This window comes from Pistacia vera, unplaced genomic scaffold, assembly GCF_008641045.1.
Source record: "Pistacia vera cultivar Batoury unplaced genomic scaffold, PisVer_v2 Contig11, whole genome shotgun sequence".
NCBI classification, from domain to species: domain Eukaryota; kingdom Viridiplantae; phylum Streptophyta; class Magnoliopsida; order Sapindales; family Anacardiaceae; genus Pistacia; species Pistacia vera.
This window is the reverse complement of record NW_022195137.1, coordinates 950,620-1,022,708: the sequence shown is the minus strand read 5'-3', so window position 1 is coordinate 1,022,708 and position 72,089 is coordinate 950,620. Positions and strand designations below refer to the sequence as shown.

General features: G+C 36.3%; 1 pseudogene; it reads right to left on the bottom strand.

The window, feature by feature from the left end:
* Positions 1-15,951: 15,951 nt before the first annotated feature.
* Positions 15,952-66,565, bottom strand: LOC116138428 (annotated as a pseudogene).
* Positions 66,566-72,089: the final 5,524 nt, after the last annotated feature.

Below are 72,089 nucleotides of genomic sequence, written 5' to 3'. Positions count from 1 at the left end.
GTGATAAAGTAAAAATACCCTCCTCTTGTTTGAATTGCCATAGGACCACATACATAACTATGGACAATCCTTAACAGTTCTGTAGATCTTTCACTGTTTCCAGTGAAAGGCAACTTGATGATCTTACCTAAAAAGTATGACTCGCATACCTCATATGATTGAAAATCAAATGGGTCTAAGACTCCGTCCTTGTGGAGTTTTGCTATGCGTGTTTGATTGACATGACCCTGCCTACAGTGCCAGAGGAATGTTTGGTTAAGATCGCCATTCCTGGCTTTCTTAGTTTCAAGATTGAATATCCCTTTATCCATATCTAGAACATATAAACCATTATGTAACCTAGCATTTCCATAATGAATATCATTCAAACTAAAAGACATCAATCCATTAGATATATCAAAATGATATCCAAAACTGTCCAAAGCGGACATCGAAATAATATTCTTAAAAATGGAAGGTACATAATAACAATCCATAAGTTCTAAGATAAGGCGCGAAGGCAAAGATATCTGATAAACACCTACTACTAAAGCATCAACTCTGATCCCGTTCCCAACGTGTAGGTCTACTTCCCTCGATTGAGCGATCTACTCTGGCACAATCTCTACACATTAGTACAAATGTGAGATACATATCTTATATCAATGACCCAAGATGTGCTAGGAGATAAGTTTATCTCAATCATGAACATACCTTCAGAAGATGATACAGCAACATTCTTTTTCTCTTTTGCTAGGAAGATCTTGTAGTGTCTCTTCCAATGGCCAAGCCAGCCACTATACACTACAAGAAATTCTTAATATAGGGAAGAATTTAGTTTTTTTACTAAAATGGTCATTTTAGGGGATGAAATTGTAATTTCATCACAAAATGCTTAGCACTTAATTTCCACCCTGCGCCAACAATGCCATTTGGAGGAAATGATGAAATAATATGGAGGGAAATCATTTTGGAACAAAATTTATTATTTTTGAACAAAAAAATTTTGTAGCTAAAAACCTGTTTTTTTTTTGACGAATTTTTTTGTCTCTAATTGTAAAAAATTTGGAAAACTTATTAGGGACGAAATATGATTTTGTCCTTGATTGTAAAAATACATTTTTATGGATGAAACTTATTATTTTTGGACGAAAAATTTTGTAGCTAAAAACCTTTTTTTTTTTTTGGACGAAATTTTTTTATCTCTAATTGTACAAAATTAGGAAAACTTATTAGGGACGAAATATGATTTTGTCCTAGATTGTGAAAAATACATTTTTAGGGACGAAATTTGGAACTACAACAAATGTTTAATTTAGAGACGAATTCAATTTCGTCCTAGAATTGTCATTTTAGGGGATGAAATTGTAATTTCGTCAAAAAATGATTAGCACTCAATTTGCACCCCCACACCAACAATGCCATTTGGAGGGAAGGATGAAATAATATGGAGGGAAATCATTATGGGACGAAATTTATTTTTGGACGAAATTTATTATTTTTGGATGAAAATCTTTGTAGCTGAAAACCTGTTTTTTCTAGGACGAAATTTTTTGTCTCATTGTACAAAATTTGGAAACTTATTAGGGACGAAATATGATTTGTCTCGATTGTGAAAAATGCATTTTTGGAGATGAAAATTGGAAAACTAATTAGGGAGGAAATATATTAGTTCAAGTAAATGTAAAAACATTCAATTCCTTTCTATTTCATTTGAAACAAAACCCAGACTTGCTTGTTGGTGAATCTCGACCTCTACTCTGAAATTGTTTGAAACCCAATATAAAAAATTGGAAATTAAGTGCAGGTGACGAATGAAGATCGACTGAAAATGGCAAGAAGGCGTGGTGGGTACTTTTGAGGATCCCGACATGCTTTAACGGGCCGTCGTTTTCCTCTTTCTCTTTATTTCGCTCTTTGCTTCAAATACTACAAAAGAAAAAAAAAAAAAAAAAAAAAAAGACCTACAGTAACACTTTTTAGAAATATGTTACTAAGACGTATCTATGGTAGCATTTCTTGTGAAAATGTAATGAATATAATTTTGATAAGTAACACTTCATATTTTTATAACTCATTATCTATCAATTGTTGGATATGACTCATACCTTGCACGAGCTTGAACTCCTTACGCAAACGCATTTGGGGGTCCCGCTCACTGATGAATGTGCGGGGGTGAGGAGCGGCACCCCCTTCACGGTAGGTCCAATTAGTAATTTGACTTGTTATTAGTTTACTAATATTTAGGTCTGGGTCGGATTAGATTCGGGTAACCAGGAAAAAGACACCCATTAAACCCTAAACCCAAAATTTCCCAAACCCATTTGCCACCGACCCAAAATTTCCCCAAATTTTATTTACTAACACCTAATACCCGCTAACCCAAAATTTCCCAAATTGTCAGTCTTCTTCAAACCTTCTTCACTCATTTAAGATTTTTGCAATCTTCACTCAAATTCCCCTCTGTTCGCACAAAAATCCTCCCTCCTCTTCTTTTCCTTTTCCCAATTTCACCCCATCTCCATCGCCCAGGTAACTTATGTTTCTTCTTCTTCTTCTTGTTCGTTTCTCTCTCTATTTTCAAAACTGATTTTGAAAATACAGAGAGAAACGAAGATTTGGGTTCAACAAATTAGCGGTGCAAAACTGTAATCTGGATTTTATTGATATTCTACAAAAAGAAGCTACTGAAAGAGAATGGGAGTTCACGGTCTTTAGGACCCACTGGCTCCCGTTGGCCGTCGCGTTTCCGTAGAAACCCTTGCCGGAAAAAGACTCGCCATTGGTAACCTCAAACCCTAACATTCTTGACTTGTAAATTATTATTGTTTTTGTACTCTTTATATTTTCTTTATTTTTTTCTACAGACGCGACCATATGGATGGTCCAGTTCATGAAGGCTATGAGAGACGAGAAGGGGGAGATGGTGCGGAACGCACATTTGATAGGCTTTTTTCGCCAAATTTGGAAATTATTGTCTCTGAAGACAAAACCAGTTTTTGTCTTCGATGGAGGAACACCGGTGCTCAAGCGCGCACAGTCATTGCTCGCTGGAGGCAACGTGAGAACGCCCGGGCTAAAATCCTTAAAACTGTTGAGAAATTGCTGATTAATCATGTAACTGTTACTTATTCAATAATCTTTTACGTTCTAATAAGACAGTAGTTCAGGTTTTGTGTTTATGTTATGGTTAGCTGTCTTTCTCTGTCTGTATTACTACTACAATTATTATTATAGTTTGATTTACTTAGTGTAGTGATAAAATTTCTGTATATACTCTGTTTTTGGAGAATGAGATTGAACTGAATTTAATGTAATTTTGGATTCAGAAAATGAAAAGAACAGAGTTACTAGAGATAGACAAACGCATTTGTTGCATTCAAGTGCTAGATTTTTGTCCTTTGTGTTTGTGGTTCGGGAATTTAAGCATAATTCAGTTTTGGTTTGAGTTGAGTTTGTGTTTGATATTTACTAATAGCTCAAGACAGCGAGGTTGAAAGAATTGGCAAAAGATCTTGAGGATCAAAGAAAGAAGCAGAATAATGCTTCTAAGGGTGAGAAGATTTTGTCAGACCAAATAGCTGTCACACGAAGAAGCCTGGGAAAAAATGATGCCGCTTTGGCATCTAGCAACAAGGGAAATCAAGATGCAATGTAAGCTGCTTGCTCTATTGTAGTTCTGATGATTGTTTTTGTGTTTATTCACTGTATGGCATTTTTTTTATTTTTTTATTTGTGATGTCTTAATTTAGGCTGGCAGCGCCAGCTGTTGCAAATCTCTTTCAGGAGGATGGTGATGAAGATGAAGAGATAATGATGGTAAGTCTGTACAATTTCAAATTACAGTTGTTATTTTGGTGTAATTTGTGGTGCTGATTTTTGTAATTCTTTGACAATGAGCATGGTATTTAGAGATGTAAATTCTTGGAAGTTTAGGAACAAATTAAAGTTTAAGCATACTATGGGATTTTTCCTCACCCCAGTTAAACCTGAAAGAATAATATGATTTTACTTTAGACTAAACTAACATTCCTCTCTCGCCTTAACTCTCCTTTTGTGAAATGAATTTTCTCTCGCTTTGTGTTATATTGGGTCTTATATGATCAGTGTTTTTATGAGACTTCTTGACTTGCGTATCCAAACGTAATGATTATTTTCGCATGTTTTGTAGCCAAGACTTAGTGACTTTCAAATCATGATGTAATGATCACTTCATCTTGTTTTGCAGCCAATAATGGATGGGAATGTTGATCCAGCAATTATTGCAGCTTTGCTGCCATCAATGCAATGTCGTCTACTTGTTCAGGTGGGTATCCATGTGTATTTAATTTTGGCTCTCTAGAGTACTGGTTTTTAAGCAATCTGGTTCTTGGCATTATTATTGTTACTTTTTTCCTAATGGCATGGTATTGATGCAACTCAAATGTTTCCGATTTAGAAGCAGAAGCATGATGTTAAGGGCAAGAAGATTTTATATGATGACGACCTAGATCAAACAGATTTGGTGGGGAGTAATGAGGAAAGAAATCAGGTTGCATCGAAGAGTTATGATCGTGAAAAGCTTGATGAGATGCAAACTGCATAGGCAGTTGAGTTATAAGGATAATTTGATTTATCTGCTTTCAGTGCTCTGTTTTATTATTTTGACAAGTTAATTTAGATTGGCAGCATCTATTGCGGTAGAGGAACATGAAAGTTTAACGGACAATGAATCGATACCTGCTGGTTCAATTCCTTTTAAGGAAGAGGATGGTGATGAAGATGAAGAGATGATATTGGTCAGTTTGGTTTGTTTGCTTAGGATTATTATGTTCTTCATAAGATTTGATGGTATATTCTGGAACTTTTAGGACAATTTTATAAGCTGTCCTTCAAACCAGAGGTCACTGGAAAGCTATTTAAATTTTGGATGCATGTTTTATTTGTTTCCTTTTCTAAGTTCATTCTTCAAAGATGTGTGGGAAGTTAGTTACGCTGTACTTATTTGCTAGCTTACTTGACTCTCTTATTGAAGAAATAAAGCAAATCTGTGGTAGTCCATTGCAGTTTTGCAAAACTGCAATATGCAGATGCATGTATTGTTTATTTCCTGACTTTGGAAATGTATGCATTCGAAATCAAAAGCATCTTATAAAGAACAATTTCTGATAATTATGTCACATTTTTTGTGCAGATGAGTGTGGCAAAAGCCAGAAAAGCTTGTCAAAGTCAGTATGAGTGGATAAAGGAAGCATTAGATAGATTAGTAGAGCAACTAACGTCGCAACGACAGCAACAACCTGATGATCAGGAATAACTGTTAAATCATTCTTTGAAGCTAATCAAGAAAATCTGAATTGTAAATAGAATGTTGTTGAAGACAAAGAGATTACGTTTAGGGTGGATAAACTTTAGCTCGAAGTTGTAGGGATGGAAGCAAACAAGAAACTGTGACAACATTGAAGATTCCAGATTATAGAAAAGAACGAACATGTTTGCTATTTTGTTTATTGTTTCACTCTTTTGGAATTGGAATCCTGAAACTTAGAAGATTTTGTGTTAGTGGGTAAGTAGGAATTGTAATGTCGACAGTCTTTGTTAATAAAGAAGTGCAGTTTGATTTGGGAAACTCAGCTTTTGTTGTTTTGTTTGTTTATATAGTGAAGTGAAAATAAATCTGGGTATTATCATGAAGGAAAATTAGCAAAGTTGATTAATAAATTGGGGTAACGGTTAACATCATATTATCAACCCAATCAAGGACGAAAGTCCCCAATTCACTACACCATCAAGGACGAAAATTTGTCCCCAATTCACCACTCCATTAGGGGCGAAATTTTTTGCCCCGATTCACCACACAGATAAAGACGAAAATATTTATCCACAATTATCGACCCAATCAGGGATGAAATTTTTCGTTCCTAATTGTGTTTTTTTGGGGGACGAAATAGTGTTATCTGCGACGAATAGTTATTCTTTTGTGGACAAAAAATTTCATCACAAAGTTAATAATCTTTATTGACGAACCCGTATTTTGTCCCCAATGGCATGGCTTTGGGGACGATTCGTTTTTTTATGGGTATTATCTTTTGGTAATGCGGCTTTGGGAATGATTTGGTCTGTCGTCCCGCATTACTTTTTAGGACGAATTTTTCACTTTTTGTGACAAAAATTTTTGTCCCTAAATTTTAAATTTCTTATAGTGATAGAAGAAAACCACTTTCCTTTCCTTCTTGATACCTCCCATTAGGGATTCGGGTTTGGGCTTGGATTTAGCTTCAACCTTATCCTTGCCTTTTCCCTTACTTTCGCTAGTGCTAGCATCGACTAGAAACACCAGTCTGGACCTTTTAATGTCTGCTCCAAAGTCTTGGATAGAAGTTCAGGGAGAGTCCTCTCATTCATGTTCATGTTATATATGAATTGAGAATAAGAATCAGGTAAGGGCTTCAAGACTAAGTCACTATCCAAACCATAACCCAAAGTCTCAACCCTCCCACTATGAGGGCCAACTTCGGCATTCCAATCCATCTTGCTGTCCCCGGGTGATGTCAACACTAGGCTCCTTGGAAAGAGCCTACTGATGGTATATAATTTCCTTTCAGACTTTAGTACAATTCTGTATCAATCTGAAAAATTACTACCATCCAACCTGTTATTGGTTACTAGATGGGGTTTATCCAGCGGAAATTAAAAATTAATCCCCAATAACAGTCATGAGCCCTAGATCCTTATACTCAATTTATGTTATTTGCATATAAAATAATATTGAACATAAATGTTCCAGATTTCATACCAGCGTTTGGAGGCTCTTTCTTTTGATATAAATCGCTCCCACTCTAAGACAAGAGTGAACTCTCGGTATCCAAATGAAGACAAGATGATGATCACCACACGGTTCGAAGTGCTTTCCATATGAAATTAACTATAGGCAACAACCTCAACAAATTTAATCACACTGTGAAATTACTAAAATTCTATTTCATCTTAAAAGATGAAAATACCCCTCACTTATTTATCCTTAATCTGTCTTCTCTATGTATAACCCAAAGGCTCTTCATTATATCGGCATTGAGTAGTATCGCAATTGACACCCAATTAATCGTCTCACTAAACACAAACCAAGATTGACCTTTAGCAAGGCATCATGACCACCCGATAGATTCGACTTCAATGAAACATCTTACCTATCAACGATATGGTTATCATGCAATCCAATCATTTCATCATCTATTATCTTATCAAGCTCGAGGTACATAAGTAATGTCAACCTCAAATATCCTTGATATCTCGGTATTCAGTTATTAGACCAACAATCAGAAATAGATTGGATTGAGCTACAATTCAATCCCACTGTGGCCACAGATTTAGTGTCGTTGCCATTTACCGAATTGCTTAGTGAGATAATTTCTCCCGTACCCAAGAGTGATGAATCTTTTGTCAATTCACCATAGTCTTGATACACTTCTCGATGTAGACAATCACTACCATTCTGATAGCTCTGAATAAAACTATGTTGGGCTAGTATCAAACTACATCAATTGGTGCACAAGACTCTCTGGTGATCTCAAGTCTAAGGATCACACGCACCATCATCCATTAGAGGATTTATTTCACAGACATTGGGGTTACAAACTATGTGAAATCCTTTAGTGGGACTGTTTAGTGAACTCGCCAACCACAAGCACCCATGTGTTGCACTAAGTTGACAACAAACAACCTTGACAAGTGAGATCAGTCACTATCTTTCGATTAGGTCGTTCAATACTATGATAGTCTTATGATATTATTTGTGTCCTTATTCAAAATAATACTGGGGTTACAAACATTTCTAGAATAGCCACCATATGTGATCATAGGGTCTTCACCATCGAGATTTGAAACACTCGATATCCTCATCACGGTTTTACCATTCTAAGGACATACATTATAACATGCATTAAATACAAATTATATAATGTACAAAATGTCTTTTATTAATTATAAACATTATTTACAAAGTTAACATTTACAAAATGTATTGACCCTAGGGCACCTACTCTAACACCTGTTTAATTTTTCGATGATCAATTGCAACATTAAAGCGGATCTGTCAACATGTGCAAAATTAAGCGAGTTAACATCATGATATAAATTTAATTAATCAAGGTCTTTTAATTAATTAAATGCTCCCACAATTTTACTAAGTCCTAATAGCCCCCACTATTAGACTCAAGAAAGCTAGTGGACCAAGATCCCATCAATTCCATTTTTAACCTTCGTTGATCGAAAAGCCAAAAATGGGTTGATATAGGTAGGCCACAAACTCAATTTATACTAGCTAATGGCGCTGACCACTAATCCTCAAATATAAATTGTGCAAACAATCCAATTACACAATCCAATGGCGCCGACCATTGACCTCAAGTGCAACTCTTGGATCTGTAGAGTAGATACTACATATCTCCCGTGAATTTAAAATTGCACTTTCTCTACGTGTGCTTCTAGTACGTCTTTGACCTTCATTGATCGAAAAGCCAAAACTACTAAATGAGTCTAACCCAACATCAATAAGGAAAAACTCCAATGCGACTTAACTTCTCATGGATAAAAGCATACCCTTTGTTGATCGAAAAGGCAACAACGATCTATTGCTTGACTAAGTCCATGATGTTGGAAGACTTTAATAGACTTAATATCATTTATGAGGGATTTTTGCTCTTTTGCTCTCATCAGTTTTATTATTTTTATTAACCATGTTATATCCATAACATTCAACTGTAGCATGCCAACTAAAGCAATAAAGATAAACATGTTGGTGCATTGCCTTAACTAAACCAAATTTATTGAGCCTTCAGAAATTTGTACGTCAACCTAGGTAATTAAATTACAAGAGGACTTTCAATGTAATGCTCCTTCTTCTCCATCAGTAATCTAACTAAAAATTAATTTAACTTTACATCAATAAAGAGAAACCTCGATTTACATTCGAGGGGAGTAAGATGAGAAAAAGAACTATAAGAGATTAAAAGAAAGGCATGGCATGCAAGCCTTATTTAAATTGAAATTACAATCCTCAAATTTAACTAGGTCTAAAGGCAAATGTAACCAACACCATGCAATTTCATCTCAAGAATATGCATATAACAATCAATCAAAAACAGCAATTTTATCATTTGGCAAATTACCAATTACCCTTTTACGTTTTACATTGTTTTTTGTACCCAACAAGTTGTAAACTTTTCAGTTTAGTCCCTTGTTGTTGGCCCTCTCCAAATTGGGTGTCCAGAATGACTATAAAATGAATCAACAATATATATAAACTATGGACCAATTATATGCGCAACGACTCCTAAAACAGCCCAAAATGAAGCCCTTCTACACCAACGCATAAGTTGACCAAAACAACAGTTTTTACGTGCATCGACACATGGGTAGCAGCGTTAAAGACTTGATAAATGTGAATCAACATGTTAAAATTCTACTGGTGCAAACCGTGAGTCAATTGACTCACTATTGAATATGTTATGGCCTATTTACAAACATGATGCGAGTTAATGCGCACTAGCGTCGATTGACTATAAATAGACTGAAACCCACTACTACAGTAGTCCAAAGACTAATGTAAGTCCATTGTAATGATCCTCACACATGTAGAAACATGTGATTCTTGGAATCGCTAAAAAATGAGTATCGTAGTGTAAATGGGAGCTATTTCCATAAAGAAAAATCTTAGGCTACCAAAACAAGACAGTTAAGCGTAAAAACGCTCAACGTGTCAAACGCTTGAGTGAAAACTCAAAGTGAAGAACAAGGCTACATGGGTAAACATATAACCATCAAGTCTAGGTCGTTTGGGGTAGTGAACAACCCAGGGCAACCACTGTACACAGCGGCGTTATGATGAACTTGACGACAATGCCATGTTTCGCAACTAAGGCTGTTGGGGACAAGGGTTTTGTGCCTTGGAACTCAAACCCTAAACACCCTAAAGGGTATTGACTAGGGCTGTGTAAGGGAACACGATCATCCCCACCACCACACACGACAATAGGTAGTTGCCATGTGCAAGGCACACGACAACCGCACACTGGCCCGCACGTGGTTATTGCAGCAGCTGCGTGCTACTGCTACCCTTTTTCATGGCCTTACCATGAGCCACCAGCCACGACAACAAGCACCACCACACACGATGGTGTTGAGGGTTTCAACATTTTTCTCTGATTTCACCAAAAATCAAATACAACACAACATATTTCAATAGTCTTCCAAACACAACAATCCAAGTTTCATTTCAATTAATCCAAATCCAATTCAATCAAAACAAAACCCTAAACATGCAATCTTCAACTCACATACTTTTAGCATAAAATCAAACATCGAAAACTCATATAAGAGGCTTTGCTACCACTTTTAGTGTTTTAATCAAAGATCAACGCATCGGAAAACAAAAATTTACCGATTAAACACTATAAGCCCCGAAATCCATATATGAGTATAACGATGTTCATATGCTACAAGTCAATCAAGACCTATATATGATTTAGAATCTTCCCCACATTTGGAGGCTCCACCTCTTTTTCAAGACTCGGATGAAAAATGCTCACGATCCAAGTGTAGGATTGAACCAACAATATCTACACAAATGCCAGATTCAACACAAAAGATTTACTAGATAATTTGTGTAGTCTAAAGAAGATGAGTGAGATTAGGGTTGTGAGAAAAAATTCTCTCAATGAAACTATACTCTCCATGGCCAAGAGAAGAAGAATGAGAGATTATTTGATTTTTAAGGAAAAGTGCCCTTTTATAGGGTTGCCCTAAAAATCCCTTGAATGGTTATTTACCATATTACCCTTCCACTAATTAAATCATAAGTGTCCATGATTCTGGAACAAAATCATATACAGGGTATTGAGTCATTATTTTTATCCTTTAATAACGTTCATTCAATATTTAAAACATATATACACCGATATATACATTTAAATATTGATGGTTTATTTATTTACAATATATATATATGACATTATACATATTTAAATAAATAACTAATCTTACATATTAAATCCAATGCGGGATTGGATGCAGACTACGACATTTCCAGCAAATTTAAAGCTCCAAATAATTTACCAATCGTCTTATTACACACATAACAAGATTGACCCCTAGTAAGGCATCATGGCCACCCGACATATTCGGATTCAACGTATTCACTACCTATCAATAGTATGGTCATTGTGCAATCAAATCATTTCATCATCTATTATCTCATCAAGGTTTGAAGCATAGAAAATGTTGGCTTCAAATATAAACCACCTTGACATGTTCAGATTCGATTATCGGACCAATCGACTAATCGACCTTCAACTAGATTCCACTATGGCCACAGATTCCAAGGTCATTGTCCTTCATCAGAATCTCACTAAGATAGCATCACCTGTACATAGGAGTGATTAATCTTTTGTCGATCCACTATAGTCGTGATGTACTTCTTGATGTAGCCAATCACTCCCGTACTAATAACCATTTCAGGATTACTTTTAGTCAATGTCAAATTATATCAATAAGTGCACACGGCGCTATGGTGATCTCAAGTCTAAGGACCACATGCACCACCATCTGTTAGGGGATATATTCAATGGACATTGGTGTTACCATCTATATGGAATCCTCTGATGGGTCAGTCTAGTGAACTCGTGAATAACAAGCACCCATGCACCGCACCAAGTTGTCACTATACAACATTGACATATGAGATCAGTCACTACCTTCCCGTAGGGTTGTTCAATGCTATGATAGGCTTACCATATTATACGTGCCTTAGGTCAAGATAATACTCTGGCTATGAACATTTCTAGAATGGCCACTATAAGTGATCATAGGGATCTTACAATCAAGACTTATTACTACTTGATTCCCTCATCATAGTTCAACCACTCTAAGGGCATATATTAATACATACATGTGAAATATGCTTAACATAATATAATCAATGTTTTTCATATATTGAAAATTCATGAATATATTGAATATTCATGATCAACATACAACAATATGATTGGCTCAGGGGCACTAACACTAAAAAGGTCGTGGTATAATATCCCATATATGGTTAAGAGTTAGAGCATTAAGTTCTTCATCCATCTCTTGTTGCCATTGGGAATGTTGTACTGCCTTTGAATAAGATGTCGACTTTTGTGCTTCAGAGATTTGATTGATGCATATTTTGTGTGAAGGGCAAAGACGATCATACCCTACATAATTAGAAACATAATAGATGGTAGAGTTAGAAATTTTAAGACAAATGTAACTTGTACTCTAGATAGGTGGTCTGATTGTGCGAGACGAACAACGCACAGGTTCTTGTTCTGGTTTTGAAGATAAAGATATTGGTGAAAGACCTTTAATTGGCTAATTCATGTCTGGCACTGCTAGCTAGTACTGTCATTTTCCTCTGAAGCAGTTTTTTATTTTTTTTATTTTTTTTTTTGGCAAATGGTATTTCTTAGGCTTTATATGTAATCGGAATCACTATTAGATCAGGATACATGACATCTTCAAGTGCTTCAAAAATCTACTAAGAAGTCGTGCTTTTAGATTCTTTTTCTATGAATGGAAAGGCTTTGTTATAAAATACCACGTCTTGATTGGTGAAAAAAATATCTTGATCTGCATCGTACAACCAATATCCCTTTTGTTGCATTATATACTCCATAAAGATACAATAGCTCGAGCATCAAGCTTGTCTTTTGATGGTACAACAATAGCATAGCATAAACATCCAAATACTCTAAAATGGATGATATCAAGTTTCTTGCCCAATAAAAGTTCATACGGTGTTTTTCCTTGTAGAACTGTAGTTGGCATTCGGTTGATCAGATAGGCTGTCATGACCATACATTCACCTAAAAAAAAAATTGGAATGTTGGCTTGGTTTTTTAGGGCCCTAGCTAGCTCTAGTAAGTGTCAGTGTTTTCTCTCAACTACCCCGTTTTGCTGAGGTGTGCATGTGCAGGAACTTTCATGAAGAATTCCATGGGAAAGGAATAATATTGTGTTTTGGTTATTAAAGAATTAAAGGGCATTATCAGTACGGATTAGTTGCATTTTTGTCTAAAACTGGGTTTGAACCATGGTTAGGAATTGTCCAATATGGGTATGAGTTTGAGCTTTGGTGTTTATTATAAGAAAACTCATGTTCCTCTAGAGTAGTCATCGATAATAGTCAGAAAGTAACGTGACCTGTCATGATTATGGGGTATGATAAGGACCCCAAATGTCCATGTGAACTAAGGCAAATGGTTTTGTGGTTGTAGACGCACTAATAAGAAAACTTGGATGTGTTTGTCAGGCAAGTGGACAAATTGGACAATTGTTGTAAGGAATAGTGCTACTATGGCCCAATTACTGATGAGAACTAAAAGAGTTTTTATTGTTATCATTTGTATTACATAGAGAAATATTTTTATTGGTAATACAATTATTTAACTCTTTTATTATGGTTAACTCCTTAGAGATGGATGACCAATAGTACAACCCTTAATGAATCCTACCCAAGCCCTTATGTTTGCTAGTCAAACGGTCCTAAAAGGTACACATAGTAGGTAAGAATTGGACGAAACAATGGTTGTCAGTACAAATCTTGGATATAGAGATAAGGTTAAAAGTAAAAGTCATGACACATAGGATGTTTTTCAAGACTAACTGTTTTGTGAGTGTAACATTCCCCATATGTGTTGCTAAAGCAAAATTCTCGTTTGGCATTTAGACTGATGTGGGTGGTAAAATGGGTTCAATTTTGTCAAATAATTTATAGGTGCAAATAATATAGTCAATAGCTCTTGAATCAATAATCCATGTATCAACAGAAAAAAAAGTATTCAGATAGAAAAACATACCTGCATAGGTTCTTGAGGCATTATCAGTTTTAGGGATTTGATTCAGGATTTGAAAGAGTTGACTGTATTGATCCTAACTGAGTGTAGGCATCAAAAGTTGATTTCCTAAAGTCGTCATGACTTAGTTGGCCATCGATGTTTCAGTCTTTTTTTGGTGAAACCTAGTCGTCGATGTAATTTCCAACATGTGTCTCGGGTGTATTTTTTCGTTTACAATAATCACAATACATCTTACCCTTTTTTCTTTATTTTCTCCCTTAGGGTTGAAATTGTGATTTTTTTGAACTTTGAGAAATATTCTGTGAAAACAACACATCTACGAACTATTCTATCAACATGATATACTTTGAGGGCCATTTGGATATTTTATCGAAGCAACTAGATTATAATCGTTGGATAGCAATGATGGATATGGACCGTTCATGTGGTCATTTATAAAATGACCCTTTTGTTGCAACCCTAATGTTATCTCTCCTCCTTTTTTTTAAAAAAAAAAAATTTATGTGTCGTGAAACTTATCACCCCTTTAGATCCATCATGTGCACCGCCAACTGATGATTCTCATCCTGCATTGCCAACTGATACGACAAAGATTAGGAGTTGTTGAAGCGACAAGCACTTGGGTTTGGAAAGGAAGAAAGCCCTCATTCAACCCCATTAAGAACTTTGTGACTCGCCCTTGATCTTTAATTTCTTGGTATTGTTTTAGTGTTTCAGGTGGTCCTTGTAGAGGTGTTTCGACGGCATCCAGCTCGGTCCATAATGCTAAAAGTTTGCTAAAATAGGAAGCAACAGTTGAGTTGCTTTGTCGGAGTTCGATAAGGCTTTAGTGTAACGAAAAAAATTTCGCTAGATCTAACGTCCCGTGCATCTCCTTTATAAATTCTCATAGTTCTCTAGCATCTTCGGTTGTTGGTAAACCAAAGACCACCTTGTGAGTCATACAATTTGTGATCCACGATTGAACAAAAGTGTTCAAACATTCCCATAATTTTTGAAGATTTGTTTCGGATGGCATGGGAACAATGCCATCAATGAAACCAAGTTTATCCTTGGTGATGAGAGCTCACCGAAAATTGCGGGCCTAAGAGGCATACTCCTTCAGTCCGACAAGAGGTTGTTTTACAAGGACCCAATCTGGTCCGTCTGATGGTGAGGCATAAAGCGGATCAACGGTTTCAAGATGGTTCGGATTGTGAAATGGAATAGCCTAAATGGGAAATGAGTACGGGTTTTGACACAACTGATTTTGGGTTGGGCTCATAAAGAAGATCGGTGGTGTTTGAGGGTTTTGGTTTTGGTTTTGGTTAGGGTTTGAGTCAGAACCCTGGCTTGTTTCAGAAGTCTAAGATGAATGGGTTTGAGACTTTGGGCTAGTTGGATCCATTTGTGTTTGAATCTTGGTCATTTTGGCTGAGAGAGTTTTGGTTTTCATCTTCGGTATCCTAAGCAGTCTTTTGTTATTTTGCAAGAAATTGATACAATGACCAGAGAGAATAAACCAAATAATTTCAAAAAAACAAGCGGAAGATCAGAGGGGGCTCTGATACCATGTTAGAAAGAAGAGACTGAGCTAGAGATGGCAAGAATACCAGAGAAAGCTCAAAGATAAGGATAAAGAAATCATTTTTATATTTCTTTTCTGTCTCCCACTCTTGTACAATTGTTGCATTCTTATACAAGAAGAAAATGTAACAAAAAGGAAAGAAATGATTTTCAATAATACAATCTGCATAATATTACAAATAATTAAGGTACAGAAATGGAAGTCAATCCTTGATTTGCACCATCCTTCCAATAATGTTAAGATAATAGATTAATTTGTATTTGGAAGGGATCAACTAAAAAACTACTATTAATTCCCAATATTTCCAATTTCAAAACAAAATTTCATACACGACTAATGCTTCAATTATTACACCTCAAAAGCAATAAGAATGGCCTAAAAATTGAAGCAAGTTCATTATCTATGTAAAGCTTTGATACTATGTTAATTTATCACAAAATTGAAAGCGTAAATCGACTTTTACAATTATACAATACGATGATGAACCCTATCAAATTTATAATGTTCAAGGGTTTGGCTTGAGCAGTTGAATCAATACATCTATCTTTACTCAAGGCATTGGGTTAGAAAAGGTTTGCAGGTGGATATTACTCCAATTGCCTCAACCACATTCAGGATAAAGAAAACCATTTGGTCATCTGCATATGAGTTTTTAGTTTAAGAATTAAAGTAACTCTACATTTCTATATTTGCTTTTTACAATTTGGAAACAGAATGTATGAAAACTACTTAAATCAAAGAGCCAATGTTATAAAACAAGCTACTAGGGGTGGTGTATACATCAATGGTACTACACTACCATCTATCATATTAATTAGTTGTATAAATGACATAAATACATTAGTTTGTGATATAACTAATTTGACGTGTCTGTTGGATTATGAGAATTTTTACTAGATGTTATACCTTCATGATATTCTATTTTTTTCTAAAACAAACATAACGTTGAGCGAACAAGCATTCGTTGTGAGAAATTTTATATATTCATACCTAGGAGAAAGACAACATCTTGACGCTTTTGTGCCTAAGAATATTTACAAATTAAGACCGAAATTAGCGAATTACAAATAAAAAATGCTAAGAGATTTAAAGATTTAATTTACTGTATTATTTTGTAAGAAAGTATTACATTTTTCAATATGATTTAATGAATTCATTCCTATTTGTTAAAAAAATTATTCATGACACTTCCACTGCAACTCCTCCAGTAGGACCAATAGGTTTGAAAAGTGACATTGCAATTGTAGCAATTCCATTAGCAGCTCCTCTTTGATCCTGGTCCTTTTTTTTTTTTTTTTTTTTAAACCATATTTGATCAAATCAATTTGAGATATAGATATACACGAAAATTGTCTACGAATCGTGAACTTTTTTCATTAATGGTGGTAATAAACACTAAACGATAATTTTACAGTTCTCAATGTAAAAAATAAGTCTGTATTTTAGAAAGTAGGACTATATATCCACGCTTGAAACTGATTATATATATAATTTGGAAATGTACCACTGCTCCATTTTGTAGAAGAAACAATCCTGTTGTAATGGACACCTTGTTATCAGGAAAAAAACATATTAATATAAAGTATTAATTTTGAAAATATGTTACCTGAAGGAAAATTATTAATTAAATTAATGTTAGCTTAGAGTTTCTTTTCATCCTTACAGATAAAATATTCTTCGTCACAAAAGCGCAGTTCAGAGAGAAGGCAAGTGTGAATCCTGATAACATTGCGGTAAGGGCAGCTTGTCAAAAGAGGTATGGATAAAACCTATGGATAATAAATCAAGTCAACTTAAACATGCATGCAAATATTTTCAGATTTTTTTTTTCATAAATAAACATTTTAAATTAATGAAGAAACTAAAAGAAATGCTAAATGGTGTTTAAGATTTGAATAGTATTATATATATAAATTAAAGTCTTTTCATAAAGAAATTTATACAAAGTGACGCGACATAAAATGAATGAAAAAGTAAATATAAATATTTAAAACTTATTAATTGAGGATGGATGATTTTTCACCCTTGCAATGCGTGCAAACCGTTATTAGTCCAAAAATCCTCACCACAAATGGATGCAAACAAAGTTGATAGATTATAAGGCTGAACCAATAATTAGGAAAAAGAATTCATATTGTTAAAGATGATTAAAAATAAAAGAGGAATATCATTGCATGCAAGAAATTTGTTATTCTCTGACGATATTTGTTCCAACACAGACAACTTTCATCGAAAAAACCACTTGCTCCGACACCGACATGCATCACTGAAATATTGTTATCTTTCTACGATTATATATTAATATGAGTATACATTTTAGACCTGTGATTGCAAGAACTTAACCAACATCTTCAGTTGAATAATTCAAACCTCTATACTTCCTAGGGCTAACACCCTACAGTGAAAAAATCTATAGAAGTAAGAACAGTTTCATCTAATCAATTAATTTGATTATTAGCAGAAGTAAAAATATTATTCACCATCTAAAATCAGATAGATAGGTACCTCAATGTAAGCCATATCACGAAGTGAAAAGAGACAGTAAACGAAAATGGAAGACATCAACGGCCAATTCTTCATTAGGCTTTTCTTAGAACTAGATGCCTTTATTCTCTCACCTTGTTTCTCAAATTTTGAATTAGACTCATAGGATGCAGATTCCAAAGCATCATATAAGACATTACAAGATATATTACTCTCTTCATTGTACATATGCAATGTCTCCTATAATAACCAAATATATTTAAGGACAATACTTCAAAAAAATCATCTGCAAAACGAATATTGATACAACCATCCAATCATGGAGTAACATGTCAATGCGAGTGAGATAGACTTCCTCTATGATTGGATGATTATACCAACATCCATTATAGGGTATAATCATCCAATCATAAGGAGATAGATCAGGATTCTCTCTTGATTTGAACTTTTACTTGAGTTTTTAAAAGCTTGTGACCGATAGTTACAAAATAGAAATATATTAAACAATAAATAAACCAAAAATGCACAAGTATTATGAGATCCGTAAAACTCAAGAAAGCTCAGATAAGGAGAATACCTTAATCAGGAAGATCGATTTGGTTAATAACGGCATCAAGGATTCACTATAATAAGTCATAAAAATTAACAATAATAGAATTACGTACTGGAAGCTAGCAAGCAAAAATGGTTACCCCCAAAACAAAGAGTGATATACAAAGGTAGGGCAAGAAGTATGGAAATCTGCATTAATTTTATATTCAGAATCAAAATATTTTAAACATCTTAACAGAAAAGATTTGAATTAAAAAAACAAAGTAACATTCACTTTCCGAACAAGGACTCTTTGGAAAATATATTTGGATTATTTCTCTGCTGGTTGAATTGCAAAATTATCCAGAAAAATTAGAAAGAAAGAAAAAAAAAAAAACACTTCACAAAAGAAAAACAAAATGGAGATACATGATCAAAAGAAAAAAAAAATGCTTAGAGTAATCTTGGCTCTATTTTCATTAGATACATATAAATTTAAAATTGGATCCACGTTACAGGGTAAGAAAAATTGTTAGACTTAAATAATCAAATTAGATACTGATACAATCACCTGTAGTCAAACTCAATCCACAACCAACCAGCAATAATTCTCACACAAGAAACTAACACACAGTCAATCCACAACCAATATAACGCAATAAACAGAATATGCAATCTCAGCACTATTTGTATTAATCAAATAATAGAAAGATAAATGGGAAACAGATGAAAATGGAATGAATTGGAACTGTAACCATAAATCCTGGCGTTTCGAGGAGCCAGGAACCTCCACTATTTTATCAACCAAATAAGCTGAATACTGCTGCTAGACTCTACCTGTTTATATACTATCCCCTTTCCACAATTGCCCTAACTCACACAAATCATATTCTCCTAACAGACTCCTACCTATGACACCTGTGAATTGTGGACCCTTTCCCTTAACAACCTTCTTAATGTCTATTACGCCCCTTAAGGGTGTACACTTTATGCACTATCGGCTTATCAATACCCCCCCTTCCCCTCTTTGAAGAGTCATCTTGTCCTCAAGGTGAAACTGAGGAAACTGCATTTTAATCACGTCAAATGGTTCCCAGGTGGCTTCAAACTCAGGTAAATTTTGCCATTTGATGAGAACCTCCTTAGACCCATCTAATAGAGTACGCACAGAGAGAACAACCTCTGGTTGGACCAATAATTCCAAGTCTTCAAAGAGTGATTCCGGAAGGGGCTGGATGGGCACCGATTGATGTAAGCTCTTCTTGAGCTGAGAAATATGGAAGACAGAATGAATATGGGCTGTGGGGGGCAGATCCAATTTATAAGCCACTGGTCCAATTCGTGGCAAAACAGTGTAGGGACCATAGAAACGCGAACTGAGTTTTTCATTCAATTTCCGGGCAAGGGACTTAAACCTGTAGGGTTGTAGCTTCAGAAAAACTGAATCACCAAGCTAGAAGCACTCGTCTCGCCGATGCAAGTCAGCATTGTGCTTCATGTGAGCTTGAGCCACAGCTAAATTATCCTTAAGCTCCTTTAACATGGCATTTCTCTCAGTCATTTGGACATTGATATCTTCCATGGCTGAAGGGCAGTCTGTGAACTTTAAAAGTGTGGGGGGGGGTCTCGTCCATAGAGGGCCTTAAATGGAGTCATTCGAATGGAGTCGTGATAGGTTGTGTTATACCAATATTCTGCCCAAGTAAGCCACATAGGCCACTACCGTGGCTGAGAACTGCAGAAACAGCGGAGATATGCCTTGAGGCACCTATTGACCACCTCCGTTTGCCCATCTGTCTGTGAATGGTAAGCCGAACTAAATCTCAGAACAGTGCCGGTAGCTTTGAACAACTCCTGCCAAAATTGGCTCATAAAAAGTTTGTCTCTGTAAAAAACAATGGAATTAGGGAAACCGTGGAGCCTGACTACTTCTTTAACAAATATGGCAGCCACATCCTTTGCATGGTAGGGGTGACCGAGACTAAAAAAATGGATGTACTTGGTAAGGCGGTCAACGACTACAAAAATGGTATCCACTCCTTTTGAACGTGGTAGTCCCCCTATAAAGTCCATAGAGAGATCCTCAAAAACCTGATTTGGAATGGGCAGGGGCTGGAGGAGTCCGGCTGGTTTTAATGACAACTGTTTATTTAGTTGACAGGTAGTGCAGGCCTTAATATAGCGTTGTACATCTCCCCGAATGCCCTCCCAATAAACTACCGAATAGACTCTCTTGTATGTTTTGAAGAACCCCGAGTGGCCTCCACTAGGACTCTGATGAAACTCAGCCAGTAATATGGAGACAAATCTGGACCCTTTTGGAATAACCAACCTGTCCTTATAGAATAGGCAACCCCTACAGAGATGGTAGTTAGGTCGACTAGAAGAATTAAGGAGAAGGTCCTGTATGATTTCCTTGAGTTTCGGATCTGTTTGGGCCTCCGATGCCATGTCCTCATACTCCGAAAACTGTACCACCGATAGGGGTGTAAGGTTGGCCAATTCAGTCCCATCTTCCCGTCTTGAAAGAGCGTCTGCTACTCGGTTGGAAACCCCTGGATAGTACTGAATTTCAAAGGTAAAACCCATCAGCTTGGAAATCCATTTGTGTTGCTCCGTGGTTTTCGATCTTTGGTCCGTTAAAAATTGGAGGCTACGTTAATCAATCTTAATTATGAATTTTCTGCCAAGCAAATAGTGACCCCACTTCTTGACCGCAAAGACAATGGCCATCAATTCTCTTTCGTAAACTAATTTCAACTTGGTTGTAGGGGAGAATGCCTTACTGAGGAAGGCTATAGGTCGAGACTGCTGTACTAACACAGCCCCAAGACCTCTTTCGGATGCGTCTGTCTGAATTTCAAACGGAAGTGTGAAATCTGGAACAGCTAAAACTGGAACAGTAGTCATGGCTTCTTTGAGCCGATCAAAAGCCATTTGCGCCAGATCATTCCAAATAAAGGAGTCTTTTTTCAGTAGCTGAGTGAACCGTACCCTTTTACGAATCTCCGATAATAACCTGTCAGCCCAAGAAATCCTCTCAATCCTTTCACATTCACAGGTCGCGGCCATGACACCATGGCCTCAATCTTTTTCGGATCTGCCTCTACTCCTTTTTCTGAAACCATGTGACCCAAATACTCTAGCTTAGATTGGCCAAACGAGCATTTTTTCTTGTTAACAACTAGCTTGTGTTCCTGCAAAATCTGAAAGGTTAGTTGTAAATGCTGGATGTGTGTGGAGATGCAAGGGCTGTACACAAGGATGTCATCAAAGAAGACCAAGATGAATTTACGGAGGACAGGCCTAAAGACTGAGTTCATTAAAGCTTGAAATGTTGAGAGCGCATTAGTGAGTCCGAAAGGCATCACAAGGAACTCGTAATGCCCCTCATGAGTGCGAAAGGCTGTCTTGGGAACATCAACCTCTTGCACCCTAATTTGATGGTATCCTAACCTTAAATCCAGTTTTGTGAAAATCGTTGTCCCGGCCAATTCATCAAGTAACTCTTCAATAGTTGGTATTGGGAATTTATCGGGTATTGTAATATCGTTTAATGCCCAGTAATCCACACAAAATCGCTAACTCCCATCCTTCTTTTTGACTAATAGGACAGGGCTGGCGTACGGGCTAAACACTAGGCTGTATAATCCCGGCAGTCAACATTTCCCCAACCAGCTTCTCGATTTCATTCTTCTGAAAATACGGGTATTTGTAGGGTCAGATATTGGGTGGTTTGGAACCTGGTTGAAGTTTTATGGCATGGTCATGGGCCCTATGGGGTGGTAATTGAGGATTCTGGTCAAACAGATGGGGGTAACTATCTATCACCTCTAATATTCCAAGGTCAGTTTCCTCCTGCATTGGCTCTTCCTTTAGCCCTATAGCTCCAAACTCCACTACGTAGCCAGTTCCCGTAGCATGCAAAGACCTGACCATAGTTTTCAGTGAGACCTCAGTCTTTACCAGTAGAGGATCCCCTCGCAGTTTTACCCTCTTTCCTTCCCAATCAAATTCCATCGTTAGACTCTTCCAATTGGCACTCACATCCCCCAAACTACTCAACCATGTAATTCCCAACACAACGTCTGCACCTCCTAATTCAAACAGAAAAAACTCCTGCTGGATCTCAAGCCCCTGGAGCTTCAGCCTCACTGCTTTACAAATTCCTTCTCCCCGAATGGTACATCCATTCCCAACCATAACTCCAAAAGGTCTCCCCCTTATCCACCTTCAGCCCTAGCTTCTGTACAACTTCATGGGAAACAAAATTGTGGGAAGCCCCATTATCCACCAACACCACCACACTTTCATTCCCAATCTGCACTTTTAACTTCAAAGTTTTCCCGACGAAATACCCACTATGGAGTTCATCGAAAGAGCTAAGGATTTACCTTCACCGTTGGCTTCCTCATCAGTTTCTGTCTCAACTTCTGGTGGGTTTGTATCTTCGTCATCCAGAAGTAACCGCACTTGCAGAGATCTGTTTTTACACCTGTGGTTTCGCCCAAATTTCTCGTCACAGCGGTAACACAGCCCTCGCTCTTGCTTGTACTGTATTTCGGCATCGGATAGTCGCCGAAAGTTGTCGTTCCGGTTGACGGACCCCACAGACTCAGTTGCTTTCTCTCTTCGCTCAGGTCCTTTGTTGAAGTTTGACGAAAACGAAAGGGGATCTGGGGGCTTTGTTCTGGAGTTCCACCAATTAGTACGCGTGGATTCCAGGTTTGGGCTGACCCGTGAATAGGGCTCCCCTCGGCCCATTTGATTTTTAAATGGCCTGGGCCTTTGTTTTTCAAGTACCCAATTCCTTTCCTCAACCCTGTGGGCTTGATCCATCAGCCCAAATAATGAAGTGGGCTGAGACAAACACAACTCTGCTTTTATTTCTTCCTTTAACCCATTCGCAAAGATTCCCTTCAACAGATCTTCACCCAGATCCTTCAATGGCGCAGCGTTGGCTTCAAACTATTCCCTATACTTTGTGACTGTCCCGTCTTGCTTCAAGGCTACTAAAGCCTCATATGCAGATCCCTTAAATGATGGCCAAAAACCATTAATCAATGTTATTTTGAATGCTTCCCATGACTGAAATGGTGCTCTGGATTCCACCCATTGATACCAGCTCAGAGCTCTCCCCTCCATGCAAACTGTTGCTGCTTCCACCATTTCCGTCTCTTGATAACGGTTGATGGTAAAGTAACGATCTGCTCTGAAAGACCATCCAAACGGATCCTCGCCATTAAAGACTGGCAACTCTAGCTTACGTGTGTTCTTTTTATCTTCTTTCCCACTGTATTCCCGATCTAGTTCCTATGTCTTCCTTTACTGTATTCATCTCCTTCTCTACGTTATCCATCCTATTCTCCATTTTAGATTTTACCATTCCCTACTCTGGCTCTGATACCAATTGATACGATCACCTGCAGTCAAACTCAATCCACAACTAACCAGCAATAATTCTCACACAAGAAACCAACACACAGTCAATCCACAACCAATATAACGCAATAAACAGAATATGCAATCTCAGCACTATTTGTATTAATTAGATAATAGAAAGATAAATGGGAAACAGATGAAAATGGAATGAACTGGAACTGTAACCATAAATCCTGGCGTTTCAAGGAGCCAGGAACCTCCACTGTTTTATCAACCAAATAAGCTGAATACTGCTGCTAGACTCTACCTGTTTATATACTATCCCCTTTCCACAATTGCCCTAACTCACAAAAATCATATTCTCCTAACAGACTCCTACCCATGACACCTGTGAATTGTGGACCCTTTCCCTTAACAACCTTCTTAATGTCTATTACGCCCCTTAAGGGTGTACACTTTATGCACTACCAGCTTATCAGATACTTACATAATAATAACTTTGTTGGCCAAATGGCTTAAACTAGGAAAAAGAAATTAATGTGTCATGAATATTTTATAAATATTACAAATTACCCCCTAAAAATGGAACATTTTTCAATAATAGTTGAAAAAAAAAAAACTATTATCTGCAAGATGTATTTGTTTGCATAAGAAGCTAAAAGTATAGAGATTTACCTAAGCTAGAAAACCACCAATAGTTGGACCAATGATCAATCCTATGCCCCATGTTGTACTAACCTGAGATTAAAATATACACTAGTTCTAAATTTTGATGCAACAGATTTTGTTAACTCAAATCAGTCGTAGACAAATAATTAAGCTCATTGTTAACAATCCTAGAGCTTGGTATTCTTCTCGGAAAACTTCAGTTGCATATGCCTGGAAATGAAAGAAGTTATGCAAGACGAGAGAAAGACTTAATCCACCCTGAGCTTTTGGTCCAATATTCAAGATCTTGGAACTTACAAATACCAGGAAATATTCCCTTCAAATTAACAACTGCTAATCACATCCCAACTCCAGAACAACATTTTTACGTAGAGACGAGTAAATTATCTATTCTTCTCTTATGTGGGTTAAACACTTGTCAAAATTAGGAAGGTAAATTCTAGTAGTTTAAACTACTAAATCTAGAATAGTATGGCCAAACCTCAGGCCAATAAATGCAATTATCTCTAAGTTATAAATATTGGAATTTCAAATTACTCAAATAAACAAGCTTTCAATACCTTGATTGGTCCAAGTAAACCATTCAAGCTCCCAAGAAGAAACCTTATGATAATGGCCATCCAAAAATTTATACTCAGCCCAAAAAGAGTATTGAAAATAACCCTATAACCAAATTTTAAGCCACATAATTAAAAATTGTTTGAAAGTTAAGTATCAAAATCAAGTTATACACTTACCCCCCAAAATTAAAAAAAAAAATAAAATAAAAATAAAGTTATATATATGGGAAATTAGTAACAATCCAAGAGTCCCAAAAATCATTATAGGTTTTTGGCCATATCAGTCAGCAATTTTTCCCCAGAAGTCAAAGCTCTGCAAAGCATAAATGAAGATCCTTCGAGGTATTAAGAGGAAATAAAATGCAGTGATTATAAGAACAATTGTTTTTTTAATACATTTATATATGCCGATATTAAAGAGGAAGAAATGGAAAATAACTCACCTACATAGCCAGCATAGTAGCCTTTATCTTCCTCTCTTTTCGAAATATGAAAATCCCTAACTTGATATTCAATAATAAATAAAAGAGAAAACCTGTAAAAACCATTGCATTAACAAGAAGTTTTGAAAAGGTTCTGTATTTCCATAGATAGGAGAAGATACTATTAAGGAAGTTGACCAGCAGTTTTGTGCAATTAATCAAGTTTGATAGACTCAAGGATGTTTACTTTCAATTTTTTATTGGTGGGTTCATTGGTAAGCAACGACTTATTCAACTAGGCTTATGGTAGAAGAGCTCACTAGTGGAGAGCTTATAAGAGCATAATTTTTATGAAAAGATTGTTAGTTTGTTTAGTTAGAAAAATGTAAAAGAACTTTGAGGTCTTAGACTACCAAAAAAAAAAAAAAAAACTTTAATATAGGAGAAAGAATAAATCAAATTTATGAAATAGGAACAAGATTTTTATAGAAATTCAATACTTTATATAAGCTAGAAACAATAAAACATTTCATTTAAAATCCTAGAAACACTTTTGAAATGCAACAAAAATATCTAAGATTTTTTCAAAAACGCTTCCAACTTTAAATAAATTATTTCGGCCATTAAATAAGTCCAACCAAAGAGGTTCTTATTTTAATCACACAAATGGATGGCAAGAAGTATTCTAGATACTCCATGAAACATTAATATTACCAAAGAAGGAATAGCATGCTAAAACTGTTGTCCATGCCACTTCCTCTTTATATATATGTATAAACAAATGGAAGATAACAATTACACTCACTATGATATTGGCAATGCTGAAAAAATTAACTCAAAGAAGAGAGTATAAGAGATGATATACAAAAAAAATTTAAAGAAAAATTTGATATGTGACGGGATCCCTTACCAGTTCCAAGGGCAACAAGCCATATAAGATCTTTTGATAGTGATAATCTGCAAAATCAGAGCCTCATGAAATATGATGGCAAAGAAAATGGAAATGTCTATAAGATAAATTTTTACCCCAAAGTAAGTCACAGTTAGTCAATTTCATTATGATAGGAAACTGTCCTAATATGTTAGGAAAGAATTACATGAAAATGCATCTTACTTAGAACAAATAGTAGTCCAAATCAATAATTTCATATAATATAATGGCTGAGATTAGACAATAGCAATAATGTTATTTTGAAGTCATAAATAACATAAATTATGTACCGGAAGCCAGCAAGAAGCCATAGTTACTCCCAAAGCAATAAGTGATATAACAAAGCAGGGCACGAAGTATGGAAACCTGCATAAATTTCATGTTTCAGAGTACCATCATACTTTTAACATCTTACAGAAAGAAAATGAAAAATAATAAAATGACAAGAGCTAAAGTTTACTTACTTCCCAAATAAAGATTCTTTAGAGAATATGTTTGGATACTACTCTGGCTAGCTGAATAGTGAAAGTTATCCCAAAGGATAAGTACCTTGCTTTGCAAACAGAAAACAAAATGAAAAGGACATGGGCACATGGACTATGTGGTGTATGGGGATGTTAACAATAGATATAAAACTTTGTTTTAAAACCCGGACCAGAGGGCAACTCGTTTTGCTGCCTGGGTCACAGGTCAACCAATCCAACTGGTTGGACCAGCCGATTGGACCGATGATATTAGCGACAATTTTATTTTTAAAAAATTACATATTAATCCCTTAAATTTTAATATATTACAAAAATTCCCCTTAAAAAGTTCAAATTAGTTCCTAAGTTTTTTATTTATTTTAAAAATACCCCAAAAATTACCAATTAATCTCTAAACTTTTGACATATCTCCAAAACACCCCTATAAGATTACAAATTAACCCTTATAATTTTAAAATATTACAAAAAAAAACCCCTAAGACCTGAACCGGACCGAAGAAGCTGTTGAGTCCCGGTCCGATCTGGTTTTAAAACAGAGGATTAAAATGAGATTGGAGAAGATACTTGGACAACTAGGGAAAAATCCTCAATGATTGGCATTTCATAAGGACTTCAAATTACTTGAAAATGGAATATTTTTCAATAATAAAGCAGAAAGGAAATATTATCTACAAGATGTATTTATTGGCACAAGAAGCCAAAAATATAAGTACCTGAGCAAAACAATCACCCACTGATAGCCCATGATAAGTCCTATGCCCTATGCTGTACTCACCTGAAATTAGACTACAGTTGTCAACTCACACCGCAGTAAAATACTTTTATTCATACAGAAATATGCTTACTCCTGGCAATCCTAAAGCTTGGTGCTCTCCACGCATAACTTCAGTTGCATATGCCTAGTAATGATAGAAGTTATGCACCAGTACTGGAATTACGTGGAACACGAGTAAACAAAGAATCTCGTAGAATAGAAACTTTCCATACCATTACTATTCCAAGTAAAGCAGTTATACTCCCAAGAAGAAACCTTGTGATTTTCAGCCATCCAAAAGTTTATACTAACCCTAACGAGAGAGCTCAAAACAACCTTATGACAAATTTTTAAGCCCAATAATTATGAAAATTTTGTACATAAGATGTCTGAAATAAAAAAATTCCAGAATTAATTGCCAAATATCACTATCAAAATTTGACAGGAAACCAGCAGTTACTAACACAGAGATGTTCCCAGACAATATTACGGGTTTTCAACCATAGTGGTCAGCCACCACTCCCCATAAGACAGATGTCAAAGCTCTGCCAATCATGAATGAAGACCCTTCAAGGTATTAAGAGGTTTTTTAGGATTAATTTTAAGGAACTGAAATCTGATGAATAAGCATATCTATATTAGAATACGCCATCATTAAAGAGGAAGTATAGAAGATACACTCACCCACTAAGCAAGCATAGTAGCCAATATCTTCCTCCCTTTTTGCAATATGAAAATCCCTAATCTGAAATTAAATAGTAAATTAATAGAATGTTTTGGAAAGCAATGCAAGATTCAACAGAATGACAGGTAGGCTTTGTTTAATATTGTTGTAGATAATCATGCAAAATCTTACAGATATTGCATGATTAAGTGTATAAATCTATAATAGGATATTAGGATTGTAATCAATACGTAATAGGAACAAATCTGTAAAATAGGAGTGTATAAATCTATAATAGGATATTAGGATTGTAATCAATACATAGGACACAATCTGTAAAATAGGGAAGTTAGATTTTTTTATTCCTAGATTAGATTATTTATTTCCTAGATTATCTTTATTTTCCTATATATTGATGTATAATTTGTCAATACAATATGAGAAAATTACAATCGTTCTCTGTTTGTAACATGGTATCAGAGCAATTCTAGGTTGTTTTTTTTCAATTCGTTTTTTTTTTTTCTGCCCAGTGAGCATTATTTGTGAGTCACCCTAGAGTGGCCATTTTTTTTCCTCACCGTCTGCCTAGGAAGCCTCGTCTGCCGATCGACCATTCCTTGAATCCGGTCACCAGAAGAGTTCCTCAGTTTCTCTGCCAGTTCAGAACAGTTTTGTCGGTTTCTATTGGTACAGTTTTTGTTTGTTCTGTTGATATAGAGTTCTTTCTTTGAAGATTTTTTTTTTGTTGGCTATTTTTCGTCTTCTTACCATGGCTGATAAGTCTAAATTGATATGGTTCCTGTATGTCAAAAATTACGGACAAACTTATGGGTCTGATAACTATTTTGATTGAGTAAGACAATTCGTCTTTATTTGCAAGCATTGGTAAGATGATCATCTCACCAAAGATTCATCTGAAACGATTCAAAACAAACATGGTTGAGAGAGATGCCCGGTTGTTCTTGCAGATACGGAACTCCATCGACAGGTACTTGGTTTAATTAATCATTGTGAATATGTGAGGAATTGATGGACTATCTAGATTTTTTGTATTCTGGGAAAGAATGTTTCTCGTATTTTTGATGTATGCAAAGCTTTTTATCGAGCTGAAAACAAGATAGGTCTCTTACGGCCTATTTTATGGATTTTAAAAGGATATATGAAGAACTTAACATCTTCTACCGGTGAGTGCTGATGTGAAAGTTCAACAAGCTCAACGAGAAAATGGCGATTATGAGTTTTCTAGCTGGACCCTTCTGAGTTTGAATCTGCAAATCTCAAGTTCTTGCTAGTTCTGAGATCACCTCCCTCCAAGACATATTTACTAGGTTTCTTCGTACAGAAAGCACTCCATCTGTTCAATCAAGTAGTGCTCTTGTAGTCAAATCATGCCACTGGGCGTTCATATAACAGGCAAATAATAGAGGAGGGGGTTCGAATTATCGTGAGAATCGAAGTCAGAGTCAGGAGGGATTGTGTGCTACTTGTCATGAACCTGGTCATACAAAGCGCACGTGTAAAAAGTTCAAAATAGCCAGAAGCCTCAGTCAGCTCATGTTGCACTACTGATACTTCTGAAAAGAAGGTTATATTTCAGCTGTGATTTGCCAGTTCCTCAGTCATCAGATTCTTGAAGTCTCTCTACTTCTATCATGCTCTTGCCGAGTCAGGTAAACCAAATACATGTCTTATTTCCTCATCCCCCAATGGGTCTTGATTCGTGTGCCACAGATCATATACATTAATCCTAGTCTCTTTTCCTCATATCAGTCACATAATTCCTCGCTATGTTACTTTAGCTGATGATCAACTTCTTGTGTTCTTGGGTCTGGGTCTGTTACCCTACTCCGTTAATTTCCCTACCTCTGTATTGAGTCTACCACAGTTCGCTTTTAATTTAATTTCTGTAGTAAACTCACTCGTGCTCTTAAATGTTCATCTCTTTTTCCTGATCATTCGCCTTTTCAGATCTTACGACAGCAGATTATTGGTAAAGGACAGAATCTGAGGGGCTTTACATCCTTGACACAAGTGCCCAGAACCATTGCATGTTCTATATTTCACCCCTTTTGAGGCGCATTGTCGGTTAGGACATCCTTCTTTACCATTGTTAAAGAAACTATGCCCAGTTTATAAATTTCTTCGTTAGATTGTGAGTCATGTCAATTTGCCAAACACCACCGTCTTTCTTCAAGTCCAAGGTCAATAAACGGGCTAGGTCCCTTTTGAATTAGTTCATTCAGATGTTTGGGGTCCGTGTTCTAGTATGTCTAAACCTGGATTTAAATATTTTGTTACCTTTGTTGATGACAACTCTCGTGTAACTGGCTTTATTTAATGAAAAATCGTTCTGGTTGTTTTCTCATTTTTGTGCCTTTTGTGCTGAAGTTAAAACTCAATTTAATACTTCTGTCCAGACATTAAGAAGCGATAATGCCAAGAATATTTTTCGAGTCTTTTCAGTCTTATATGAGCCAGCATGGCATTCTTCATCAATCCTCTTGTGTTGACACACCGTCCCAAAATGGAGTAGCCGAGAGGAAAAATAGGCACCTTCTTGAAACCGCTCGAGCCCTATTATTCAAATGCAAGTTCCTAAACAGTTTTGGGCCGATGCAGTTCCACGGCCTGTTTTCTAATTAACCGCATGCTCCCTCTATTCTGAATGGTTCTACTCCTTACAGTGTTCTCTTCCCGTCTAAGCTTTTGTTTCCTATTCCCCAAAGATATTTGGTAGTATTTGTTTTGTGTGATGTCACCCCAGAAACCAAGTTGATCCCAAATCTCTAAATGGTTTTTTCAGGTTACTCTCGTCTTCAGAAGGGATATCGATGTTATTGTCCTAGTCTTAATAGATATCTGGTGTCACCTGATGTTACTTTCTTAGAAACACCCCTTTTTTCCCACTTCGTCTACCTATACACGTCAGGGGAGGACGATGACTTACTAATCTATACTGTCACATCCCTACCAGCTACTCCCACACCGGTCTTCCCCACCTACTGTTCCTCCTCAGGCACCACCACTTGTCCGTCCACTAACTCCATTCGCATTGTCTATTCTCGTCGACAAGAACCTCCTGTACCGGTCCCTTCGTCGTTAAACCTAGCCTCCAGTGATCCCGAACCTGTGTTCCTCGTCAAGAAACACTCAGACTTCATGTCCTACCCAAGACTCTTCGTCGTTGGATCCAACCTTGAAGATCTTGATCTTCCCATTGCTCTTCGGAAGGTACCGTCAATGTACTTATCCATCTCTTCATTTGTTTCTTATGATCACCTATCATCTTCTTCTTGTTCTTTTGTGGCATCACTAGACTCTGTCTCCCTTCCTGCACTGTCCTGAGCCTTATCTCATCCTGGTTGGCGTGATGCTATGATAGAGAGATGAATGCTTTAGATGTTAATGGTACTTGGAACTGGTTGACTTCCTATTGGAAAGAACCTATTGGATGCAAATGGGTTTTTGCTGTTAAAGTAAATCCTGATGGTCAGTGGCTAGCTTTAAAGCGTCTTGTAGCTAAAGCTATCTCAAACTTATGGAGTGGATATTCTGACACTTTTTCCCCTGTGGCTAAATTGACTTCTGTTCGCTTATTTATCTCTATGGCAGCTACTCATTCCTGGCCATTACTCAGTTGGACATAAAAAATGCCTTTTTACATGGTGACCTTCAAGAAGAAGTCTATATGGACAACCACCTGGATTTGTTGCTCAGGGGAGTATGGGAAAGTTGTCATCTTCGCAAATCGTTGTATGGTTTGAAACAGAGTCACGTGCTTGGTTTGAAAGTTAGTGAGGTAGTTGCAAAGTTCGGAATGACAAAGAGCAAGTCTGATCACTCAGTCTTTTACAAACAATCGCAGTTGGCATTATTCTTCTTGTTGTATATGTTGATGACATTATCATCACTGGAGGGACACTACAGGGATTTCATTACTTAAGTCATTCTTCACACTCAGTTTCATACAAAAGATTTAGGAGTGTTGAAGTATTTCTTGGGGTTGAGGTAACAAGAGCAAGAAAGGCATCTTCCTCTCTCAAGAAAATATTTACTTGACTTATTAACTGAGACAGGAAATTGAGTGCTAAGCCATGTAGTACCCAATGTTCCTAATTCGCAACTTACCAAAGATGGTGAACTATTTGAAGATCCTGAGAGGTACAGAAGATGGTTGGAAAGTTGAACTATCTAACGTTCACTCGTCCTAATATTGCGTACTCTGTCAGTGTAGTAAGTCAATTCATGTCTTCTCCTCCTGTTATCATGGGTAGCGTATAACAGATTCTTGTTTATCTGAAAGGAGCTCCAGGACGTGGTATTTTGTACGGAAATCATGGACATATAATATTGAGTTTCTCTGTGCGATTGGGCGGGTTCCAAGATAGATAGGAGATCCCTACAGGCTACTGTGTTTTATTGGTGGAAATTGGTCTCTGAGAAGTAAGAAGCAAACTGTTGTGTCCCGATCTAGTGCAGAATCGGAATATAGGGCTATGCCCAGTCTGTGTGGTGAAGTATATGGATTATAGTTTTTGACTGAAGTTGGCTTATGGCCTCTTTCCACAAAATTGTGGTGTGATAACCAAGCCGCTCTTCATATTGCTTCTAATCCCGTATTTCATGAACAAACTAACACATTGAAATTGACTGTCATTTCATTCGTGAGAAAATACAGCAAGGTTTAATTTCTACGATATGTGAAACTGGAGAGCAATTAGGAGATGTTTTTACTAACTTTGAATGGGGTTCGGATTGATTATATTGTAACAAGCTGGCATGATTACATCTATGCTCCATCTTGAGGGGAGTGTTGTAGATAATCATGCAAAATCTTACACATATTGCATGATTAAGTGTATAATCTATAATAGGATATTAGGATTGTAATCATACGTAATAGACAAATCTGTAAATAGGAGTGTATAAATCTTAATAGGATATTAGATTGTAATCAATACATATAGGAACAAATCTGTAAAATAGGAAGTTAGATTTTTTTATTTCCTAGATTAATTATTATTTCCTAGATTATTTCTTTATTTCCTATATATTTATGTATTATTTGTCATACAATATGAGAAAATTACAATCAGTTCTCTGTTTGTAACAAATATTTTTCCCAAGCAATGGAGGCAAAGCAGAAAAATCAGCAACCAGATAGTCCACCTCAAACTCATAAAGATGTATATAAAAAAATTCAATAATCAAATCTGACCACCATATTCTATACCCATCCTGGATTGTACAGCTTTAATTAGTTGCAGAAACTTGTTGTCTACTTCTCAGTAATATTTCTCCAACTAGAAGTGATCAATCTTGTCACTACAAATCTTACTTCTTGGTCGTTATTCACTCATCTTGTTCTGCTAACATCATAGCGCATTGATTAGTAAGATGCTTCTGTATTTATACAAAAATCATTCAATTGTTTTTTCAAATCTCATTGCAGCTCGTGTATTGTCACTGAACCAATTTCTACGTCTGTCTATAACTCATTTTAATAATTTAATCATCTGCATGCAGAGTAACATTTCTACTCACCATGAAATAAAGGAAGGGAAAGAGTGATGATACTGACAGTGCTGAAAAATTGAAATGAGAAGGATCTCAATATTATGGATAATGTACAAGATAAATCAAATAATTAAGAAATGCTTAACAGCAGCTAAAACAAGTGCTGCAGGAAACGACAAACCACTGCAAGAGGGCATATAAATGAATTTCAACCATAAAGAAAAAAGGTGCATGCTACCTTAAATCAACAACAAAACCTGTTTACAGTAATAATGAAGTTCACCACAACCACAAAAAGCAAAAGTTCTTTATGACAGATTGAAAGGCAGACTCAACATCCAAGAAGGAGATCACAATTTATTCATTTATTGATGGGAAGACATTAAGTTGAAAACAATTCACAGATGTAAGCTGGGGGTTCAAAATTAAATCTTCTAATAAAACAATTCCTGTGGTTTCTAACTAAATAGAAATACCTTCAGTTAGCTTTTGTTGCTGAACCACAAGGGAGCATGCCAACTTTTTCCCTTAAGTAGTTTAACAACCGAATGGGTGCAAAATTGTCAAACTATAATTAAAATGAGAACCACAAAAACTCCAGTTTAAGTCACCCTATTCATTAAACTATTTGCAAGTACAGTGCTCCAATGGACATAATTTCTCACTTCTGTTACAAACAAAAAGAAATGCCAACAGAACCATACTGCAAGAAAATGTAATGAAAAAATCACCTTAATATGATCATTTTTTCCATCTTCCAGTATATAATAAAATAATTTTCCCTTTCCCATATACACTCAAAAATTCTGTTATCAATAATGTTTTTGATAATGTTAACCGGAACTATTTGCATGCATCTCCATTTGCATGTATGCAGAACCCTTCAAACCTAAAGAGGAGCAACTAAAAATGATGAAACCAATACCATTCTTCAAATTTCGCAACCTGCCTAAACCATATCATTCCAACTATGCAATTCGTGGAAACAAAGAGAAATTTAAGATGCTCAAAAGTATAACCTGTGATGAGATATGACAACTTACAATTACAAACCGCAACAAACCACAAAGAAATGATTTCCCGAATGGGTAAACCTTGTTCTAACTCTTTGAGCTTATCAACCTTACAGCCAGAACAGTTCTCATAATATATATTCTTCTTCTACAGTGTCTCTCTACACTTCTCCTCTGACATACTTGTATCAAGCCAGCACAAGATACTGCCCCAGATGTGTGAAGCTGTAAAACAAAATCTGAAAAAGCACTCTGCACTTAGTTACATAATCAGCTCAAAAACTAATCATCCGATAGAAATTAATAATACATATGTAAAGGTACAACAGAATCTGAAATAGCACTCTCCACTTAGTTATATAATGAGCTTGAAAAGTAATCATCATAAAAGAATATATATGTCCATTAAATGGTAAGGCATCTCTTGCACAATTGCACTAGACATTAAATCAATTGATTAGGAGTTAAAAAGTTGCTTGGAAAAGAATATGACAAAGATGCTTTTGCTTTGTTTCCATGTTAATTGAAAATAATATATAGCATCCACATATTTTACAAGATTTTCACTTAAAACATGTGGATACAATATAATATCATACCATGCTAGCAAGAGCAACACATAAAACATGCTTGTCACCATCAATTCATGATGTAATCTAATTAGCTTTTAAAACAAATATCACAAATTTTTTATCTTAAGTACTATGGTATTGACTTAGAATTACCACATAATTATAAAATAATTAGATATTAAATAATAAGTCATAATAACTTCATATCACTTCAGAAAAAAATTTGGAATAACAATTATAAGTACTTAGTATGGTGTTACTCTATAATATTACAATTAACGTCTGTCTTCAATACATGAATGTAAAACTTATACACAATACAAATAACCACCATATAGAGGTCAAGTATCGATTTCAAAGGGAAGTCAAACCATTATTATTAAACATCAAATGAACAATTCAAACTGTTAAACTTCCAACATAATGAAATAAAATAAGCTTTCAAACATGTTCCAAGTTTTATACTTGAATATTCATACAAATAGTAGTTACAATGGCGAGGTTAAGGACAATAATGCATACTTCAATCAAACAAAAAATTACCTGCTTTCCTCATATTGTTGTATTAGTAATACTATGTACACAAAGTTGGACTCCCAACTTTAGAATTAAACTAATATGTACTTCACTTATCACATCATTTTACAATTAATATGGTACTACCATATCAGCTGACTTATATAGTTAGAAATTCTAAAGTCAGGATTCTAACTTTATAAGTACAACATTACTCAAATTTACACTTCACGCACGCGTCCTTCACTCAAAAAACGGCACCTCACAATCACATGACCGATGACCGTTTAAAGCTTCGCCCATAGTGATCTGATTAAGACAAGTAGCACAAACAAAGCAAACCAAAATGTGAGAAAACCGATCAGGAAACCTAGCAAGCGAAATTCAAACTAAACACCAAAAGCTTTAATACAACATTTCAAGAAAAGTGACAAAAAAAGCTCATCTGAATCGTAATCCTGATAAGTTGATGGTAAATTAGGGCACGATTTTGGTTGGACATTGATTCGAATGGGTTGTAAGCAATAATTTACAAGAAGACAAATGTACCTTCAGTGGCCATGTCAGATTTCCGTAATTCCCACGTGTCCGTACAAAAGCTTCCGTCACCGAGAGAAACATAAGCGCAAATTGGAATTTATTCGAATTCGTTCCTCTTGAAATTGAAAATTTGAAAGACATAGAAAACCTCTTGAAATTGACATTACAAATGCGATAGGAGAAGCCTGGATTTGGGAAATTTTTAAGTTTAGGGTTTGTTTAAAACTTGAGGGAAGATGAGAGAAAAATAGCCGTTGTTAATGAAGAAATTTTGAAAATAATTCAATTAGAAAGGACTTCAACATTTTTTTTCTATATATCTCACATTAATAAACACTCACAAATAAAATATATAAAATTAAAAAATAAATAAAATCTAAAATTTATTTTTAAAAGCACATAATTTTAAGACTAATATCATTAATTAAATTAAATGGATCAAATAAAGTAGATTAATTTGTCTAATTAAAACGTTGCACATGCATATTTCATCCAAAATGTATCATGAAATTAATACAAATTAACTTTGTCAAAACATTTGGTCTCGTTCATTAAAATGACAACCATGGTCCATGAATGACAAGAAATTGTGTTTTAAAATCCGGCCCGACCCGACTTGTTGAACAATTCATCCGGGACCTGGGGCCTTCACTAGACAGGTTTTCAATTTTGACTATTCAAGGCAAACCCTAAAAATTAGGAAGAAGATTAGCGAACAATTGGTGGTTGGGATGTTGGGGGTTTTAAAGAGGAAAGGTCGGTGAGTCGAAAGGTGGCGATCGAGGTGATTTTCGGTGAGTTAAATAACCAGAAATTGCAAAAATCAATTGACGGAAACAATGAGTTGTTGCCGACTTGCCAAAGATTGGCAAGGTGAACAGGAGTGGGGTCAGATGGGTTTTGGTCAGAAGGTTGTGGGAAGAGTTTTCATGGGGATGGGATGTGTTGTCGACGTCGGAAATAGGCCCTATTTGTCCTGGCTTGACTACGCTAACGATGTAATTTGGGGTGTTTTTGCAGGATTTCAAACTTGTAGGGACTTATAAACTTTTAGGAGTGTTTTTGTTGGATTTCAAACTTTTGGACATGCTAACGTCACTGGTTGGATATGCCGGTCAAACCCGTTTAACTGATCAATTCGGCACCCAACCACTTTATTGGGTTTCATCTAGGTTGAGTTTTAAAACAATGGAAAAAACCATTTAAGTAAAACAGGTCACATATAATATATTTCATTATTAAAGGCAAAAGCTATGAAGTTTTCCATCACCAATAACATCACCAACGAAATATAAAGCACTTGATTTTGTGGCAATTGTTGCATAGCCTAAAGTAGGTTCACTCACAGCCAAGAGGGTGACTGACACTTCCACTTAATAAAAGTTAATTATGCCCTCAATTTTTTAATATTAAGGGACTTTTAATTTGTTCATACAGTTCTGAGAAGAAATTTAAATCTTTGAAGTATGATATGGATTTGATTCGGGTTAGGCCCCCTCATTTTGGTACAAATTTGCCAAATATATAGGTTTAATTAATAGAATAGAATCGATTTTCTGGTTTTTTTTTTTTTTTTTTTTTTTTTTTTTTTAACCCTCTAAAATCTTATTAAAAAAACGCCATAATAAGAAAGCCTTTGCTAAAAAAAATATTAATAAATAAAAACTTCCTAAAATATTATAAAAGGTCCCTTTGAAGTAGGTGATGATAAAAATGAAAAATCTTTTAGATGTGAATATAAAGTATGTATTTGTGTAAATTTGTAATTGCTTACACATTTCACAACAAAATGTCACCAGAAGAAGTATAAGAGGTAGTTTCTAACGAAGTTGGGTCTAACCATAATTTCTAAAAGTTCAGAGGAGTTGAGGGGTCTTAACTCGATATTTACAATGCATGAAATTTATAGAGTGATTATGTTAATTTCAAAGGGACAAATTTGAGAACATTATATATTGTGGGTTATAAGATATTTACAAAGTAAAATTTTATTATGGATAAATTTCGTAATTTACTGATGGGATTTGCTAGTTGTTTCTCACTAACTAGTTGTGCTTTTTTGTTTTTGAATTAATTGATTAATGTTAGGGCCAAAAAATGTCCTCAGCCCAAATGGGATAACACATTTGACAATGAGGAAAAGTCGAGGCCCAATCCCGATGCGGCCCAGGCTAAAACTCCCCGGATAAGGCCCATTTGATACGAAGTATAGTCGGTCCAAACCATCTTGACATAGGCCTCCTAATCCCAGTATACTTCCTGGACCTATGATTGAATTCAGAGCCCACGGTCACCTACGGATCACATTCCTACTCGAACACTGATAAAGTAGTCCACTACCATCCCAACTCCTCCAAGGTCCGTGTCAAAGTCATACTTGGACTCCCCTTCACGCCAAGATAATGGGGCCAGAGGATATATCCCTAGAGGAAACGGATTACTACGAGAACTCCCAATCCCACCAGGATTGGGAGATCAAACAGTCACTATTTAAACATAGGCTAGCCCTCTCACATGGCAGATTACATTACACCTTTAGGCCTCGGAGTTCTAACTTGAGAACTTCACATTACAACCGTAGTCACAGTCCTAGACTAGACTTCTGGTAACTCTCTACTCCCTAACCCTTACTAAATCAGCCTCTTTCAGCCTTGCTGACTTGAGCGTCGGAGTGCCTACGGCAAACACCACCCCGGTATTTCCTGTCGCTTCACGTTTGTTTCTCTACGTGTGCAGGTACAACAGATCGCTAGTGGCCTCAACTTCATGGGATCAGTCCCTCTTTCCGTACAGGTAGATTTTTACGTCTATAGTTTGGCGCCTACCGTGGGGCCTCTAGCAATCATTCGGTTCAAGAAACCCTGCTACGTAAAGGAACTTTCCATGGCTGACAATTTTGACAACGCTAACCCCGGCCTCAAGGCCAAACTGGAAGCTCTGACTGCCCTCATGCAATAGAAATCAGGTAAGGTGGCCGTATTGGAAGCTGAGAATATTGCCATCTAGATCGAAAACGCCTCCATCAGGGCTAAAAACCAGTCTCTAAAAGAGAAGGTAAGTCAGTTTTATGATCTTGAGCTTCTGCCTTGTCAGGTACTACCCAATCGGTTCCACGCCTCGGTGCCATCTATGTAGCCTCTCCACACCCCAAAGCACAAACCCATGGCCTCAGATAAAAGGTCACGTCGATTATGTTCATCGGTGGTCGACGATTCGGTGCTGATTCATGGAGAAAGGGATCTGCCAACGGAACCCCACTCAGTCGATCCGCTTCAGGCACCAGATCAAGGCGTCTAAGTGACAGAAAGCCCGCTACAACAAGAACTGCCCATCCTCTCCATCCCACCTCACCTTTAGTCAACCATCCCTACACAAACTCCATTCGGCTCGGTTCACCCTCGCGGGTCAAGTGGTCACCCACACCAAACCATCCCCTTTGAGTCCATCTATCCTAATGGATCGACCGAGTACCGAACAACCCCCCTGACCATTCATGTAGGACAAAACACCTGATCAATTACAATGGGATTCACCCAACCGAAGGGAATGAACGGTGATCCAAGCTACCAAGTAATACATGAAGGAATGATCCACTAGGCTACACCATGCGAACTGACCCAACAAAATATGCCGAGTGCGAATCCTTTGACCGACCAAGTCAAGCGGGATGACCTACCGGTGTCCACCTCTCCAATGGAACAGATATTGACCAAGAGACTGGCCGACGTAGAGGCAGTGATGAGGCGCATACCAGGAATGCCGATCTCCACTAAAAAGAGCAGGCCTCACTACTACTCCGATTCGCCCTTCGTGGATGCGATCGCGCTAGCCGACCTGCCCCACAAATTCACTATCCCTGGCATGAAGCCCTATGACAGAACAACTGACCTAGATGATCACATAGCCTCGTACAAGCAGCGAATGTTTATTGTCTCGATACCCTGAGCGTTGAGAGAAGCCTGCATGTGTAAGAGTGTTGGTTCAAGCTTATCTGGTCCAGCTCTTCAGTGGTACACCAATCTCCCAAAAGATTCCATCAACTCATTCGCACAGCTCACCGACACCTTCGTGGAGCAATTTGCCAATAGCAAGAAACTTGAGAAACTATTGGCCGACTTGTACAGAGTATACCAAAGAATGGGGGAGCCGCTGAGAGAGTACGTCAGCAGATTCAACAAAGAAAAAATTTCCATTCCTTCTTACAACCCCGAAACAATAGTAGACGCCTTCAGGAAGGGTCTCCTCCCGGATGAGAATTATACAAAGAGCTGACGAAGCTTGGTTGCACCACGATGGAGGATGCCTTGGCCAGAGCAGTGATTCAAATAAGGTGAGAAGAAGATGAGATGAATCAGGCAGTACACGCCAGGTATGACTCAAGGCGGAATGATAAAAGACCAGAATTTAGAACAATTGAACCCCGTCACCAACCCCCTCCTCGTAACCAGAACAGAGTAAGAAAACCATATGACTGACAACAGACCAACTTGACCGATCCGATACAAAATCCCAAAGTACAACCTCAACGTCGAACCAGCCTAGGTGGTGGCGATCATGAAATGAATGGGATCTAGTGTTAAGTGGCCAGGCAAGCTCAATGACAAAGCAAGGAGAGACACGACCAAGTGGTGCGACTTCCATGGTGACCGTGGACATAACACCCCAGATTGCATCGCCTTACGGTTGGAAGTCACCGCATTATTGAAGAGGGGACATCTCCGAGATCTGTTGACACAATCCTAAATAAAGAACTAGAGTTTCTGTCAAGATTTACCTATCTCGATTCAAGCTTCTCAAACACACATTTCATGTTCATATCACAATGTCAAAATGTTATGTAAAACTCCCCAACTTATGTACATGCAACATAATGCTCATTTTCCGCACAAGATTTTAACATATAATTTCTTTTTTTATTCATCACTTGAATTTTTTTTTTCTTGCCTTAACTTCTTAAACTTTCTAGAAGGTCCATATAGCGGGCTTTATGTCAATGACTCCCAAACCAGATGGCTATAGGGCACTAAGTGTAGAACACTCCTCGAACTTACTCACCCGAACCAACTAGGCTACAAGTCAAGACTTATACTATTTATTTCTTTATTTCTTTTTTATAAAGCTAATGATCTATGTAATGAATTCTTAAGCTTTTTAGAGGACCTGTGTAACGAGCTTTAGGCCAACCGCTCCCAAGCTAGATAGCTTTAGGGGATTAGGTGTAGAACACCCCTCGGGTGTACTCACTCGAGTCAACTAGGCTACAAATCAAAACCAAATCATCAAGCAACATTTAAGCACTTTTAACACACGCAAGATAATAAATGAAACTTTGCTCCATGGGCATGTAAAGTATGTGGAAGACTTGCATAAACACTAAAACACATGACATTTACACAAAACGGTGTCTAACCACAATTATGGACAAACCTAGCACAAAACAAAATCAATAGTTCAATGTTTAAAACCATGCTGTAACAAACCATTTTCAAAAACCTCACAAAACCTTTCAACTAGCACCTCAATTGCTTCTAAAATGGTGATTATGCATGAATTCATGAAAAAATTTAAAAATAACTCACTTTAGTTCATTTTACCACTTTTGGACATACAAGAGTAAGATTCAACATATTTTCAACAAAAAACATCATCATGCCACAAAAATTTAAGCACAATCCATTCAACACACAATCTCCACAAAAGCCTCATCAACAACACTTCACAAAAATATCACAATCTCCACAAAAGCATCATCAACAACACTTCACAAAAATATCACAATCTCCACAAAAGCATCATTAACAACACTTCACAAAAATATGATCAACAACTTACTCCACAAAAATAAAAATCAATCAACACTCCCCAACTTAAAATGTCATTGTCCTCAATGACCCACAACTACAAACATCCTCCCTAACTTAGCATCAAATGATCTCAAATGGCAATATGATCAATAACATTAAAATCGTCCAACATATTTGAGAAACAAGAAATCTAACAATAACAGCATATGAGGTGGAGAGATACAACCTGAGGAACAATGGTGGGATTGTCACCAACGGAGTTTGTAAAGCATGCGTAAGCGTAGCCTTGGACTAGTTAATGAGTTTCCAAACATGGCAATCCCTGCAAAGACAAAAACAACAAAAACATAAAAGCAATAAAAACATATTTACAAAGGTGGGTTGCCTCCCACAAGTGCTAAGTTTAAAGTCTTCAGCCAGACTTAGTGCACTTATATGGCTAATGTGGTTCTAAGAAAGAACACTCCTCAATCACCTCTCCATCATTAATGCCATCGACATAAGGTTTAAGTCTTTGGCCATTCACCTTAAAAACTTGTCCCGTTTTTGGGTTTTGGATTTCAACAACTCCATGAGGGAAAACATTAAGAACAATAAAATGGCCATCCCATCGTGATCGAAGCTTCCCCAGAAAGAGGCGAAGCTTAGAGTTAAAGAGCCACACTTTTTGATTAAGAGAGAATGACTTTCTAACAATGTGTTTATCTTGAAAAGCTTTAGTCTTCTCTTTAGAGATGCAAGAGTTCTCATAAGCTTCGTGTCTTAGCTCATCTAACTTCGAAAGTTGGAGTTTCCTATGGTCACCGGCCGTGGTCATATCAAAATTGAATTTCCTTATGGCCCAATATGCTTTATGTTCAAGTTCTACAAGTAAATGACATGCTTTTCCAAAAACTAACCGATAAGGGGACATGCCAATAGGGGTACGATATGCGGTTCAATAGGCCTAAAGTGCATCATTCAGACACACCGACCAATCCTTACGATCGGGCCGTACCATTTTCTCTAAGATAGTCTTAATTTCCCTATTAGCATGTTCCACTTGTCCACTAGTTTGAGGGTGATAAGGTGTGGCAACTCGATGGGTGATTGAGTACTTTTTCAATAGTGAGTCAAAGTGCCTATTGGTGAAATGCGAGCCACCATCATTGATGATGATGCACGGATGACTGAACCGGCTAAAGATGTGCGATTGAACAAAGTTGACGACCATCCTATGATCATTGGTCCTAGTGGCAATGGCTTCTACCCATTTAGACACATAATCCACTACAAGCAAGATATATTTAAAGCCAAAAGATGAGGGAAATAGACCCATGAAATCAATACCCCACACATCAAACACTTCCACAATCAAAATAGGATTCAGGGGGATTATATCTCGTCTACCAATATTCTCTACTTTTTGACATGAAGTACAAGCACGACAATAAAAGAATGCATCACGAAAAAGAGTGGGCCAATAAAAACCACACTGGAGGACCTTTAAAGCGGTCTTCTTACCACTATAATGACCACCACAAGCATAAGAATGACAAAATGCAAGTACACTACTAAACTTGTGGTCGGGAACACATCTTCTAACAATCTGGTCTGTACATACCCTGAAAAGGTTCGGGTCTTCCCAAAAATAATGTTTGATGGTTGCAAAGAAATGATCTTTCTGAGTTTTGGTCCACCTTAATGGTAATTGTCCTACGGCCAGGTAATTGACTATATGGGCATAACAAAGTGTTTTGGATTGGGATATTGCAAATAGTTACTCATTCGGGAAAAAGTCATTCAAACATTGACCAGGGACATACTCTGTAAAGAGTCTAGACAAGTGGTCAGCGACCATATCACTGCCCTTTTTATCTTTGATTTCTATATCAAACTCTTGCAACAACAAAATCCATCGAATTAGTCTAGGCTTAGTGTCTTTCTTGTCTAACAAATACCTAACTGCAACGTGGTCTGTATAGATAACTATCCTAGACCTAAGAAGATAAGACCGGAACTTATCAAGGGAGAACACTATTGCAAGCAACTCTTTCTCGATAGTGGTGTAATTACATTGAGCATTGGAGAGGGTCTTGCTTGCGTAGTAGATCACAACGGGCTTTTTATTCACCCGTTGGCCAAGGACTACACCAATGGCATAGTCTGATGCGTCATACATCACTTCAAAAGGTAAGTTCTAATCAGGAGATTACATGATGGGTGCTGTGGTCAACGTTTCCTTCAAAATGGTAAAGGCAATCATACAAGAGTCATAAAAAATAAATGGCACATCTTTAGCAAGCAAATCACACAAAGGCTTAGAGATCTTGCTAAAATTCTAGATGAAACGCCTATAAAATCCTGCATGGCCTGGGAAAGATCTAATTTGTTTGACCGACGAAGGCGGTGGCAGTTGAGAAATCAACTCCACCTTTGCCTTATCCACTACTATCCCCTTCTTGGAAACTACATGACCTAAGACAATTCCCTCTTGAACCATGAAATGACTCTTTTCCCAACTAAGAACAAGATTTGTCTCTTTACATCGTTTCAACACCAACTCAAGTCTTTCGAGACAATCATCCAAAGATGTACCAAACACAAAAAAAATCATCCATGAAGACTTCAAAGAATTGACCCACCATGTCAGAAAATATCAATAACATGCACCTTTGAAACGTTGCCGGTGCATTGCATAACCCGAAGGGCATGCGACGAAAGGCAAACGTACCAAAAGGACATGTAAACGTGGTCTTTTCCTGGTCTTCGGGGGCAACTGGCAGTTGGTTATATCCGAAATAGTCATCCAGAAAACAATAGAAAGTCTACCCTGCAAGTTTTTCTAGGATTTGGTCAATAAATGGGAGCGGGAAATGATCCTTCCTAGTGGCTAGGTTGAGCTTCCTATAGTCAATGCAAACTCTCCATCTTGTGAGAGTACGGGTAGGAATTCCCTCAACTTTTTCATTTTCAACAACGGTGAGGCCACTCTTCTTAGGTACAACATGGGTCAGACTCACCCATTGGCTGTCGGATATAGGGTAGATGATACCCGCATCAAACCATTTGATCACCTCTTTCTTCACCACCTCCTTCATGTTCGGGTTTAACATTCTTTGAGCTTCATGCACTGGTTTAGCATTTTCTTCATAAAATATACGATGTATGCACAAAGAAGGGCTAATTCCTCGCAAATCGACTACCGACCAACTAATTGCTTCCTTATGTGCTGTCAAGACCGCCACTAATCTCTCATCTTGCTCACAATCTAAATTGGCGGCAATGATCACGGGTAAGGTCTTGTTGGGTCCTAGGAAAACATACTTTAGAGTATCAGGCAAGGCTTTCAACTCTAAGACTAGTGGAGACTCAATTGACCTCGATTGTATCGTCTTAGACAAAGGTGATAAGGGTTCATACTTGATGTTCCAAGGTCGACGCTCTAGAGTAGGCGACCTAGCCATATACACACTAACCTCTTGAATCTCAAACACGACACTCAAGCTACATATCTCCTCAACAAACGGATTCATAAGAGTGTAAATCGCATCATCACATAACATCTGTGGGGCGTGAGCCTCCACTAGACTGTCAATAGCATCAACCATGAAACACTCATTATCATCCTCACACATCAGTCCTAAACTAGCATTAAACACATTAAGTCTCAGTTTCCTCTTCCCAAAAGACACTTCCATCTCTCCTGATCTACAGTTAATGCAAGCATTTGCAGTTGCTAGAAAAGGTCTTCCTAAAATAATCGGTGGCATACTTCCACTGCTCGTATACTCCATGTCTAAGACAAGAAAATCCACCAAAAAATATAGTTCCTCAACCTTAACTAACATGTCCTCAATTAGGCCCCTAGGCATTTTGACCGATCGGTCTGCTAACTGCAGGATGACTTTAGTAGACTTGAGCTCACTTAAGTTAAACTGGTTATACACAGAAGTGGGTAATAAGTTCATGCTCGCCCCTAAGTCTAAGAGTGCTCTATCAATCGTGACATTACCTATCACACAAGAAATAATAGGAGCTTCAGGATCCTTTAACTTCAGGGGAATGCAGTTTGAGACAACCGCACTTACATTTTTTGGTAAATGTACAGTCTTGGGTGTGTGAGATTTAATTCGCCTCTTTTGCGTGCACAAGTCTTTGAGGAATTTGGCATAAGTAGGCACTTGCTTAATGGAATCTAAGAGTGGAATGTTAATCTGCACCTGCTTAAACAACTCAATGATTTCCTCCATCCTAGTGCTTTTCCTAGTAGTGGAAACATTTGGAGGCTTAAGCAGTGAGGAAAGGGTGCTCTCGGTATGTACGATGCAAGGGATGGTTCATTCTCCCCAACTTTCTCCTTACCCGATCTCTGAACACTTGACTCTACAAGTGGCTCACTCTCGCTCCCTTTGGCTTGGTCCCTACCTAGACTTTCCTCTTCTCTACCCTAGACTTTTACTTCCCTCTCAGGCCTAATTAGCTCTCGGCCACTCCGAAGAGTCATCATGGCCTTAGCTTGTTCGGAAAACCCTCTTTGCTAAGAAGAACCACTAGGTTTACCTATGACTTGACTAGGCAATTGGCCTTATTCCCTCCTATTGACTACTTCGACTATTTGACCAATCTGGGTCTCTAGCTTACTAATGGATTGGGAATGAGAATGTAGAAGTTGGGTATTCTGCTCTAAATCTTAGAAGCTAGCATTCATGTTGGCTTTTTGTTCCTACATGGTTTGGAGCATTTGAGCCATCATTGATTCTAATGAACTAGGCACTGGAGTGGGCTGCTGAACGGGAGGTGGCATCCTAGGTTGGATGGGCGGTTGGATTGAAGGTTGCTCCCTATAATTGCCTTGCTGATTGGAAAGATTGTTCCTGTATGACATATTATTAAGGGCATTCTGGGGTGGTTGTGGCTTCCATGAAAATTAAGGTGGTTACGCCACCTAGGATTGTACGTGTTCGAGTATGGATCACTCCATCTTTGGAAGCCTTGTGTAACCTACACTTGCTCCTCAAAAGGGTCAGGGGCGGGTTCCTCAATTGGATGGTCAAGAGTAGAGTGCATGGCAAAAACATCCTAGTTCGCCCTATTCTGAGATGATTGTGTAGAGGGTTGCCCTTGTATAGATATAAACTTGTCAAACCGATGGGCCAACACCTCTAGCTTGGAACTAATGTCATCTAACCGTGACACCTCATACACGCCACCCTTCTTGGATGGCTGCCCTGAGATAAGCATTCTAGACGCAGAAATGTTTTACATTGAATTTTCACTTAAGGTCTCGAAGAGTTGCCATAACTCATTCTCGTCCTTATGCATAAATGTTCCTCCACAAAAGGTGTCTACCATATTCCTATGCCTCTCGGTCAATCCGCCATAAAAACTACAAACTAATTGCCACCTAGGGACTGCGTGATGGGGACACTTCCTAAACATTTTCTTCAAACGTTCCCAACTCTCATAAAATTCCTTGTCATCTAGTTGAGTGAAACTAGTGATGGCTCATCTTATGTTGTTGGTTTTACTAATAGGATAATGCTTTTTGAGGAATCCTTGTTGCATTTGGGTCCAAGAGATAATGGACCCTGCTGCCAAAGAATTGAGCCACTGTTTGGCTCGATCCTTAAGTGACAATGGGAATAAAATTAAGCGCATGATATCTTCATTCACTTGTTGAAGTCTAACTATGGAGCAAACCTCTAAAAATTTATCTAAGTGTTTGTATGGCTCCTCATTTAAATTCCCATAATAAATCGGCAGCAATTGGATGACACTAGTTTTGATCTCATAGTGTTATGTATGGACAGTGGGGATACGGATACATGAGGCTGAAGTGTAAGTGGTGGGTGCGAAATGTTGGCTAAGGGGCATATGTGCGGGTGCATCCTGGCCAGTCATCATACGTGCTTGTTTTCTATTCCTCTTACAAGTGTGTTCAATTTCAAGATTCAAAGGTAATAACTCTTTGTTACAAGACCTTCTAGTTTGCATTCATCAATCAAACACACAAAAGACTCAACAAGCAACGCAACAACAATCTCAAAGAAAATTAGCTAAATGCAAATCCTAAGAAACAAATTTTAATAAGCGCACGAAACAAAACTAAAACAAATCTAAAATCTCATAAAACTATACCCAACAAAATTCCACACAACAAAAACGCTTAATCAAAACTAAAGTTATCAATGCAACCTAAAAGAAATTAATACTAAGAACAAAAATTAAATCCTAAGAATAAAAACAAATTATGCAAAATAAGGCAAAAGCTATTACTAACTAATCAAAATGACTAAAAAAAAAATAAAAGGTTAAGAGAATTTCACAATCGGGTTGTGCTAGATCTTTAATGCTCACGACACGCTACAGCGTTTTCCCAATTGCAATTTTCCTGCAAAACAAAAACAAACACAAATAAAACTATTCCAATGAAAATAAAATGAAAATGAAATAAAACGAAGAAAAAATGAAATTACGCCAACAACCTAAAAAGAAAATAATTAACCAAAAATGCAAAGAGACAAACTAAACGGAAAACAAAAATTGAACAATTCACCCAAACAAAAAAAATCACTACAAACAAAAACAACAACTAAAATAAACCTAGAATAAAAACTAATGACTACCCAAACACACAAAGTTGAAAACACGTTGCTCCCCGGCAACGGCACCAAAATTTTGTCAAACCGGTCGTCACGGCCACAAAATTAATCTTAAATACCGTAGTTAGCAGTAAGCAGGGTCGAATCCGCAGAGAGCAAGACTAACAACCTAATGTATATTTGAGTAGAGGAAATGAAATTGGCAATTTGATTAATTAAACTAAACAAACTAAATGCAAATAATAAAAGCATGAAATTAAAACTAATGAAGACTTTATAATAAAAACGTTGCCTCTACGGTTTTGGTTCGACACGAGACCAACTCACACAATTCTCCTCGATCCCCTAAACCTACAAGGCAAGGTAAAACAATGAAATGGCTTTCCGGCATCTAGGTATAATCTATCCTGTCTCACACGGTCACTCAAGTTCGATTGGTTAAAGACTATCATTGAATGCCGATAAATGCTACAAGACAATACCACTAGTTGGTACGCGATTAACAAATACAATTTGTCAACATGTATCTTCCAATCAACCAACTTCACAATAAACGCAACAACAGTAGAAATGAAATTAAATCCGAACACAACTCAATTACAATCGATGCGAAGTAATGAAAAGCAATATTCATCATTTAATTATCTCAAACCAATGTTTATCATTCAGTAAGTTTTATGAATTTTCATTTCGTCACAATGGACAACTATAGTTATCACAAATTATGCTCGAACCATATTAAAGTATCGAAATCAAACATGAAACGAAAACAAATATAATTCAAAACACAATACTACCAAATGTCTTACAATCGGGCTCATCCAACTAGTTGAGAGCTGATGAGGAGAGCAATGGAGTCAATCTCGATCTCGCCTACGCCGTAACAGACAACCGGGAACTCAACCGCTCATGGTGGTGTCGACGGAGGCTAAAGCGGTGGAAACGAAGCTGATCATGACGGAGAGGAAGTAACCGACAGCGATATAATGCGAAGAAGGGGCGAAAACAACCAACAGACAGCCCGAAATATGAACAGTCACACTCGCCAGAATACGTTAGTTTTTCGGCAAGTCTTCCGGAAAATGGTAGTGGAAATGGGATCCGAAGGTACCAATGGAAAGCTCAGGTGATGGGGAGTTCAGATCAGGTCTCTAGGAGATAAAAGGTCGCCAGAAATAGGAGAGATCACGGCTGGAAGGTGAAGAGTTGCGACGACGGGATGGCAGATTTCGGTGGTTTTGGCGGTAGCTGAAGTTTGGAATGGATAAATCCGGTCGTGGGGAAGCTAGATCGACCACCAGGGAAGTGCAACGTCATCGGAGTTCACCAAAAAATGACGAAATCACAGTTGGAATGCGAAACGTCACAGCAGCGGAACACGTGATTGCGGTGGTGATCCAAGACGATGATGATCGGTGCAAATGGAAGATGAAAGGTCGTCGGAGATCGCCAGAAATGGGAAAGGAAGAGTTGTCGGAAAAAACTGTGGATGGGTGAATGGCCTTGGAGTTTTACGACCCTTCATGTTGTTTTTATACACAAAGTAAAAAATATCACTTTGGTCCCTGCATGATTGAAAAGTGACAAAATCAACCCTTATAAATATGATAGTTTACCCCCTAAACAGCATAAATGAGACAAAATCACCCTTAATCCATAAACCATAACCTAATATCAACTCATAACCTTTCCAAAATAATTCCAAATATGTTAAATTCATAAGAAAAATATTAGGAAGCGATTTTCATGCATAAATTCATAAATTCTTTAATTATCTCAATATGATTTCATTTTAATCACACATATGGTCTTTTTATCACCAAAATAGAGTCACTTTCATGACTCTAACAGCTGCCCTTTGAGGTTCACACTGATGCGTCAGGTTTGAGAATGGGCGTTGTACTGGTACAAAGAAGTCGTCCAATAGCTTTTCTCAGCAAGGCTTTCTCCTACTCATCTCAACAAAAGTTTGTTTATGAGCACGAGCTCATGGCGATTGTTTTTTTTGTTCGCAAATGGAGCCATTATTTGCTTGGTCAAAAGTTCATCATCAAGATTGACCAGTGCAGCCTCAAGTTCCTGATGGAACAACGACCTTTGACTCTTGAGTAGCATAAGTGGATCTCTAAATTGTTAGGATTCTCCTTCGAGATCCAATACCACCCTGGCAGCTCCAATAAAGTAGTCGATGCCTTGTCTCCCCGAGAATCAATTGTGTCCATGAGTGCCTCATCGATAGCACACTTTAGTGAGTACAAAGAATTGGTGGTTGAGGCTTTACAAGATCCCAAACTCAAGGTGATTGTGCAAGATCTGTTGCTGAATGCGATGTCTCGGCCGAATTACTCCCCTCGTAATGGCTACCTCCTCTATAAGGGCAGGTCAGTACTTCCCAAGACCTCTAAGTTTATTTAGTTTATTCCCTGGTTGCTACATGAGTTACACGAAACTCCAAGTGAAGGCCACTCTGGTTTCTTTCGAACTTACAAAAGAGTTACTAGAATTTTGTTATGGGAAGGCGTTAAACAAGATGTTCAAAATTTTGTCATGGAATGTGGGATTTGTCAACAGAACAAACACCAAGCCTTAAAACCTGACAGCCTTTTGCAGCCACTTCCAATTCTGAATTTAGCATTTAATAATGTCTCTATGGATTTCATCAGGGGACTCCCTAAAGCTTGTGGGTATGACACTATATTGGTTGTTGTTGACAGATTGACTAAATATAGTCATTTTCTTTTGTTATGTCACCCTTATGATGCTAAGGAGGTTACAGCTCTTTTTATCAAGAAGATAGTATGTCTTCATGGTTTTCCCAAATCAATTGTTTTTTATAGGGACCGGGTATTTATGAGCCATTTCTGCACTGAGTTATTTCATTTGGAAAGGACTACCCTTAAGTTTAGTTCGGCCTATCACCCCAAATTGATGGTCAAATGGAGGTGGTTAACCATTGCTTGGAAACTTATCTTCGATGCTTTGCTTTTTCCAAACCTAAGCAATGGCCTAAATGGCTCTCTTGGGCTGAGTTCCGGTTTAATACCTCTTATCACAACTCTACCAAAATGACTTTGTTTAAAGCTCTTTATGGAAGAGAGCCCTCACTTCTCCTGAAGTTTACCGAAATCAAATCTGCTGTGGAGGATATTAACCAACAAATGGTCAAACGCAATGCTCTTTTGGAGGATCTTAAAGACAACCTACAAGTAGCTCAGACTCGCATGAAGTATACTGCCAATGCACAGCGTAGGGAAGTAGTTTTCCAACATGGTGACCTTGTCAACCTTAAGCTACAACCATATAAATTCAAGTCTTTATCCAAGAAATTCAATGAGAAGCTTAGCCGCCGTTTCTATGGTCCCTTTGAAGTTGTGCAACAAATAAAAGAAGTTGCTTATAAATTAGCTCTACCTCCTACTGCAAAAGTCCATCCAGTTTTCCATGTCTCTCAACTCAAGTAGAGTTTGCACTCGGCAATCCCTATCCAACCTCTCCCGAACTTCTTGACTGAGGACTTAGAGTTAATGGTACAACCAGCTTTAGTCCTCACCATTCGAACTCTTCTAGATGGCTTTTGGGAGGTATTGATTCAGTGGAGGGATCTCCCTTCTTTTGAAGCTACGTGGGAGCCATATGTCATTGCTAATCAGTATCCTAGCTTTCACCTTCAGGACAAGGTGGCTCTCCTGGGGGAGGCATGAAGGGGGGGGGGGGGGGGGGGGGGGGGGGGGGGGGGGGGGGGGGGGGGGGGGGGGGGGGGGGGGTATTGATAGGACACTAAACAACCCTAGAGGTTCAAAGGAGGGTATCAAGGGAATAACACAGCCTAGCACCAAAGTGTACGTGAAAAAGAATAAAGTGGATTAATAGGCTGGAAAAGAGTTGTTTAAAAGAATATCTACGTGGCACCAGATTAGCAGAATAGTTTGTTATGGTAATTGGGTATAAGAGGGGAATGAAATGTGTACAGGGTATCATGGAATTCATAGAGTTGTACTGGGAGGCCCCTACCTCCTCGAAGTGCTAGTGTTATCTTTTTTTTTCTTTCTTCATTCTTCTTTCATTCTGTTCCTTCTTAAGTTTTCCATTATTGTTCTTAGCTCTGGAATATCAATTACTATAGATTATTAATACAAATATAAGTGAATTATTTAGTGTTTAAGATTGTTCTCCGTGTGTGTTGAGTTGGTTGTGGTTGAAATATTTAGGTTCCTATCATTGAATCCTTGATCACATTATATTTGATTGACATGCACTAGCACTTAAGGAGTTATGGTCCCTTACCTATTAACTTGAGCCTTTGTGATAAGTGGTTGTTTAGTATAAGTGATACAACCATTCACATTAATTATTTAATATTAGTTACAAGTGTATTCACATGAATATCTATGGAATAGACATATTAAACAAGGGAGACATGACTTAAATCTTTTATCGATTTCTTTTCCTTATAACCTCTATACACCTAGGGGATATTCATCAATTTCAATTAGAGAAAAATAATGAAAATTGAGGATGTACAGATGGAGAGCAAACATCATACTAGCATATGTTGCAATACATGCTAGGAAACAAATTGTAAAATGGCAATAAATGAAAATCAGTTTGTAGAGTCATCTAGAGACTTGTTCATAACAAAGAAAACCACATACAACTAGCATCTGAATCGGAAAGAAAATTATCAACAACCATGAAACCAAAACAAGTTAAGATGATAGACAAAGGTCAACAATAATACCTCAGCTCCAACATGCCCCTTCCCAAGTAAGGCATGTGGATCAAACAAAAACTACAAACAAATTCACAACTTAATGTTATCAAATTAAACAATAGGGAATTTGTAGAAAATTAGAATCTAATTTACAGCTGTGTAACTATAACTGGTGTTGTTGATCTTCAACCTTGATTCTAGTATGAAAATTAGGGATCTTCAACCTTAATTGTTGTATTAAAATCAGGGATTTTTTATTTTTTTTAGTTTTGTCCTAAGCTTGTATAAATAGCTGGTTTGTTTCCAACCATAATCAACACAATAAAAAACCTTATTCTCTCAAAAATCTACATGATATCAAAGCAAGGTTGCTGAAATCTCTCTACCATCTCTTTTCTTAGTTCTTCCTACTGAAATCTCTTAGCTCTTTCTGCTAAAACTTCTCTCAGCCTAAATACCATTCTTTCAAACTGCCATGACAAAATATAGAATGACAATTGATAAAGAAGCAACTACCGAGAATATCTCTGAAGTCACAATTGGTCAAAGAATTACTTGTTCAAACAGCAAACATGTTTCAGTTAAGGATAAACTAGTAGATCCAAACCCAAGTCGATTCAGCAAGGAACAATTGGAACTTTTACAAAAATTGATCACTCAATCGACACAAGGTTCATTATTTTCCAATTTCAATTATGTCCCAAGATCTAGATCTTTGGCCCAAAAAGGTAACTTTCTTGTAGCCCTATATGTAAGAAACGAACATGGAAACTATTGGATTATCAACTCCGGAGCATCTGATCACATGTCAGGAGATATTACAATGTTTAAAAATTATACACCTTGTGCTAGAAACTTCACTGTCCGTATTGCAAATGGTTCTCTCTCAAATGTAGCTGGCATTGGGTCTATTGTTATTTCCAAGGACCTAACCCTTGAATCTATTCTTTTTGTTCCTAATCTTGATTGTAATCTACTATCTATCAGTAAACTCACTCGAGATAAAAATTGTGTTACTAAATTTTTCCCAAATTATTGTGTTTTTCAGGATCTGGATTTGGGGAAGACAATTGGTTGTGCTGATATGTGTTCGGGTCTTTATATCCTCAAGATCGCTAATTTTCCTAAAAGACAACCTCAATCCACAGGTGGTGAAAAATTATCTTTTTTTGTTTGTTTTCCAAATAATGAGAATAATGTTATGTTATGGCACTATCGTTTAAGTCATCCTAATTTTAGGTATCTTAGAAAACTTTTATTCATCATTATTTAAGAATAATTCTAAGAATTTTCAATGTGAAATATGTCAGTTATCTAAAAGAGTTCATAACTCTTACCCAACTCAGTTTTATAAGCCATCTTACCCTTTCCAATGATTCATAGTGATGTTTGAGGACTGTCTAGAATAAGAAATGTTACTGGCACTAGATGGTTTGTTTCATTCATTGATAATCATACTAGAATTTTTTGGGTATTCTTAATGAAAGACAAATCAGAAGTAAGTTAAATTTTCAAAAATTTCATACCATGATTCAAACATAATTCCATGTCAAAATATAAGTTTTAAACACCGACAATGCAAAGGATTATTTCAATTCTTTTCTAGGTAATTACTTGTTAAAAGAAGGAATAGTTCATCAAAGTTCATGCATTGATACCCCATAACAAAATGGGGTAGCTAAAAGAAAAAATAGGCACTTGTTAGAAGTTGCAAGATCACTCATGTTCTACAACAATGTTCCAAAAAAATTTTGGGGAGAAGTTGTTCTCACTACCACTTATCTCATAAATAAAATGTCTTCTCGTGTGTTAAATTTCCAAGCTCTTTGTCAAATCCTGCTCAAATCATATCCTCATACTCAGCTAATTTCCACTCTTCCACCAAAAGTGTTTTGGTTGTATGGCCTTTGTTTACAATAAACAACCAAACCAAAGTAAACTTGATCCAAGGGATATTAAGTGTATCTTTCTAGGGTATTCATCAAAAAAAAAAAAAAAAAAAAAAAGGATACAAGTATTACTCCCCCATCACAAGAAAATTCTACAACACAATGGATGTAAACTTTCTTGAAAACCAGCCATATTATCCCAAAAATGATATTCAGAGGGAGAATAGAATCCAGGAATATCAATCTTCGGAAACAGAACCTATCAAGACACCTATAGCTCCCATAGCCGAGATACCAATAAGAATACCTGAATCTGAAATGCTCATTATAAATTCTAAGTCTAATCCTTCTGAAGCTGAGTTAAGTGCTCTAACGCCAATCATTTCTTAACCAACTCAATCTCAAAATTTTGAGTCTAATCCTTCTGAAGCTGAGTCAAGTACTCTAACTCCACTCATTTCTCAACGAACTCAATCTCAAACTATGAAAAACAGTGAGGTCATTGTCTATTCTAGGAAAAAGAAGGGAAATCAATAAGATATAATGGACCAAACACATCCCAAGCCAGTCCATGAAGATGATCCAAATCTAGAGGAAACACCTTCAGGTAACACTAATAACGATCTCATTGAATCTGATCAGGTAGAGAATAATGATCTTGATTAACCTATTGCAAAAAGAAAAGGAACCAGATCATGCACAAGCCACCTAATCCATAACTTCATCCTTTATAAAAATTTGTCATTACGATATCGTGCATTTTTTGCCAATCTTACTGATATTCAGATTCCAAACAATTTCCAAAAAGCTCTACAAGTACTTGAGTGGAGAGCTGCCATTGAAGATGAAGTCAGGGCTTTAGAAAAGAATGACACATGGGAACTTATTGAACTCCCAGAAGGGAAGAATCTGATAGGATGCAAGTGGATTTTCACAGAAAAATACAAAGCAGACAGAAGTATTGACAGGTTCAAAGCACGACTTGTAGCAAAGGGCTTCACTCAATCCTATGGAATTAACTACCAAGAGACTTTTGCACCTATTGCAAAATTGAACACAATCAGAGTCTTGTTATCCTTGGCTACAAACCGTGACTGGTGTCTCCATCAACTAGATATCAATAATGTTTTTCTTAATGGTCACCTAGAAGAAGAAGTGTATATGCAAATTCCCGCAGGATTGGAGACTCAATCTAATATTAACAAAGTATGCAGACTCGAAAAATCTCTATATGGGCTCAAATAGTCCCCTCGAGCTTGGTTTGACCGTTTCACTAGGGCTATGAAAAAGGTTAGGTATTCAAAATGCCAGTCTGATCATACCTAATTCGTAAAACAATCTATTGGGAAAGCATTAGCCATCATCATTGTATATGTAGATGATATAATTTTGACAAGAGATCATGAGGAGGAAATAAGTAATCTCAAGAAATTCCTTGCTAAAGAGTTTGAAATCAAAGACTTAGGAAATCTTAAATACTTCCTCGGAATGGAAATTGCTTAATCAAAGAAGGGAATTGTTGTCTCACAGCAAAAATATGTCCTTGATTTATTGAAGGAAACTGGCATGCTTTGCCGTAAATCTACTGATACGCCTATGTACTATACTACAAAGGTGGGAGATGCGGAAGAAAGTGCTCCAATTGACAAGGGAAGATATCAAAGACTTGTTGGAAAACTTATCTTCTCACACTAGGCCTAATATTAGTTTTTCTGTTAGCGTGGTTAGTCAATTCATGAATAATCCAACCGAGGAACACATGGAAGTTGTTTATCGGATTCTAAGATATCTAAAAATGACTCCAAGAAGGGGATTGTATTTCAAGAAAACACAAAAAAGAGATGTAGAGATATTTACCGATGCTGATTGGGTTGGGTCCACAATTGACCGAAGATCAATTTTAGGTTCTTGCACATTTGTATGGGGAAACTTGGTTACCTGGCGTAGAAAGAAACAACTAGTGGTAGCAAGAAGCAATGCAGAAGCAAAATTTAGAGCTATGGCACAAGGAATCTGTGAAGGAATTTGGTTAAGAAGGCTTTTACAAGAACTACAAATTCAATTAGAAGATCCTATGAAGATGTTTTGTGACAATCAAGCTGCCATAAGCATTGTAAAGAACCCAATTCATCACGATCGAACAAAAAATGTGGAAGTCAATCAACATTTCATTAAAGAGAAGATAGAAGAAGGAATCATCTTAATGGTTTACATTCCTACTACTTTCCAGACAACCGACATCCTCACCAAGGCCTTTCCTAGAATGAGTTTTGAATATTTGAGATCCAAGCTGGGTATGACTGATATTTATAACCCAACTTGAAGGGGAGTGTAGAAAATCGGAATCTAATTTACAACTGTGTAACTATAGCTGGTGTTGCTGATCTTCAGCCTTTATTCTAGTATGAAAATCAAGGATCTTTAGCCTTGATTCTTGTATTAAAATCAGGGATTTTTTATTTATTTATCTTTTTAGTTTTGTCCTAAGCTTGTATAATTAGCTGGTTTGTTTCCGGCCATAATCAACACAATAAAAAGCATTGTTCTCTCAAAAATCTACAGAATTCAAATACAAAACCTCTTTATCTTCATAACTTTGATACTAAGTTAAAACAACTATTGAACCTAAGAACTTAAACTGAATAGGGCAAACAATAACATGTAAGCTCTAAAAAAGAATATTTTCAAACATATGGCATCCCTTGATGTTCACTAAGTATAGCTGCCAAATTTATCAAAATCCTCCATTGTGAACATGGAAATTGTTACAAATGAAGTTTCAATTAATTTTAATTGATGGCTCTCCAACACAATTTTCAAACCAAGAAAGCCCATCTGTTTTATAACTACAAAAGAAAAGGTCCATTTTTTTTCCAAAAATATTTATTCACTTTTGATGAAGACAAAGCATTCTTGGTGTTGCTAAGTCATATAACCTGGTACGACAGACTATAAAAGGTAAAATGACAACTGGATCACCTAAGTATGTACAAATAACAAATCTACCCGAAAATAATTAATAAAAATATGTGAACCTCCACAGCAATTTGACTGAAACTGTGAATAACATTAACCACTTGGATGATCACCATATAGATATCTCGCCTTATTTTTTATATGATAGGTCATAATTATTATTCTCCTCTCTCTTTACACATGCACACACATGCAGAGGCCAGAGGGCAGACTTGAACTTATTAAATGACATATGCAACTTGGAAACTAAAATGACTCTGTGTACATATTTGAATTTCTGTAATACTAATTAAGAGAGCCTTCTGGCTAGTGCTAATGACCTTGAGCTTTTTAACCATCGTTTCCGACCAGAGTGCTTGAGCATGTAATAATTCTATTTCTATGTAAAACCCTCAAAATATGAAAGTATCCAGAAATAACAGAAAAGTAAAGGGAAAAGAGGTTGCAAACGAGTTATATGAAGTTCAAATTAAAATGTGTTGAAAATAGCCACCTACACAAGCTTTATTTCTCTTGAAGGCCTTTCAATCATTAGTTCATTACTGTTCTGTCTCATCAGAGCCTCATAAAATATGATGGCAAAGAAAATTGAAATGTCTATAAGGTCAATTTTTAACCTAAAGTAATGCACAGTCAGTCAATTTCATTATGATAGGAACTGTGCTGATATGTTAGGAAAGAATTACATGAAAATGCATTTTACTTTGGACAAATAGTAGCCCAAATCAATAATTTCATATAATATAATGGTTGAGATTAGACAGTAGCAATAATGTTATTTTGAAGTCATAAATAACATAAATTATGTACCAGAAGCCAGCAAGAAGCCATAGTTACTCCCAAAGCAATAAGTGATATAACAAAGCAGGGCTAGAAGTATGGAAACCTGCATAAATCTCATGTTTCAGAATACCATCATACTTTTAACATCTTACAGAAAGAAAATGAAAGATAATAAAAAGATAAAAGTTAAAGTTCACTTACTTCCCAAATAAAGATTCTTTAGAGAATATGTTTGGATACTTATCTGCTGGCTGAATAGTGAAAATTATCCCAAACGATAAGTAGCATGCTTTGCAAACAGAAAACAAAATGAAAAGGACGTGGGCACATGGACTAGATGGGGTTTGGGGATGTTAACAATAGATAGATTAAAATGAGATTGAAGAAGATACTCGGGCAACTAGGGAAAAATCCTGAATGATGGACATTTCATAAGGATTTCAAATTACTTGAAAATGGAATATTTTTCAATAATAAAGGGGAAGGGAAATATTATCTACAAGATGTATTTACTGGCACAAGAAGCCAAAAATATAAGTACCTGAACCAAAAAAACCACCCACTGCTGGGCCATGATGAGTCCTATGCCCCATGCTGTACTTACCTGAAATTAGATTACAATTGTCAGCTTCGGCACCACAGGAAAATACTTTTATTCATAGAGAAATAAGCTAACTGCTGACAGTCCTAAAGCTTGGTGTTCTTCACGCATAACTTCAGTTGCATATGCCGGGTAATGCCAGAAGTTACGCACCGGTACTGGAATTAAGTGGAACAAGAGTAAACAAAGAATCTCATAGAATAGAAACTTTCCATACCATTATCGTTCCAAGTAAAGCATTCATACTCCCAAGAAGAAACCTTGTGATGACAGCCATCCAAAAGTTTATACTAAGCCCAAAGAGAATGCTCAAAACAACCCTATGACAAATTTTTAGGCCAGATAATTATGAAAATTTTGTACATAAGATGTCTGAAATAAAAAAAAAAATAAAAAAATTGCAGAACTAATTGCTAATTATCACTATCAAAATTTGACAGGAAACCAGCATTTAGTAACACTGACATGGTCCCAAATAATATTACGGGTTTTCGACCATAGTAGTCAGCCACCACTCCCCATAAGACAGATGTCAAGGCTCTGCCAATCATGAATGAAGACCCTTCAAGGTATTAAGAGGTTTGTTTGGATTAATTTTAAGCAACTGAAATCTGAGGAATAAGCATATCTATATTAGAATACACCATCATTAAAGAGGAAGTACAGAAGATACACTCACCCACAAAGCCAGCATAGTAGCCAATATCTTCCTCCCTTTTTGCAATATGAAAATCCCTAATCTGAAATTAAATGTTAAATTAATAGAATGTTTTGGAAAGCGATGCAAGATTCAACAGAATGACCGGTAGGCTTTGTTTAATATTTTTCCCAAGAAATGGAGGCTAAGCAGGAAAATCAGCAACCAAGATAATCCAACCTCAAACTCATAAAAGATGTATATAAACAAATGCAAGAATCAAATCTGACCACCATATTCTATAACCATCCCGGAATGTATCAGCTTTAATTAGTTGCAGAAAATTTTCTACTTCTCAGTAATATTTTATCCAAACTAAGGAGGTGATCAATCTTCTCACTGGTAAATCTTACTTCTTGGATAGTTATTCACTCATCTTGTTCTGCTATCAATCATAGCGAATTGATTAGTAAGATGCTTCTGTATTTATACAAAAATCATTCAATTGATTTTTTCAAAATCTTAATTGCAGACTTTGTATGTCACTTAACTCATTTTAATAATTTAATCATCTGCATGCTGAGTGACATTTCTACTCACCATGAAATAAAGGAAGGGAAAGAGTGATGATACTGACACTGCTGAAAAATTGAAATGAGAAGGATATCAATATTATGGATAATGTACAAGATAAATCAAATAATTAAGAAATGCTTAACAGCAGCTAAAACAAGTGCTGCAGGAAACGACAAATCACTGCAAGAGGGCATATAAATGAATTTCAACCATAAAGAAAAAAGGTGCATGCTACCTTAAATCAACAACAAAACTTGTTTACAGTAATAATGAAGTTTACCACAACCACAAGAAGCAAAAGTTATTTATGACAGATTGAAAGGTAGACTCAACATCCAAGAAGGAGATCACAATTTATTCATTTACTGATGGGAAGACATTAAGTTGAAAATAATTCACAGATGTAAGCTGGGGTGCAAAATTAAATCTTCTAATAAAATATTTCCTGTGTTTCTAACTAAATAGAAATACCTTCCGTTAGCTTTTGTTGCTAAGCCACAGCGGAGCATGCCAACTTTTTCCCTTCAATAGTTTAACAACCGAATGGGTGCAAAATTGTCAAACTATAATTAAAATGAGAACCACAAAAACTCCAGTTTAATTCACCGTATTCATTATACTATTTGCAAGTACAATGCTCCGATGGACAGAATTTCTCACCTCTGTTACAAACAAAAAGAAATGCCAACAGAACCATACTGCAAGAAAATGTAATGATAAAATCACCTTAATCTGATCATTTTTTTCCATCTTCCAGTATATAATAAAATAATTTTCCCTTTCCCATAGACACTAAAAAATTCTGTTATCTGTAATGTTTTTGATAATGTTAACCAACACTATTTGCATGCATCTCCATTTGCGTGTATGCAGAAACCTTCAAACCTAAAGAGGAACAACTAAAAATAATGAATACCATTCTTCAAACTTGGCAACCTGCCTAAACTATATCATCCCAACTACGCAATTCATGGAAACAAAGAGAAATTTAAGATGCTCATAAGAATAACCTGTGATGAGATATGACAACTTACAATTAAAAACCGCAACAAACCACAAAGAAATGATTTCCCGAATGGGTAAGCCTTGTTTTAACTCTTTGAGCTTATCAACCTTACAAGCTTACAGCCAGAGCAGTTCTCATAATATTTCTTCTTCTTCGACAGTGTCTCTCTGCACTTCTCCTCCGACATACTTTTATCAAGTCAGCACAAGACCCTGCCTCAGATGTATGAAGTTGTAAAACAAAATCTGAAAAAGCACTCTGCACTTAGTTACATAATCAGCTCAAAAACTAATCATCCAATAGAAATTAATAATACATTTGTAAAGGTACAACAGAATCTGAAATAGCACTCTCCACTTAGTTATATAATGAGCTTAAAAAGTAATCATCATAAAGAATATATATATGTCCATTAAATGGTAAGGCATCTCTTGCACAATTGCACAAGACATTAAATCAATTGATTAGGAGTTAAAAAGTTGCTTAGAAAAGAATATTCAAGTCTTGAAACAAAGATGTTTTTGCTTTGTTTCCGTGTTAAATGAAAATAATATATAGCATCCACAAATTTTACAAGATTTTCACTTAAAACATGTGGATACAATATAATATCATACGATGCTAGCAAGAGCAACACATAAAACATGCTTGTCTCCATCAATTCATGATGTCATCTAATTAGCTTTTAAAACCAATATCACAAATTTTGTATCCTAAGTACCATGGTATTGACTTAGAATTACCACAGAATTATAAAATAATGAGACATTATATAAAAAGTCATAATAACTTCATATCACTTCAGAAAAAAATTTGGAATAACAATTATAAGTACTTAGTATGGCATTACTCTATAATAATACAATTAACGTCTGTCTTCAACACTTGAATGTAAAAATTATACACAATACAAATAACCACCATATAGAGCCCAAGTATCGATTTCAAAGGGAAGTCAAACCATTATTGTTAAACATCAAATGAACAATGCAAACTGTTAAACTTCCAACATAATGAAATAAAATAAGCTTTCAAACATGTTCCAAGTTTTATACTTGAATATTCATACAAATAGTAGTTACAATGGCGAGTTTAAGGACAATAATGTATACTTCAATCAAATAAAAATTACCTGCTTTCTTCACCCTCATATTTTTGTATTATTAATACTATGTACACCAAGTTGGATTCCAAACTTTAGAATTCAACTAATATGTAAATCACTTATCACATCATTTTACAATTAATAAGGTACTACCATATCAGTTGACTCTAAAGTCAGGATTCTAACTTTATAAGTACAACATTACTCAAATTTACACTTCACGCACGCGTCCTTCACTCAAAAAACGGCACCTCACAATCACATGGCCGATGACCATTTAAAGCTTCGCCTATAGTGATCTGATTAAGACTAGTAGAACAAACAGTGCAAACCAAAATGTGAGAAAATCGATCAGGAAAACTAGCGAGCGAAATTCAAACTAAACACCAAAAGCTTTAATAAAACATTTCAAGAAAAGTGAAAAAAACAAAAAAAAAAAAAAAAAAAATCAACTGAATCCTAATCCTGATAAGTTGATGGTAAATTAGGGCACTATTTCGGTTGGCATTGAAACTTGTCCTTGTCGTCCTCCAAAGTCTTTTGTTGTTGGTGGGTTTTCTTTCAGCTCAATACATTTGGATTTGACGTTTTATTGTTGTTGGTTCCATTTTTATATTGTTATATTTTTATTATTATGATGGGTTTTTTTTTAGGCTTACACCTTTGCGTTTTAATGGCTAATGCTTTGTGTAATTTTCCTCTCTTTTCTACTACTATTTTTAGAGATGTACATTGCTTTATCTTGATTTTCTATAACAACGGAACTTTCAAGAAAAGAAACGAGCAGGATGCAGATTTTTTTTTCCTGTTTTTTTTTCTGATAACTGATATTGCTCTGATTTTCCAGTTTTGTGTATAAAACTGCGTGACTTTTAGGCTATACTCTTTGTTAGGTTTTTAACTGAATAATGGATGAATTACTTAGTTTTAATAAACTTTTTTGTTAAATTTTGATTAAATTCGGATATCCAGATGATCCAATTCGAAAAACTGGATATCCGCAAAATCAGATATCCTAAAATTCAGATCGAATTCGGATCAAGTTTTATCCTAATCCGAATATTTTGATCGGATCAAAAAAGTCCCCAATCGGATTAGATATCTGGTTTTGCACACCCCTAATCTTGGCTCTATTTTCATTAACTACATATAAATTTAAAATTGGATCCACGTTATAGAGTAAGAAAAATTGTTAGACTTAAATATTCAAATCGGATCCTTACATAATAATAACTTTGTTGGCCAAATGGTTCACTTAAATTAGGAAAAAAAAACATATTAATGTGTCATTAATATTTTATAATTATTACAAATTACCCCTGAAAATGGAACATTTTTACAGCTGAAAAAAAAAAAAAAAAAACGATTTTCTGCAAGATGTATTTGTTTGCATAAGAAGCTAAAAGTATAGAGATTTACCTAAGCCAGAAAACCATCGATAGCTGGACCAATGATCAATCCTATGCCCCATATTGTACTAATTAACCTCAGATTAAAATATAGACTAGCTCTAAATTTTGATTCAACAGATTTTATTAACTCAAATCATTCATAGACAAAATAATTAAGCTCACTGTTGACAGTCTTAGAGCTTGGTATTCTTCTCGGAAAACTTCAGTCGCATATGCCTAGAAATGAAAGAAGTTAAGTAAGACGAGAAAGACTTAATCCACCCTAAGCTTTTGGTCCAATATTCAAGATCTTGAACTTTTCAAATACTAGGAAATATTCCCTTCAAATTAACAACTGCTAATCATATCCTAACTTTAGAACAACATTTTTACGTAAAGACGAGCAAATTATCCATTCTTCTCTTATTTGGGTTAATACCTATCAAAATCAAGGAGGTACATTCTAGTAGTTTAAACTACTAAATCTAGAGTAGTATGGTCAAACCTCAAACCGATAAATGCAATTATCTCTAAGTTATAAATATTGGAATTTCAAAGAACTGAAATAAACAAGCTTTCAATACCTTGATTAGTTCAAGTAAACCATTCAAGCTCCCAAGAAGAAACCTTGTGATTATGGCCATCCAAATATTTATACTCAGCCCAAAGAGAGTGTTGAAAATAACCCTATAACCAAATTTTAAGCCGAATAATTAAAAATTGTTTGAAAGTTAAGTATCAAAATCAAGTTATATACTTACCCACCAAAAAAAAAAAAAAAAAAAATAAAGATATATATATAGGAAATTAGCAAGTACTAACACTTCAAGAGTCCTAAATCATTGCAAGTTTTTGGCCATATAGGTCAGCGATTTTTCCCCAAAAGACAGAAGTCAAAGCTCTGCCAAGCATAAATGAAGATCCTTCAAGGTATTGAGAGGAAATAAAATGTGATGATTATAAGAATAATTGTTTTTTTAATACATTTATATATGCCATTATTAAAGAGGAAAAAATAGAAAATAACTCACCTACATAGCTAGCATAGTAGCCTATATCTTCCTCTCTTTTCAAAATACGAAAATCCCTAACCTGATATTCAATAATAAATAGAAGAGAAAAGCTGTAAAAACCATTGCATTAACAAGAAGTTTTGAAAAGGTTTTGTACTTCCATAGATTGGAGAAGATACTATTAAGGAAGTTGACCAGAAGTTTTGTACAATTAATCAAGTTTGTTAGACTCAAGGATGTTTATTTTCAATTTTATATTGGTGGGTTCGTTGGTAAGCAATGACTTTAAAGTAAAATGTACAAAAGATTGTTATGGTAGAAAAGCTCATTAGCGGAGAGCTTATAAGAGCATAATTTTTATGAAAAGATTGTTAGTTTGTTTAGTTAGAAAAATGTAAAAGAAGTTTGAGGTCTTAGATTACCAAAAAAAAAAAAAAACTTTAATATAGGAGAAAGAATAAATCAAATTTATGAAATAGGAACAGGATTTTATGGAAATCAATACTTTAAATAAGCTAAAAAAGAGCTTAATGAGAGAAACAATAAAATATATAATTTATTTAAAATCCTAGAAACACTTTTGAAATGCAACCAAACAATCTAAAAAATTTTCAAAAACGCTTCCAGCTTTAAATAAATTATTTCGGCCATTCAATAAGTCCAACCAAAGAGGTTCTGATTTTAATTACACAAATGGATGGCAAGAAGTATTCTGGATACTCCATGAAACATTAATATTACCAAAGAAGGAATAGCATGCTAAAATTGTTGTCCATATATATAACCAAATGGAAGATAACAATTACACTCACCATGAAATAAAGAAGGCGAAAGAGAGATGATATTGGCAATGCTGAAAAAATTAACTCAAAGAAGAGAGTATTAGAGATGATATAGAGAAAATTTTAAATAAAACTTTTATATGTAATGGGATCCCTTACCAGTTCCAAGGGCAACAAACCATATAGAAATAAATTCTCGACTAGGTAAACCTCGTCGCAACAATTTGTGCATCTCAGCTTTACAGCCTGAACAATGATCATAATATTTCACATTCAACAATGTCTCCTCAACTTCTCCTCTGTCATACTTGTATCGAGTCAACAGAAGACACTATCTTACTACATGAAATTCAATGCTTATTTACATATCCATGAAACCAAAATTAAACAAAGAAAGAAAAATTAGTAGGGAATTACTTAATCTAAACTAGTACTCTCAATTTAGTTATTATAAGAATATATATCCATGTACAGATGCTTTTGATTTGATCTGTGCTAAATAGAAACCATGCATGTTCAATAAATGGATGCCATTTTTATAACCACAATTCAACTTTTTAGTTACTCTCATTGTAATGTTGAAAGTCGTAATAGCAGCATCATTAAGAAATAGTAACAAAAACCTGTGAATGATTTGTTTATATACACTATATATACAACATCATTCTGATTGCAAATACAAGAGAATTGCATGGAATAACTCTATTGAGAATTTGTTTAATTTGAGTTTTTCAAATTTTGTGCTGCATGGCATATATTAATCTCATATTTTTACATAAGTGTTATGCCTAAAATAAGGGTTGACGTCATCTCCACCAATCAAGACTCGGCAGATTTTTACTAGTACAGAATATGCCTAGCAGGAAGTTGTGATATAACACTTGAAAATTCCTTTTTTCTGAAAACGTCTGAAATGATCCCTCCTGAACATGCTTTGATAGCTTTGGAAATAGACTTTGGAGACATGACTTAAATCTTTTATGGATTTCTTTTCCTTATAACTTCTATACACCTAGGGCTATTCATCAATTTCAATTAGAAAAAAAATGATGAAAATTGAGCATGTACAGATGGAGAGCAAACAACATACTGGCAAATGTTGCAATACATGCTAGGAAACAAATTGTGAAACGGCAATAAATGAAAATCAGTTTGTAGAGTCATATAGAGACTTGTTCATAACAAAGAAAATCGCATACAACTAGCATTTGAATCGGAAAGAAAATTATCAACAACCACGAAACCGAAACAAGTTAAGATGATAGACAAAGGTCAACAACAATACTTCAGCTCCAGCATGCCCCTTCCCAAGTAAGGCATGTGGATCAAACAAAAACTACAAGCAAATTCACAACTTAATGTTATCAAATTAAACAATAGGGAATTCAAATAAAGAACCTCTTTATCTTCGCAACTTTAATACTAAGTTAAAACAACTATTGAACCTAAGAACTTAAACTGAATAGGGCAAACAATAATATGTAAGCTCCAAAAAAAAAACACTTTCAAACATATGGCATCCCTTGAGGTTCACTGAAGTATAGCTATCCTCCGTTGTGAATATGGAACTTGTTACAAATGAAGTTTCAATTAATTTTAATTGATGCCTCTCCAACACAATTTTCAAACCAAGAAAGCCCGTCTGTTTTATAACTGTAACAAGTATTAAGAATGAATATTCTACTTGTCTTATTCATAGAGAAAAATAATATATATATACACTTGCAGTGTTCTAAACTAGGTATGTGATCACTCTATATTAGGATACAATATCAATGTGATCCCTATAATCCTAGAAATTAACTTCTAAATATATGCAACCTATAACTGCCAAATATACATCTGTAACACTCCTCCTCAAGCTGGAGTATAGATATTAATCATACCCAACTTATTACAAAGATAATCAACTCGAATCCCAGTCAGAGTCTTCTTGAAGATATCTCCTAATTGTTCTCCAGTCTTCATGTACCTAGTGGAAATCAGACCTTGCTGTAGTTTCTCACGGACGAAATGGAAATCAATCTCAATGTATTTCATTCATTCATGGAACACTGAATTAGATGCAATATGAAGAGCTGCTTGGTTATCACACCATAATTTTGCTGGTACTGAAGTTTCAAGGCCTATTTCAGTTAGGAGTTGATATATCCACTTTATTTCACAAACAGCTTGTACCATAGCTCTATATTCCGACTCTGCACTTGATCATGACACGACATTCTGCTTCTTGCTCTTCCATGATATTAAATTTCCTCTGACAAAGACACAATAGTCTGATGTGGATCTTCTATCTACCTTGGAACCTATCCAATCTGCATCTGAGAAACATTCAATATGAGAGTGACTATGATTGGCATATAATATACCATGTCCAGGGGTTCTTTTCAAATAACACAAGATCTGCTCCAAAGCTGCCCAATGATGAACTGTTGGGGAGGCCATAAACTGACTGACAACACTTACTGAATATGCAATATCTGGACAAGTCACCATAAGATAGTTCAACTTTCGATCAATCTTCTATATTTCTCAAGATCTCCAAATAGTTCACCATCTTTCGTAAGCTACACATTAGGAACCATCGGAGCACTACATGGCTTTGTCCCCAATTTCCCTGTCTCAGTTAATAAGTCGAGCACATATTTCCTCTGAGGAATATTTCCTCTGAGAGAGGAATATACCTCATTTGCTCCTTGTAACTTCAACCCCCAAGAAATACTTCAACATCCTTAAGTCTTTTGTGTGGAACTAGGTATGGAGAAAAGACTTAAAAGATGTGATGCCCACACTATCACTCCCAGTAATAACAAAATCTTCCACATACACAACTAGAAGAATGATGTCAGTTTCAGACCGTTTGTAGAAAACATAATGGTCAGTTTTACATTTCAGCATACCAAATCTCTCAACAGCCTGACTAAACTTTCCAAACCAAGCACGAGGACTATGTTTTAAACCATACAGAGATTTGTGAAGGTAACATACTTTCTCATACTCCCCTTGAACAACAAACCCTAGAGATTGCTCCATATATACCTCTTCCTGAAGATCTCCATGAAGAAAAGCATTTTTGATGTCTAGCTGATGCAAAGGCCAATCATAAGTAGCTGCAATAGAGATAAACAGCCGAATAGAGATTAACTTAGCAACAAGGGAAAAAGTATCAGAATAATCAACTCTATGGGTCTGAGCATATCCTTTAGCAACCAAACGAGCTTTTAGCCGAGCAACTGACCCGTCTAGATTAACTTTAACTGTAAACACCCATTTGCATCCAATAGCCTGTTTCCCTGAAGGTAAATCTACCAATTCCCAAGTACCATTGTCATCTAAGGCATTCATCTCCTCTATCATCGCATTACGCCAACCAGGATGAGAAAGGGCTTCATGAACAATTTTAGGGATAGTAATAGAATCAAGGGAAGCACTAAAGGAGCATGATGAAGGTGACAAATGATCATAAGAAACAAAAGAAGAAACAGGATAAGTACACTGTCGTTTACCTTTTCGCAATGCAATAGGAAGATCATCACTTGAAACTGGATCTGATGACGAAGAAGTTGGTGTCGGACATGAAGCAGGACGAGGTGGACGACGAGAGTAGACTTTGACAGGAGCAAGATCAGAGATAGGAGCAGATGCAGGAAGTGTAGGAATAGTGACAGGGTCAAAGACAGGAGCTAGTTCAGATATAAGTGCAGGGATGGTGAAGGTATAAAATAACAAATCATCATCATCATCATCATCATCATCCTTCTGACGATCTGCAGGAGAAGATGGAAAGTATAGTGTTTCTTCTAGAAAGGCAACATCAATGGAAACAAGATACTTATAAAGACTTGGACAATAGCACTGATATCCTTTCTGAAGTCGAGAATAACCAAGAAAGACACATTTTAATGACTTGGGATCTAATTTAGTGACTGACTGTTGAACATCCCAAACAAAGTAAGTGCTACCAAATATCCTAGGTTCAAGAGGAAATAATGCTTTGTTAGGAAAAAGAATATTGTACGGGGTCTCACCATTAAGGACAGAAGACGGCATGCGGTTAATCAAGAAGCAGGCGGTGGAAACTACATCAGCCCAGAATGGTTTACGAACATTCATTTGGAATCATAAGGCTCTAGCAGTTTCAAGAAGATGTATGTTTTTCCGTTCTGCTATTCCGTTTTGAGATGGAGTATCAACACATGAAGTTTGATGAAGAATGCCATTCTAAGTCATGTAATTTTGAAAAGAATCTGACATATATTCTTTTGCATTAACACTACGCAATGTATTAACAGAAACATTGAATTGAGTTTTAATTTCAGCATAGAAATAAGAAAACAAATCAGAAAGATTTTTCATTAAGAATAGCCAAGTCATACGAGAGTAATCATCCATAGATGTAACAAAATATCTAAAACCAGTTTTAGACAGAACTGGACAGGGACCCCAAACATCAGAGTGAACTAATTCAAAGGGAGAATTAGCTCTTTTATCGACTCTAGGACTAGAACTGACACAATGATGTTTAGCAAACTGACATGACTCACACTCTAATGTAGACACTTTATTAAACTGGGGACACAATTTTTTCAGTGAAGGAAGAGATGGATGGCCCAAACGACAATGTGCTTGAAACTGGGATGCAATACTAGAACAAGCGACAGGTGTAGATTTTGGTCTGTCAATAATATATAAACCTCCAGATTCATGTCCTTTACTAATAATCTTCTTCGTCGTAAGATCCTGAAACAAGCAATAATCGAGAAAGAATAAAACACAACAATTAAGAGCACAAGTAAGTTGGCTAACAGAAATCAAATTGAAAGAAAAATATGGTAAATATAAGACATTTGATAAGGGAAGCTATGGGGTAGGGGTAACTATGCCAGACCCAAGAACGTAGGATGGTGACCCATCTGCTAAAGTCACATTCGAAAGGGTTTTTAATTGATAAGTAGCAAAGAGACTGGGATTACCTGACATGTGATCTGTTGCACCAGAGTCAATGACAAATTTGGAGGATGAAAAAAGGAGACATGTATTTGGCTTATCTAAGTCAGCCATAGCCGTGACAAGAGTAGATAAAGCTTTTAATGATTCCTGGTACAATGAAAACTTAGCAAATTCATTTGTAGAGATGAGAACTGACTGATCAGAAGTATCATTGGTGGATGCAACATGGGCTGAGGGATTTCTTTTAGTTCTATTCTGAAGCTTTCTGCAATCACGCTTCATGTGTCTTGGCTTAAGGTAATAGTGACACACAATTCCTCCCATATTACTATTTGACCCCCCTCCTTTGTTGCCACTTCCAAATTGTGATTGCCTAGATTCATAGTCATTTTTTTGACTGACGAGAGCACCACTGAACTGAACTGGTGGGATACCTTCTGTGTGAAGTACCCTACTAAAGATATCTTGCAACGAAGAGATCTTTGGACTGGCTAGAACCTAAGACTTAGCAGTCTCAAATTCAGAAGGAAGACCTGCAAGAAAACTCATGACTGCCATTTGCTCCCGTTGTTTTTGTTGAACCTTTACATTAGCACTTCAAGGTAATAACATGTTCAACACTAGGGGTGAGCGGTTCCGAGTACCCTGCATTTTTTCGAGGGAACCGGAACCGGAACCGGAACAGCACAGTGCATGTTCTTAAATTCAAGGAACCGAAACCTAAAATGCAGGTTCCAGTTCCTTTCCCGGGTACCCTATAAAAAATCAATTACCCCCCTATTAGTTTAAAAAATAACAAAAATACCTTAAAACTTTACAAATACACCCCTAACAAA